The 68,814-nt window shown below is 49.3% G+C and overlaps 2 protein-coding genes across 3 annotated transcripts in view; one reads left to right on the top strand and one right to left on the bottom strand.

The window, feature by feature from the left end:
- Nucleotides 1-5,422: 5,422 nt before the first annotated feature.
- UBASH3A (ubiquitin associated and SH3 domain containing A) lies at nt 5,423-48,726 on the top strand. Of its 2 annotated transcripts, XM_014839259.3 has the most exons (14): nt 5,423-5,687; nt 7,685-7,738; nt 10,272-10,458; nt 13,966-14,164; nt 17,516-17,685; nt 18,797-19,005; nt 28,143-28,269; nt 32,619-32,718; nt 35,462-35,584; nt 37,812-37,904; nt 41,995-42,139; nt 42,841-42,947; nt 46,541-46,647; nt 48,025-48,726. In XM_014839259.3, exons 1-14 carry the CDS (start codon nt 5,575-5,577, stop codon nt 48,160-48,162), a joined length of 1,872 nt encoding a protein of 623 aa, XP_014694745.3. In that variant the 5' UTR covers nt 5,423-5,574; the 3' UTR covers nt 48,163-48,726. The 2 variants fall into 2 exon arrangements, with proteins under 2 accessions (XP_014694745.3, XP_070345033.1); XM_070488932.1 differs by lacking the exons at nt 42,841-42,947; nt 46,541-46,647 and having other exon boundaries at nt 5,516-5,687; nt 48,025-48,233.
- A 16,340-nt stretch (nt 48,727-65,066) lies between these two features.
- RSPH1 (radial spoke head component 1) overlaps nt 65,067-68,814 on the bottom strand; it is a 26,237-nt gene continuing 22,489 nt past the window's right edge. Inside the window, exons 7-9 of the mRNA XM_014839258.3 lie at nt 68,812-68,814; nt 66,458-66,613; nt 65,067-65,274 (exon numbers count right to left, since the gene is read on the bottom strand). The exon at nt 68,812-68,814 is cut by the window's right edge and continues 157 nt beyond it. Coding sequence (XP_014694744.1) covers nt 65,222-65,274; nt 66,458-66,613; nt 68,812-68,814 — 212 coding nt within the window. The 3' untranslated portion in view covers nt 65,067-65,221. The remainder of the gene's footprint in view (nt 65,275-66,457; nt 66,614-68,811) is intronic.

Below are 68,814 nucleotides of genomic sequence, written 5' to 3' on the forward strand. Positions count from 1 at the left end.
AACAATCAAGGAGATGCACCGGGTAGATATAGACCACATCGAGTCAACGTTTGGAGCCCAAGCCAGGACAATAAACTGCTCCCCCCAAAAAAAGAGAAAGAGAGAAAAGAAAAAAGGAAGAAGGAGAAAAAGAAAGAGAAATAAATTTTGAAAGAAAAGAGTATGTACTGCTAAGAAAGAAATACAACTATCATTATTCACAGACAAAATTATTTTTGTTCACAGAATATCTTTAAAATTCTCAAGATAAGTTATTGGAACTAATAAGTAAGTCAAGATTTTTGGATGTAAGTTTAATGTAAAATAATATGAAATCAATAGTATTTTGATTTACCAATAACAAAAAGTACTAACATGAAATTTCAAAAAGATCTCATTTACAGTGGCATCAAAAATGATCAAAAACCTCAGAACGACCTAATAAATACTGCAAGACCTCTCCACAGAAAATTATGTAACAGAAGCAAAGGAAAATAAAAAAGACCTGGCAACTCTAGGCCAGGAAATTTGACAACTTAGATAAAATGGTCAAATTCCTTGAAAAACAATTTAATAAAACAGATACAAGGAGAATACTCCTGTATCTGTTAAATAAATTAAATCTATAATTAAAAACTTCCCAACAAAGAAAATTCTAGATCCAGGTGACTTCATTGATAAATCTTTTCAAACGTTTAGGAAAGAAATTATACCAATCTTACAAAAACTCAGAGAACTGGGAGGCAAAGAATACTTCCCAACCCATTTATGAGGCCAGCATAGCGCTGACACTTAGGGTGACCAGCTGTCCTTGTTCGCCTGGGACTGGGGGATTCCTGGGGGGTTCCTGGGATGGGAACTTTCAGCACTAAGACCAGGAAAGTCAGAGGAAAATCAGAATGAGTTAGTCACTCTGCTGACACCAAAATCTGAAAAAGAAAATGAGAAGAAAGAGAAACAATCAGCCAAGCTCATTCACAAACATGAATGCAAAAATTCTAAACAAAGTATTAACAAATTGAATCCAGCAATAGATAGAAAGGATAACATACTATGACCAGGGAGGTTTTACCTTAGGAAAACAAGGTTGATTTAACATTCAAAAGGCAATTGATGTGAGTTACCTCATTCACTTAATGAAGAAGGAAAACAATATGATCATCTCAATAGACGCAGAAAAAGATTCGATAAAGTTCAACATCCGTTAAACTAAGCGGAGTGAAGAGGAATTTCTTTAATCCGATGAAGGATATCTACCGAAAAGTCACTTTTATTCAACACGGCACTGGAAGTCTTTGCCAGAACAATATGGCAAAGAAGAGGAAATAAAATTTATAAATATTAGAAAGGGAGAAGAAAACGGTCATTATTTGAAGCTTGCATAATTATGTATATAGAAAATCCAAAAGAGTTTATAAAATATTAGAATTAATAAGTGATCTCAGCCAGATTATTGGATATGATGGCAATAGAGAAAAATCAATTGTATTTCTATACACTGGCAACAAACGAATGGAAATAGAAATTATTTTTAAACAACAGCATCGAAAACATACAACACGCCGCAACCAGAAGGACCCACAATGAAGAATATAATACAACTATGTACCGGGGGGGGCTTTGGGGAGAAAAAGGAAAAAAAAATCTAAAAAACAAAACAAAACAAAACAAACAACACATAGGAATAAACTTAATGACAGGAGTGCAAGAGTCTGGGAGCTGTGAAATGTCGCTGAGAGAAATTAAATAAATAGGGAGACGCACCGTATGCACGGAACGGGAGACTCAGTATTGTTGGAATTGCTCTGCAGAGTCAACATCAGAATTCCAAACAAAGTCACAGCAGGCCTTTCTTTGGTGGAAATTAGCATACCACTTTTTTATTGTTCTTGGTATTCCTTCCCTTTCCTTTTTTAAAGTCAGTTTTATTGAGGTTTAATTTACACACTATCAAATGCACCCTTTCTAAGTGTTCAACTCGGTCAGTCTTGAAGATCTATACACCCATGTAGTCACCACCAAATCAGAGTGTAGGACATTTCCATCATGCCAGAAAGCTCCCTCCAACCCCAGCCTTGGGCAACTACTCATCTGCTTTCTGTCTTTATAGATCAATTTTACCTTTTTTAGAGTTTCATTTAAATAAAATCATACAGTATCTATGGTCTTGTGTCCGGCTTCTTTCAGTCAACAATGTTCTTTTAAATTCGTCCACGTTGTTTCACGAATCAGTGCTGTGTTCTTTTTTATTGATGAATGGTATCCCATTGATTGAATATACAGTCATGTGCTGCATAACGACGCTGCAGTCCACGATGGACCACATATACGATGGTGGTCCCATAAGATTAGTACCATATAGCCTAGGTATGTAGTAGGCTATACCATTTAGATTTGTATAAGTACAATTTACGATGTTTTCACAATGGCAAAATTGCCAAACGACACATTTCTCGGAAGATATCCCCATCATTTAGTGACACATGTCTGCACCATAATTTTTGCATCCATTCACCAGTCGATGGACATCTGGATTCTTTTCAGTTTGACTCCACTCTGAATGAAGCCACCATGAACATTCATACACAAGTCTTTGTGTGGTCATACATTTTCATTTCTCCCTGGTAGATAGCTAAGAATGGATTTATCATATAGTCAATGTGTCCAACTTAATAAGAAACAGTCAAAATGTTTTCCAAAGTGGCTGGACCATGTATGAGAGTTCCAATTATCCCACAGTCCGGTCAAAATTTGGTATTGTCAGTCTTTTCAATTTTAGCTCTTCTGGTAAGCGTATTGTGGTATCACATTGTGGTTTAATTTACATTCCCCTGATGACTAATGATGTTGAATATCTTTTCACGTCCTCAATTAGCCTTTCACCTATCTTGAACCATTTAACCCATTTTTTAACCAGATTGTTTGGTTTCTTATTATTGATTATAAGACTATACATACACAATAGATACACGTGTATTATATTATATTCTGTACATTCTGGATACAAGTCCTTTGTCAGGTATATATGGTGACATTTTCTCCCAGTCTGTGGCTTGCATTTTTATTTTCTTTATAGTGTTTTTCAAAGAGCAGAAGTTTTCAATTTTGATCAAGTCCAATTTATCAATTTTCTTCTTTCATGATTCATAATTTTTATGTCCTAATAAAGTTTTGCAAACTCCAGCATATCAAAGAGTTTTCTCCTAGGTTTTGTATTAGAGGTTTTATAGTTTTTGCTTTTACATTTAGGCCCATCATATATTTGAGTTAATCATTGCACATAATGTGAAGGTGGAGACGTATATTTTTCCCATATCCCTATGCAGTTTTCCAGTAGCATTTCTTGAAAATACTATCCTTTCCTCTAGTGAATGACATTGGTCCCTTTGTTGAGAATCAAATGACTACATAGGTGGGTCTTTCTGCACTCTCCAGTGGCACGCTATGGCAACCTGATTTTTAAATGTATATGAAAAAGCTAAGGCATCGAGGAACCAAGGCAATCTTGAAGAGGAAGACAAAAATCATAGGACTTAACACGATAGTAATTTAAACCATGCTAGCATGGGCACAAAAACGGACAAACCCAACGAGAGACCGTGATAGAGTCAGAGACAGACTAATGCATGTGCAGTCACCTGATATATAACAAACGCTCTGCCGCATTCCCGGGCAAAGGACAGTCTTTTCACTGAATACACATATGGGGAAAGAAATGAATTTTTACCCCTGGCTCACACCATACACAGAGTTAATCCAAATGGATCATAGAGCTAAGTGTGAACAGGAAAAGCAGTAAAGCTTCAAGAAGAAAACATAGGAGACTATCTCCATCCACGTTAGATTAAGTATTTCTTGAATGAGATGCAGAAAGTGCTAATTGTAAAAGAAAAGATTGATAGATTAATTTTCATTCAAATTAAGAAATTTGCTTTCACTCGAAGACATTATTAAGAGGTTAAAAGGCAAACCTGGACAGCCTGGACGAAGTCATCATCATCAAATGCCTCCAACAAAAGACTTATCTCCAGAGTTCCCACAAATTGATAAGAAAAGGCAAATGACCCAATTTTTAAAAAGGCAGAAGCTTTGAATGGGCCCCTCCCCAAGAGGTTCTTCAAATGGCCAAGAGCCTGTCTCACGGTGCCCAGTGTCATTGCCATTCAGGGAAATGCAAATTAGAACACAGTGTGATGTCACTACACACGCCCAGATGGGCTAAACCTAAAAAGATAGGCGATATCAAGTGTGGACAAGGACGTAGAGCTGCCGAAACTCTCATCTACTGCCGGCGGGAGGGCAAATTGGAACAAATTCTTTGTAAGACTGCTTGGCAGTTTCTGACGAAGTGTGCACGTATCCTATGACCCCCAAATCCCTCTCCTGGATGTGTACCTAACAGAAACGCATACATCAGGCACTGAAAGACACATCCGAGAACGTCCCCAGGAGCAGAACAACTGCAAGCCACCCAAATGTACACCATCAGAAAAATGAAGAAATAAATGATGGTGCCTTTATCTGACAGACACCCACACAGCGATACAGTGAACGAACCGCGGCTACAAGCGATAATGCGGACAAATTTCACACGCATGACTTTGGACAAAAGAAACCAGACATGAAAGAGTACATGTTATGTGGCTCTATTTATATAAGTTTCCAAAACAGGCAAAATTAACGTACAAGTGAGGACAGCGTTACCTTTTGCGGGAAGAGACGAGATAACTGGGAAGCTGGGCAGGCGCTGGCAGCAAGCGTGCTTCCGGGGTTCTGGGGATGTTCTGGAGAAGAGCCTCTCACCCCTGACGCTGTCGACATTTGGGGCTGGATCTTTCTTTGCTCTCATGTGCACTGCAGTGTTCCTGGCCTCGACCCCCTGGATGCCAGTAGCAAACACCCCCTCCAGCTGTGATAACCAAACACGTTTCCAGACAGTGCCAGTGGTCCCTAGGGATGAAGGCCAATATTCCCCTGGCTGAGGGCCACTGTTTAATTGTCAGTCCTGGGAGAGTGAGGCGTGTGCGCTCACTTTATGAAGATGCATTGAGCTGTATACATATGATTTGTCAACTTTTCTGCATGCCCATTAAACTTAAAAGTTTTTAAAATCGAAAAAAAAGTTAATGAATAACTAAAGGAACCAAAAATTTCAGAGCTAGCAGGGAAAATAGATACAGTGTCGTTTAATGTCTTGTTTGCAGGTAAGGAGACTGAGATCCCGGGTCACTTGGGGTTCTGTGGCCAGTGGGACCCAGTAGGGAACGCTCGCCCCCTGTTCCACTCTCCCCCGTCCTGCCCCCTCACTCTCCCTCTCACTTGCTCCCAAATGCAGCCCAAGTCAGCGCAACGGCAAGATGCCACGCAGGGACGTGGCTGGACTCCGGAACCCAAACCCCGCTGTGGAAGCGGGGTTGGTGGATATTGCACCCCGGCACCCCACAGAGAAAATTTTGAAAACCAGTATCTCTGCAAACAGGATATTAGCTTTTGTTAGAAAGATCAAAAACGGCTTGAGGTTTCTCTTCACAGCCTCAGCCTCTCTTGCCTCCCCTCTGGCTTTATCTGCTCATTTCAGTCTGCAGGCAGGAAGAGATGGCAGCCGGGGAGACTCAGCTCTACGCTAAGGTCTCCAACAAGCTCAAGGGCCGCAGCACCCCCTCCCTCCTGGACTCCCTTCTGGGGATGGGCTTCCCCGCACACACCGTGTGAGTACTGCCCCGGCTGCGCGCGCCCCGAGACCCCAGACCTGGCCCTTCGGAGGGTGCGCTGTAAAGCTGCGAGCGGCTCAGAGCTCTCGCTTCCTGTCAAAGGGGTCCACCAGGACTAGATACTGTCTCAGAATAAGGCCCTTCTCTGCTTTTTATAAGTGGCAGGATCTTTGCCTTTCAAGGACAGAACTCGGCTGGCTGGCTGATGTGGGGGGGACACTGAAATTGGTGAAAATTAAAGCCATGTGTTACCGCGGCAGCCCCATTTTTCAGGGTTTGGAGGAGCTTGGGGCCTATAGTGACGCTGAGACGACCATTTCAAACTCTAATTTGAAAAGGTCCCGAAGCCCAGTGAATCTCTCCTGCTGGGACCTGTTGAAATGAGGCTGTGTTTCTGAACAGGGCAGGAAGCCCATGCGTCCTTAGGGAAAAAGCTCTTGAACGTCTGAAAATGAAACAAAATGATAAAGAAACTACCGGAAGAGTGTCAGCATGATCTCACGTACCCAAGGAAAGGGTCCACATGTAGAAAATTATGATCTTAGGCCTTACCCCTCCCAGAGAGGGAAGAAATCCCCCCAAAGCAGTGAGCTGTGATGCTGACCCCGGGTCCCAGCTTCCCTGGGAAACCGGTTCCCTAGTTCTGGTCCTTTTCACACGCTTATTCGTATGGGAAAATACAGCAGAAGTCCCCTGAGGTGACCTTGGATTTGAGAGGAGGCAAACTGTCCTTAAACATTGTAACAAAATCCTGACCAAATTGGGTGAAATAACTTTGAAGCTAGACCCCTTCCTCCTCCAACCCAAATCAGGATTTTTGTCATCACCACTGTGCTCATAACAATCCGGAGTCTGTGGAATGGGGAACAGAGCCAAGCCTGAGCAGAGGGCCTGCCGTGTGCTGGACCAGCCCTGGGCACCTTCCATCAGGTGCAGACGGGGACACTGAGGCCAGAGAGGGCACATAGTGGTCGGGCAGGACTGGAACCCCCTTCTCGGCGCCTCTGGAGCCCACGCTTTATTACACTAGTGAAGCTGCAGCGTGGAGCCATCCTCAAAATTCCCTCTGGCTGAAACCTGGGCCATCTGTTGGGGGTGGAGAAGCCTGTTGAAACGTCTGCTCAGGCTGGAGCGCCCCAGGTGCCAAGGCCTCCCTGTTAAACCCCTCCAGGCGCCCGCATCCCATCGGGTCCCTCCCCAGCTCCAGCTGTTTCTGGGCTGACTTCCTGAAGGCAGCTCCTCAGCTACGCTCCATTCTGCTCAGTTTGGAGGCTCAGCTCAGTTCCATTCAATGTATCTACGTCCGGTTACAAGGATGAGTAAGATGCATTCAGGCCTCAGGGACCTCATGGTCTGGGAGAGAAATCAAAAGGACTCAAGTTCGTCAAGACGAGAAGCGCGGTGACCACGAGTGTGGCCGGGAACACAGGAGCCCAGCACGTCCACCCTGCCTGGGCGGCATGGGGAGGGCTTCCTGGAGGAGGGCGGTGTGAGCATCAGGGAAGAACCAGGACCACATCTCTAAGGGCAAGTCGGCACAGGGCCGAATTTTGGCGGGGGTGTGGGGCAGGGCGCCTGTGCAAGCTGGGATCTGACTCATCAGGGCCGACTCGAGGATCCATGAGCGGGCCTGCTTGGCTGTGGTGCAGGGCGAGTGGGGGAAGATGGAGGGGATAGGGTTCCAGGTTGGGAGGACCTCAGGGCACAAGCCCTTGGACTCGGTGCCAAGGACTGCAGGTGGGGAGCCCCAGAAGGAAAATGAGCGAGGGGCAGGGGGGATATGAACAGGTCTGCATTTTCAAAACCGCAGCGATGCCCCTTGGAGGATGGAGGCCTGGACACTCAAGCTGCCGGCCGGGAAGTCTAGCAGCCCAGCCCCTTGTGGCGGGATCCTTGAAGGTCCGACAGGCTGTTGGGCGCCCCTGCTTCTCTCAGCCTCTCCCGGAGAATGGAAGGCAGGTTCTAAATACTCCTTGCATTCTGCTCTCCTACAGACTAAAGGCATTGGCAGCTACTGGAAGAAAGACAGTGGAAGAGGCATCGGACTGGTGAGTGGGCTGGCTTTGCAGGCGTGGAGAGCATCTGGATGGAAACACCCCTGTTTTGAGGGCGTGCAGGGTGGACACTGGGAAGTGCCCAGTACACTCTGGGCGGGGTGGGGCGGCCACCTCCATGCCTCCCCATCTAGCACCAAGGGAAAGGAATAAAGAGCCTGCATTTAAAATGCAAAACAAAAGAGAAGGAACTATGAACCAGCTGTTCCTCACTTAAAAATCTGATTTAATCCAAACGTGACTGTCAAAGAAGGAAAAAATTCGTGTGATTTGCTGTGTAAAGAGGGCAGAGCCATTCTTGCTGATGTAAGATAGAGATCGCCACTCTCTGGGGCTACATCTGATGGGGAGAGAATTTACTGGAGGTTGTGAATGTCCCCTAAGCCCCGGTGCACAGTAACGGGGGTGGGGGTGGGGCTGCCGGGTGGCTGGGGGGGACCGGCTGAGGAGCTCAGGGTTCAGGGAGGCGCCTCCATCCGCCAGCAACGCGGCTCTGCAAGCTGCCCGCTGCTATGGGTTGCGGTTTTCTGCTTCAGGAATCAAAGAGAGGGCACCCCCGTTTCTAAACGTGGTCCCGCCTGAATGTGCCATGATGCCATGGTTCTGCTCACAGCTGGGAAGTTCCCCCACGCTCTGCCCCGGAAAAACCACAGTGAAAATCAAACAATAAAAACCAGGTCCTGCCAGGCTGGGATGTCCTCCCCAGGGCACGGTGGCAAACACTGATAGTGGGTCTCCGAGCGTCCCGCGTGTCCTCCTCCAGAAGCTCTAGGCGGAGGGTAAACTATGTGCCCTATCCACGGGACAGGGGGAGACGCCCAGGACCCTCTGGGCTAAGGAACTCTAAAGCCAGTTACCAAATTTGAATTAAAACCCAAACACACTGCTGTGAGGGCTGCAGTCGGTCCCTGCTGCTTACCCCTCAGCCAATAAGACTAGCAGACCAGCCAAGGAACAGGGAGACCTGGGGTCCCCCAGACTCAGCCAAGAGTGGGCCGACCTCTCTGCCCACCAGGGAGGTGCAAGTTAACGTGCTATTGAAAACAAAGGGCAGCTTCAAGTACCACAGAGGGGGAGGGGAGGGTGCATTCTCACTTTTGTGGTTACAATCTAGAGTGACGATCAACATTGAAACTGTGTGGAGCCACCTGCCCGGTAGTTCCAGGTCTAAGCACATTCTCTGCAGGAATACAAAGGGCCTAAATAAATGTGCAAAGTTCTTGATTACCGTGTTACAAAGTTTACAAGAAAGAAAACAGTTGAAATGTCCATCGATGGAGTGGATGAATGAAATATTGCATAGGTAGATGATGGAAGGTTACACAGCCCTTAGAACGTTCACTCTGGCAGACTTCACTAGACGCATATGTGTGAACACAGGTCAATCGCAGAAACACATTGTGGAGTGAAAAATGCAAGTTGCAGAATAATGTAACAATAGCTTATGATTTATATAAAACGTGCACAAGGGCTATGTACAGATTTGTTACTTAAACGTCTAGAAGAAAATAAATCAGATCAACAACTGAGGTTGCCTCTAGAAAGGGCAAGAGAGCCAGGATGAAGAGCGGAGACCTTCCTCCATTGGGATTTTTTCATTACGAAGGAGAATGTATTTGCGAACACCTAATGTTTTCCCAAGTGGTTGCATGGTGTTTTTCAAACTTAACATTACATCATACGCACTTCCCTGAGGCACTAAAATCATTCAAACCCCAAATTCCTAATGAATAGATGATAAATAAATTTACTAGCATTTATCTACTTTTTCCTTCTTTCCGATTATAAATAACTGCAATAAATATTCTATACTCACAGTTTTATCTATACTTTTTGCTTTTCCCTTCAGATAAATTTCTGGGAGCAGAATTATTAGTTCTGGCGGGATGGGCACTTCAGGGGTCCTCATGCACATTGGCAAATTGCTTTATCCAAAGGTTGCAAATTCGTCCTTAAGTCTCACTGCACCTATGACACAATTGAGCATAACATTTGTCTTTTGAAAAGTGTTTCGTTAATTTGACAACGACAAAAATGGTGTCTCATGGTTGTCTTAATTTTCATTTTTATTATTAGTGAGAATGAACTTGTATTTTGGATTCGTATATTCTTTCTCCCTGTATTTAAAATAACTTTCTGAATCGAAAGAAAATAGAACAGCCACCTAAATTTTGTCTAGCTTTTTTGTGGTTTTGATTTTTACATTTAATTCGAAGTTGGAGATAAAATTAAAATGTGAAATTTTTCGACAAAATTTTCAACACTAAGGAGACGGCTGGACCACAGAGGTCATTTGAAGACCAGATTTTGAGTTTTACTGTCACTTTTCTCGGCCTTTGGCTTGGGAATCACACTGACCCGGGTCTGAGAGCTGGGCGGACACTGCCTTCTCCACAGCCCCTTGCTCCGTGTCTCACGCAGTTATTTTGGCCTGTTATTCTGAGTTGCTGTTGTTGCTGTCGTCTGTCCTCTGGGGAAAGAATCTTCGTCATGACACCGGGTGAAAGTGGCCCGTTTTCCGTTGCAGGCTGCACTGTCATTGCAATGACCCCTCTCTAGACGACCCCATCCCCCAGGAGTACGCTCTTTTCCTCTGTCCCACCGGGTCCCTGCTGGAAAAACTTCAGGAGTTCTGGAGAGAAAGCAAGCGTCAATGCACAAAGAACAGAGCTCACGAGGTCTTCCCTCACATAACGCTCTGTGACTTCTTCACGGTGAGTCAGCCCCTATGTGCCTTTAATGCTCATGAACACGGCAGCTGAGGTCACAGTCTGTGATAGCTAGCCACATGATTTATTTCCACGGGGTGGTCCACAACCATAGTATTGGCAGGCCTCTTTGTGTGAAATATCCTTTACTTTCCTCCTCACCTTCATCTGGTCAACTCCTATTCATACTTCAGAACCCAATTCATTTATCCTCTCCCTTTTTAAATTCTTCCTCAGCTCCCCGGGGAGAAGAGGCTGCTGCCCTCTGTGCTCCCACCATCTTTTTATTTATATTTCTAGCAGTACTTTACATGTTGGGTGACAATGACAATATGTCTGGTGCAGCTCTGCATCCTCACTGGACTGACCCCCTCAAGGGAAGGTGGATGCTCTGCTCATCTTGTAACCCCAGAGCTACCACAGCGCCCAAGACAGAGAAGGTGCTTTAGAAAGAAATGTGTAACGGACCAACTGAAGAACGGGGCATTGTTGACCTGTCACAAGGGCAGGCCTTTTCCCTGCCTTGGGGACCAACCCTCTGACTTAGAAACTGGTCGAATAGGCAGCTCCCTGGGGCCTGGGAAGGTGAGAGGGACCGGGGCTGCTCAAAAGACAAGGAGACGTGGGAATGAGGGAGGCAGGAGCAGACACGCCTTCCTCTGAGCTCCCCACCAGAGAAATGTGGGAGGGCACCCGGCCTGGCCTGCCTCTGCTGTCAGTGAACTCTAAGGGTTCCCCCTGTTTCAAGGGTCCCACCAGGGCCCAAGCAATCCCCCCATTCCAGTCTCCACAGCACGCAGGGGAAGGGGACGCAAACCCCCACAGGGAAGGTTTCCAGAAGATACGCCAGGGGAAGCAGCGCCTTCTGGAAGCTTTGATGAGCATGGCTGTCTGCTTCCGGCTGAGGCGCGGCATTGCGGGGGAAGATTCCCAGGACACAGGACTTTGGTGCTAAAACCAGGAAAGTCCTGGGCAAACCAGGGTGAATTGGTCGCCCTCCTTTACAGATGATGGCATTTCTCACAATCAGCCTTTCTGGCTTGTCCTCGGGGCTCATCAGGGAAAGGAAAGGAGCCACACCCAGCAATGAACGTGACCTTAGAAATGACACGCTCGGTGATGGCAGAGAGAGCAGAACTGGGCCTCCACTCCTTCCCCCAACCCAGCACTCACCTCACAAATGGAAACACACACAGAGACATACCTACACAGAGACACAGATATGTACACACACAGAGACACACAGACATGTACCCACACAGAGACACAGATATGTACACACACAGAGACACACAGACATGTACCCACACAGAGACACAGATATGTACACACACAGAGATATACAGACATGTACCCACACAGAGACACAGATATGTACACACACAGAGATATACAGAAACACACACAGCACGCAGTTACATGCACAGTTAAAGAAGCAGATACACACACAGACACACCCCACACACACACACAACCCCACAGATACACAGACAGACACACACAGAGACACGTCCACACAGAGAGACACAGATATAAACACATATGGAGATACACATAAACACACACAGCATGCAGATACACACACAGTTAAAGAAACAGATGCACACACAGACACATACACACACAACCCCACAGATACACAGACACACACAGATACATACACACACAACACACACAGATACGTACAGATATATATACGCACACTGAGATACACAGAAACAGAAACATCCCAGAGACAGATGTGCACACATACACACATACCACATCACACACACATCAAACAGATACACACACGTAGATACACTCACAAACACACACTCACAAACACACATCACGCAGACACACACACAGATATATACACACCATATCACACCCACCACAGACACACATGCCACAGAGACACACACACACACACACACACACACCCTTCTCTTTCGTTGGCCGCCCGCTCACCCACACCCTCCCTCCGAGCCTGCCTTGTTGGCTGAAGGCCCCTTTCAGGCAGAAGAGCGTCCGAGGGGTTCACACTGCCTTGCATACTGTTGCATGAAAACGTTCAGCCACCAAATGTGAGGTCAGTTCCCGCTGTTTATAGTACGACTCTGCTTCCAGATCACACAGCTGAGACGGAGAGTACCCTGTGGCAGACACTCACCCATCCAGCCTTCTGGTGTTGGGTGCCTTGCACACATCACAGGCTTCCGAGGCCCATGAGGGCTGCGAAGGGATGAACTTGGTGGGCTCCCAGACTAGAAGGGGGGCTGAAACGCACAATGAACACAACAGCACGGGTCATACTTCAGAGTGTAAAGAATACGGTGGGAAGTTCAGAGGGAGCCGCGGGCCGGAAGAGAAGGGAGTGGGTCAGTTTCCTGCTTGGGGACGTGTGTCTGGGTTCCACTGTGGTCCCACATGGCCACATGGAGTCTCCCACGAGGAGAAAGGTCTTCAAGCCCAGGACATGGCTTGGGCAGTGTGAGCCCGGGAGCCGCGATGCGCTTGGCCGGGCGCCTGGAGTGCAGTGTGGGAGTGGGGAAGTGGGGCAGGGATGACGGCCAGCCCCACGGGCCTTGGCAGTCAGGCTGAGCATTAGACGGAACTCTCCAGGGGAAAGGGAAGCGCCTGCCATTTCGGGGTGGGGAGGGGCATGGCCAGGGTGTGGCTTTAGGAAGATGGTCAGAACTGTGTGCGGCAAACTGGGGGGCCCTGAGGGAACGAGTCAGAGTCTGTGTTGGTTCAGGGTCCTCCCAGAAGCAGAGCCCAAGGTGGAGTTATAAGTGCAGGTGATTTATTCGGGAGAAACGCCTAGAAGGATAGAGAAGGAGAAAAGCTTGGGCAGGGGAGCCTTCAGACAGCGTGTGGGTCTGACTCCCGTGAAGGAGATGGGGAGGAGGACTGGGAGGCAGAGCCTTGGCCCTAGAGTGGCCCAAGAAGGACGGCGGGGCTGACAGGGACCCTGAGTGCCAGGGCTGCCCCAGAGGAGCCCCATGGGGACAACGGCTGGCTCGGTCATTGTGAGAGCGTGGCCTGCTCCTGGGTCTGAAGGACAGCAGCCCCAGGCGTGGGCTACTACCCTCCTTGCTGCAGGTTCTGAGCAGTGCCCCACCCCCTCCCCCACACTGTGGTTGCCTCAGAGCCTAAAGGAAACTTCCAGAAGCCGACTAATGCTCTGTGAGCACAGATATGGAGGGGGAGACTGGCTCAGGATGCATGGCAGTCGTTGAGTCAACATGAGCCGGAGGGATGGGGCGTTGTTGAAGTGACAAAGCATTTCCAACCTGGGCATTTAAAGGGTATTCCATTCCAAAAAGAATTTTACCCAAAATCTCTAAGAAACTGAGGACCGAGTATAGAACAAATCTGTAGCCCCAAGCACACAGACTAGATGAATTATGTTACAGGGTTGTAACCTGAAAAGAGGCTCGCTTGGCTGCATAATCTTTATTAATTAAATTAACGGATGACCTTCCAACAAGAGGGGAGAAGGCACATCCTCTGTCTCTCTTCCCTTAGTGTGAAGACCAGAAGGTGGAATGTCTGTACGAGGCTCTAAAGAGAGCTGGGGACAGGATCCTGGGCTCCTTCCCCTCCGTCGTCCCTCTGGTTCTCCACTCTTCCGTCAGCTACCTGGGCTTCTTCGTGAACGACAGCCCTGCAGACGTCATCCGGGAATTCGCCGCGACGTTCGCCACGGAAGCATCCGTCTTAGCAGGTAGGCAGCCGGCGAGTGGCACACATAGGGCCGGGTTAATGGGAAGGGATCCCGTTGTGTCTGGGGCTGTGCTTGCCACACGGGATGCAAGGGGTGGATCCCAGGGGAGCAGAGTGCGGGCTGTTCCCTGATGCAGCGGTGGTCAGACGGCTGGCTGGACTGGGCTCGGGGATGCAGGCGCCCCTGCCTGGGCCATGTCCACTCCCATCTCTCCCTTTTCAGTCAGCTACTCTGACACGGCCTTAACCCGAGGCTGAACGATTTAACTAGAGCCTCCCTAATGAGCCAGCATGTGCTTCAAAGGTAAGCAGAGAGATTCTGAGAACGGGCAGTCTTTTCTCTAAGGGAGAATAGCCTTGTTTGCATTGATGTGGTTTTTCAAACACCTGCCGTATTCCAGCTGCCTGGGAAACTGTCCCGGGAGGAGACGTTGTGTGGCTCTGTGTTGACAGTGGATTGTAGGCTGGTGTGCATGCCGTGGGATCCGGGCCTCCCGCAGCCCCGTGCCCACCTGGGGCATCTCTCCTCCCTGGGTCAGTGCTGTGTGTAAAACACAAGTCCTAGGTGATTTATTTTAATTCTTTAGGTGTGAGCCTAGCCTTCTCACCTTGGCCTCTTGGGGGAAAAGATTATCTAGACTCACTCCGAGGATCAGGGAAATTCCCTTTTCTCCCCACACCAGCCCTGGTCTGGAGACTGAGGCTCCAGCTGGGGATAGCAGGAGGAATTCCGGACTTGACCTCGGAAGATGTGAATTCCTCCGGCGCCCCTGGTTAGTGGGCTGACCTTGATCAAGTCATCTCAGCTCCCCGAGTCATGCTTCTTTCTCTGCAAAACGGCGAGGGCGAGGGCTCTGCGAACAACGCAGCCCGTTTTTGTGGAACTTCTGCCGTAGTTCCTGGCGCACGGAAGCTGCTCGATATTGTTGGATGTGCTGAGTCTGAAACTGGAAGAGGCAGCAGCGCTTGGTGGGAGGACCTTCCCTGCCCCTCCACATGCATCCCATTTGCCCGCCCCATCCTTGGACCTGTGTGAACGCAGACCCCAGCCGCAGAAGTAAGTCCAGGAGTCCAAGATTTCTATTTGGAGGCTGGCTTGGCTAGGGACCATATTTGCCGAATAATTATAAACTTACCCTGTATCTTTGTGGATTAGTCTCCTTGATGTAAACGTGAGGTCAAAGGGACAGCTCTTCCTTGCCTCTCAAAGGACAACGAATGTGGTTCTTGTTGTACTGATGCGTCAGCCACTGGCCTCAGAGCAGGCACGCCACCCACTTACTCTTCACGTCCCCCCTAAAAGTGGATCTAATTGCCCCGTTTCAAAAACTGAGTGACGGAGCCCTGTGAGGTATAAAGTCCTTGCGCAAGGTCACCGTCATGGGTTCAATGGAGTCCCCTAAAATTCAAGTCCACTCAGGACATCGGAAAAGGTCCGTCTTTGAAAATAGGGTCTTTGCAGATGTAATTAGTTAAGAGGAGGTCAGACTGGAGTTGGGTGGGCCCCTAAATCCAGGGACTGGTGTCATTGTAAGAAGAGGAGAGGACACACAGAGACACAGGGAGAAGCCACGTGAAGACAGAGGCAGAAACGGAAGCCAAGCGGCCACAAGCCGAGGAGCCCCAGGGGCCACAGATGCTGGAAGAGACAAGGAAGGATCTTTCCCCGAGCCTTCATAGAGAGCGTGGCCCTGCTCACACCTTGATTTTGACCCCCTATTCTCCAGAACTGAGTAAGAACAAATTTCTGTTGTTTTAACCCAATTTGTAGCAATTCGTGACAACAGCCGCAGGCAACCAGCCACGTCTCCTAACCAGTGGGAGGTGGAACCGGAACTTGAGTCCAGCTCTGTCTTGCTCCACACCCCCAGGTTTCAAACTGACTGGCTCTGCGTCCTGAGAGAGCGGCCTTGACCTCCTGTCTGTCACCCAACCCTGAGCAGGCTCCACCCAGCCCTTCCGTGCCTGTGCCCTGGGCTGGACCCTGAGGGGTTAGGAGGGGCCAGTCACTGCTCTGGCATGTCCTGGGTCCCTCTCAGGGCAAGGGGGTCCCCTGGCAGTGAAATGTCCTCAGGGACATGAGGCCACAGAGAGAAGAAAGACAAGGGCCCATTCAGAAGTTGGGTGTGACTCAGTGATCACTCCGCTGACAACCAGCCATGGGTCTTTCCCAGGCCACGCTGACTCATGTGGCAAGGCCTCCTCGCCCACTCCTGAAACACCTGAGAAGAGGAATTTCCCCGACACCCACACGCTCTGCTTTAGACTTTGTCATCCCCGCGGCTCAGGGCTCAGAGATCTGGACGGCTCCTCGTTTGGTACCAACGGCTCCGGCAGAGGCTGGAAGGCATGAAGGGGCCTCCAAATCTGGGCTCCAGGAAGTGCGTGCATCCTCCTTGACATTTTTCAGGGGGAGAACAGCTCCTTTTTGTTGACGTGTGTTGGCCGTGGGAGAGGCGGCAGGTAACTGATATTTCCTGAAAGAGACCACGAGTTAAGAGATTGGTTTCCATGGGAGCCCCAGCTGTCGGCTGTCACTACCCTCAAGTTGTTGCTGTGGAAATGGAAGCTGTGTCAGGCCAAGAAGCTCCTCAAGGTCACCCTGGCAAAAGGGACAGAATGGACTCTAAAGCCGGGTTTAGCTGATACCAAAGTCTGCGCTTTTCCCATCCATCACCGCCTCCCCAGAGCATGAACTACTCTGTGGCCCAGCTGAATTCAGATCCTGGCTGACCTGAGCGCCCCGGCACGAGACCCAGGAGGACTAGGGCCGAGAGGGCAGAGGCTGCCCAAAAAGGCCAGGGGCCGGCCACTCACAGGGCTTCCTGCTTCGCTAAAGCCGTCCGCATGTGAGGGATGCTGTCATGTTTACAGAGTCGCGTTGCCCATGGTGTTTTCTTCCCGAAACTGCAACTGGCGTTGACCTGGAGCGCGAGCCGACCAGGCCAGGCCAGGCCGCTGAGTAAGGTGCACACTCCAGGGAACAAAGGAGAAGCTGTTTATTTCGGACATTCTAATCCACTGTTTGGGCAGCTTGCTTGCAAATTGATAGGCCCCAAATGCTCCCCAAAACCCACATCTCTACACCCTCCTTTTTCCTACTTCCTCGTAAGATTTGCAGGTACCCAACCAACTCCTTTATAAGGTGAACTCTGAAATGGCACAGTCTGGGCCGAGTCCTTGCCATACCAGGAAAGGCCCGGTACAGAGTGGGGAGGAGTGGGTAGAGGCGGCAGGCGCCGTGTATAAAGGGGTTTGCATTGCCCATCCCGGCCATGTAGCCAACCCAGGCAGGTAGTGCTGATGGCTTGGGTAAAGCTGCCGGCACCCCTGTGTTTACCCGATTTCGTAGACTGCACGGTGAAGCCTTGCACCAAGCAGCTGCACCTGACCCTGGCCCACAAGTTCTACCCCCACCACCAGAGGACGCTGGAGCAGCTGGCCAGAGCCATCCACCCGGGCCACAGCTGCCAGTGGACCGCAGCCCTGTACTCCCGAGACATGCGTTTTGTGCACTACCAGGTGAGCGAGCCACACCCTGAGCGAGCCACACCCGGAGGGGCCCTGGGCGGGTGGTAGGTGGATAGAGAGATAGACTCCTCCCCACGGGGAATGGAGGAATGAACCGCCGCCCACCTGACAGGGCACTCACCCCCGGGAGCCCTCCGCGCGAGGTATTCTAGCAGAAGGGAGGCTCTCTATTCTTTCTCTAAGATCATTGCCTTTTTTTGCGCAAACTGGAACTCACATTTATATATGAGTTACAGACATACAGAAATTTGAAAAAAAAAATGGAAGCATTTCTAATATTAAAAATGACTAATTTTACATTGACTAATGAATACATTGTGTTGCTTATTAATTTATTTAAATAATGATTTGGGTGAAGCCTTGTTCCGGGACTTCCTCCCCCTGAATTGAGTGGTTTAGATAGAAGGCAGGCTGTGCGCCTCCCAGACCCACAGAGTAAGCATGAAGGAACCCACTGTGCTCCACAGTGCAGGAGAAGCTAGGAACAACCTCGTGCCAAGGAAGGTGGATGTGAAAGTCTGGTTATGCTTTAAGATCTTTATATTAGAAATAAGTAAATAAAGATAGATAGACAGACAAATGATAGATATAGAGATAGAGAGATAGATATAGAGATAGAGAGATAGAGATAGATAGATAGATAGATATAGAGAGATATAGAGATATTGAGATAGATAGATATAGAGATAGATATATATATAGAGAGAGAGAGAGATAGATGCAAAGATAGATAGATGTAGAGATAGATAGATAGATAGATAGATAGATAGATAGATAGATAAAGTGTAGAGATAGATGTAGAAATAGATAGATAGATCGATAGATAGACAGATACATAGAAAGATGGATAGATAGATGGATAGATATAGATAATAAATACATAGATACCAAAATTCATTTCTAAATGTATGCAAAGAATTCTGTGCTGCATTTTGTTATAATCTACATTATCTATCATCAGACAAAGGCCTGGACAGTGTCCTGGAGACACAGAACCATCGGGGAGCCTGAAAGCAAGAGGCAGACGCAACAGGCCTCCCAGGGTCGTCTTTCCCAGCACGAGTCCTTGCGTGGAGTGTGAAAACACTTGCCTCTTTTCTAGACCCTGAAGGCCCTGTTCCAGTACAAACCGCAGAACGAGGACGAGCTGACGCTGAGTCCCGGCGACTATATCTTCGTGGACCCCACCCAGCAGGAGGAAGCCAGCGAGGGCTGGGTGATCGGCATCTCGCATCGCACGGGCTGCCGGGGCTTCCTGCCAGAGAACTACACGGAGCGAGCCAGCGAGTGTGACACCTGGGTGAAGCACAGGTGGGTGTCGCCTCCGGCCTTTAGTGGCAGCCCACACACGTCTCTGAGTTAGCGTCTGACAGCGTCCATCTGAAAACAGTGGTCGCAGTGTTTGTATGTTTCTAGAACCTTCCGCCATTGGTAAAAATTGCCTTCTCCTGGGGGCAACATTATCCCTGCAGGTATACTGTAAATATCTTGGTTGATTTGTGGTTTATCTGCTGATAATGTTCAGAAAACATGAATTACTCCATATGACTTTCCTGAGACAGTAATCCCAAAACAATTGCAAAATACCACTTCCTTAGTATGAACATAACAAATTATAGTCAGAGATCCTAAGCTTGGGTTTATTTAGCCTTCTGCTCAGCGTACAAACCGTAAAGTCCTAAGGTGCCTTATTAGTCTTCTGTTGCTATATAACAGACGACCATGAACTTACTAGCTAAAAGAACAGACCTTCATTATCTCACAGTTTTCGTGAGTCAGGAGTCTGGACTTAGCTGGGTCCTCTGCTCGGGGTCTCCCAAGGCTGTGATCAGGTTCTGGCTGGAGCTGGGGTCTTATCTGAGGCTGAGGGCGGTCTGCCAAGTTCACATGGTGGTTGGTTGAATTGGTCTCCTTGAAGCTGTAGCACTCCTGGTGCCTTGCTGCTTCACGTCCGGATGAAGAATCTCTTAATTTTAGCATCTTTAGCCTCCTCTCGAGAGGCTGAGAATTTTCGAAATCATCAGGTACTGGTTCCTTTGGTTTAATGTTTTTTCCCTCAATTTCCCTCTCTCTTCACACGCTTTACTATAAGCAACAAGAAGAACCTGGGCGATACTTTTAACGCTTTGATTGGAAATGTCCTTAGCTACATAACTAGCTTCATTGCTCACAAGTTTTGTTTTCTGAGGACAATTTCATTAAACTTTTGCCGCTATGTAATAAGGATCCCCCTTCCTCCTGTTGCCTATGACCCGTATCTCGCTCCCTCTGCGCCCTCACCAGTGACGCCTTTAACACCCAGACTTCTGTAACAGTCCGTCCAAGGTCACTTAGAGTTTCTTATCATGCTTCTCAAAATTCTTCCAGCCTCTACCCACTCCTCAGGCCCAAAGCCACTCCCACATTTTACGTATTTGTTCCAGCAGCACACAACTCCTGATACCAAATTATGTATCAGTAAAGGTTTAACCAGAGAAGCAGAACCAATAATTTTTATATTATATATAAAATATAAATGCATGTATAAAATATGTAATTTGCATTGTTATATTTAACATATAATTATTTATTAATAGTATAATCTATACATTTTCTATTATTTATGTTATTGTAACATATACATCCATTGCACACATGTATCTAGGTACACGCACATAGAGGTATTACAGGGAGATGCCTCATGTGACTGCTGGGGCTAGATAAGGCAAGAAGGGAAGGGGACCACAGCAGGCTGGAACCCACGTATGAGCAGATGCTCATCGTCTACCGCTGATGATCAGGAAGGACCACCCAGGCAGATGGGAGAGAAATTGTGGACACAGCTGGTATCCGGAATCTCTGAACTCAGAGAAAACCAAGTATTTTTTAAAGATCTTCCAACTGAATAAGTCAGACCTGCCCTGGATAATCTCCCTTCTGATTAACTTAGTCAGCTGACCAGGGACTTGAATCAGATCTGCAAAATCTCTTCCTGGCAGCGCCTAGATTAGCATTTGAGTGGGTAACTGGGAAAGGTGTGTGTCTGCTCAGAATGACGGCTGCCTCCCGTGCTCCTCCAGCGCTGGGAGAACATCCCTGGCAGCCGCCTGACCAGACACAGGCTAGAAAGGGAGTCTGGGGACTGCCATTCGGTCGACTCGCCCCGAAGCCATGGCAAGGTGTTAAGATAGCTCTCTCGAGATCTCCTCCACTCTCTCCTCTCGGATGTGAAGCGTGACACAGCGGTGAAGGAACACGGGGTCAGGCAAGGGTAAGGCTGCACCGTCCCTGGTATGCATGTTGGGGTGGGGCTCACAGTGGAAGATTTTGATGAGATGGATGGTTGGAACAACTTAATGATCAGAGTGGGAGGAGCAAGGGAAAAAGACACAGAATACCCCTGTGTTGTGGTCCAGGGCTTCCTGGCACATTCAGAGCTGGACAAGAGAGCCCGGAAAAGCAGCGACGGGGCCGTCCCCCTGTTTCCAGCAAAGATGCCTTAAAACTGTTTCACTATTTCACTCACTTGCTTATTCTCTTCTAAAAATCTCCACAGCCTCCCCTAGATATTTTTCACCTGCAAAGGAACAAATCGTTACGTTGAACACAGCTGTATTACCGACCTGCTCCATCTACAAATTTTCAGATCCGTGCTAGACATTTACTGTGGACAAATATTTTCCAGCATCTATATATTCAGAGAACTTTCTCCTGCTGGGGTTCATACACAAGGCAAAGCTATGAAAATCATGCCTTTTTATTTGAGTTGCCATTGGAAGCTCCTTAAAAATTGTCAGAGAATCTATGCTTAACTATAAGTATTAGCATTTTGAGTAGGTTAAGAATGCATTTTGAAGAGCTGAAATTAATGATTGCTGGTTGATCATTTTTACCCAAACCAAAAAAAGAAAAAAAAAAGTGGTTTAATAGTGCCTCATAGAAGTTCTTGGAAAAAGGACTAGATTTTGTGAGAAATAGTAGCCAAAAATTAGAAGTGTCTTCTGGAAATATTAATGAGAGATCAGGTGACCTTGGCTGGTTTCTTTAGGTATTGTGACCCTTACTGCTAATTGTTCATACACTGAAGTTTGTATAACAAGCTGGGGACAGCGTTTGTGTCCCTGGGCTTCTCCAGCAGCATAACGGCAACTCGACACTCAACAAGAGTGGGTTCCAGCCAGAGCCTGGCCGCTCTGCAAACAGCGTGACGCTCCGCGTTATCTTCACTTGAGGCCGTTTAACTTCTTACCCTAATTGATAAGCACTGAGGCCCATCCAGTATAAATTAGGAAGGGAAATGTAGCAGTCGTCACACGGTTTTACTTATTGGTGTGTCCACTCACTTAATTCAAAGAATTTTAAGGCAGCTTAAGAGATGCATGATAGCTTGTAGCACTAACATGGCACTGGCCCTGTGCCAGGCTCCGTTCCATGTATTTACCCTCATTAACTCATTTAATCCTCTCAATAGCCCTGAGGTAGGTGCTATTATTGCTCCATTTTATAGTTGATGAAACTGAGGCACAGAGAGATCAAATAACTTTCCCAAGTTGACACAGCCAGTGAGTAGAGGAAGCAGGATTAGAACCCATCCTAATCTCAAGCTCAGGCTTTCAACCATTACCTAAACCGCCTCTAAAAGAGACAATTAAATTAAAAATAAGTCAGTGAAATAAATTACGAGGCATCCATACAATAGAATACTTGAAGTTTTTAGAAAGGATCATGAGGACGTTATTCTGTGCATTGATGGGAAAGAAATCCAAGACGAGCGGCAGAACAGCATGGGCCACACAGCCGTACTTGTGGGGAAAGGATGAAGCAAGCTGTCATTGTCTGTACATATACACGCATGATAGGTATTTTATGCCTGTCTCTGCCTAAAAGCTCCCTGAAAGGAAGACTCTCTAGAAACTTCTAAGAGTCGTCCCCCGTGGGGGTTGGAGGTGGGAGATGGGAGAATGGAACAGAAGTGGGAGAGAGACCTTTCACTCTCCACCATTCCATCATTTTTAAATTTTTGGACCATATGAATGTATTACTTGTTCAACATTAATATATTCCTTAATCGATTTCAAATTTAAAGAAAACAATATAAGGAAATTGGGTCAAAGGGGAAATAAAGGGAGAGAGGTCAGACCAACCCAGGGCTGAGGTTTGCACACGTGGTGCGGGCTCCAAACTTTTCCACACCCACTGCGAAGGGGCCAGAGCCTCTACCACACGGTCACGGCCATTCCAGAGCGGGTAGACCAGTTGTTCAGGAGAAGCACACTTCTGTGGCTGCAGACCTGGCCGCGGGTCCCACGGGCCACAACAGAATCACAGGAGGTTGGCGCCACAGGTGCAGAGACACTTGTCGGTGCAGAGAAGATCAGATGCTTGCCTCCTCCTTGAGAGCTGAGAACACTCCGGCCCAGGGAGGTAGAGAGGCCGGATGATGTCACACCACTGTTTCCTTTTCAAACCTGCTCAGTCTGTCACCTCGTGCAGTGAATGTTTGGGGAGCAGCAGGAGAGGAGACGCTGGCTCCGCTCTAATGGACTGAGTTCCAGGAGGTGTGGGCTCCCCTACGGTCCCCTGTCCCCTGGCAGCTCCTCCACTCCCCACACAGGATGGGAGACCTTCACTGTCACCAGGCAATTGACAAACCTGGATGTTTCTAGAACTAAGCAGCGAAGACTCTGGAGAAGATGAGCTTGTGGCCACTACATTTTTCTCCTCCCAATTAACCTGTCAGTCACCTGTCACCCGCATAACCATTCTAGACGTTCAGCGTGACATTTCTGGGACTAATCTTCCTAAAAACAAGTTTCCCTTGGGAATTAAATGTTAGCAAGACTTGCAACCAAAGGAGAGAAAAATAAGTACTGGGCTAGGCTGTGGGGTGTGTACTGGGCATGTTTTAGAAGCACCCATCTTCATTGGGGGAGCAGGGAGACAAGCTGTGACTGTGACATGTGACTGTGGCCAGAACAGAAATAACCAGCGCTGCTGTCTCACTCCATGGCCCTGGCTGAGTCTTGTAAAACTGCCTAAAGTGCACCTTACGAAACATGGACAGCCTTTTAAATCAGAAAACTGCCCTTGAGTGTCTTGACACATCACTAGTCTGTTAAGCACGGGGAGACGTGGTCAGAAGGCACTGTCCAAGGGCTCCCTTAGCCGTGGACAGACAGACAAAGACCTCCTACGGCGTCAGCAGCAGCGTCACGCTTGGCATGGGCAGCCCACGCAGCAAGAACGGCTGGCCTGACTGACAGTGCCCGAGGAGGGCTGGGCCAACGTCAGGAGGAGTCCCCGCCCCGCCATGGGGAGCACATTTCCAGGGAGGAGCTTGCAACTGTGGTGCTCATTACTTGGCAATTAATCCATCCGTCATCCATCCCCAATCCATTAACGTCAGCCTTCATGCCGACAGTCCCAGGAGGTCTTGGGTCAGCAAGATCACGCTGCCATAGCTATCCGTTACTGTGAGGAAAAATTGTGGAGGCGATCAGAGCGATAGTGATGGAAGAGTGTGTTCCTGGATCCCAGCAGCTTTCAGCTTTCCGTGCAGAAGAACATATACAGCAAATTGTGGAACAAGGAGCAGAGGGGCCATGAGTGTTAGAGCCTGGAGAACACTTCGTCACCCTCTAGCCAAGATGAGAACGTTTCCAGCACTGAAGCCATACATGCCCAGTAACTCTCCAAAACCACAGAACAGGTTGGTAGCAGGTGGTTCTGATGTAATAAGGAAACTGTTATGGGCTGAGTTGTGTTCCCCCTAAATTCGTATGTTGAAGCCGTGACCCCCAGCACCTCAGAATGTGATATGTTTGGAGATAGTCTTTCAAGAAGCGACTAAGGTGAAATGAGGTTATTGGGGTGGGCCCTACTCCAATCTGACTGGGGTCCTGATGAGAGGATATGAGGACACAGACACACACAGAGGGACGGCCATATGAGGACACAGGGAGAAGACGCCGTCTACAAGCCAAGGAGAACGGCCTCAGGAGGAACCAGCCCTGCCCACACCTGGATCTGGATCCAGACTGTGAGAGAATGAACGTCTGTTGTTCGAGCTGCTCAGCCTGTGGTACCTTGTTATGGCAGCCTAAGCAGATTAACATGGGGACATCATCCGTACAACCCCACAGACTGCAGCCATACCCCTTTTAAAAGCCAAGGAGTGGGGCCAACCTGGTGGCGTAGTGGTTAAGTCCGAATGTTCTGCTTCAGCGGCCTGGGGTTCACCGGTTCGGATCCCAGGTGTGGACCTACACACCACTTGTCAAGCCATGCTGTGGCAGTGTCCCACATATAAAGCAGAGGAAGAGGGGCACAGATGTTAGCTCAGGGCCAGTCTTCCTCAGCAAAAAAAAAAAAAAAAAAAAAAATCCAGGGAGAATGTAAACACTCCTATTTGTATGCTATCATTTAACCTACATGGTTCTCTTAAATTCAAGAAGAAAATAGAAATATTGAAATGCCACGCTCTTTCCTTTCTTTTCTCATCACCAAGTTCCTGTCATAATCTAGACTGTATTTCATTTGAAAGATCATAAAAAAAATTCAATTTTTCTCTCCAACTGTAAACTTCACAGATGTTATTTATAGATAACAGGGCCTTGCTATCTGCACCGTGAACCACAAATAGGGTGCGGGGGCCCCCGCCTCGTCTTCAGGAAGAGAAACCCAACCACCGTTTCCCGTGTCAGTGTGAGACACTATGAGTAGTGCCCCACTCCTGTGGGCGTGCTCATTTGAAGGGGAAAATGGTGATGTTCAAATATGAATACCAGTGTTCTTGGTCTACTTATGCTCAACCAAAGCCCCCATGTCATACGTGTTGGCATCTGACACTGTGAAAATATGTGAACAAGGTAAGTCTATTTGACTTGGATCCCGCCAATAAGAGTTGACAGCTCAAGACGGGAGAAGTAACAACACGAGAACAGAAGGTACAACTTGTAGACATTTTAAGAACTACGTTAACTAAATCAAACACCGCATGGGGAGTGAATGGTCCAGGGCGTCTGGCTGTGGCAGCAAAAGGCAGGCGACCTGAGGCTGTGGGCGGGTGAGATGCAGGGGAAATGATGCTGCTCCTGGCTCTGGACCTCGGTAGGGTCTCAGGCTGGAGGCTTGGGAGCTATCACTGGTTTTAGGAGAATTTGGGGACTTACGCCTCTCTGAGAGAAAAGCAAACATTTATGAGTGGACTGTAGTAGAAACACACCACGTTCATCACTGAGAAAAATTAATCGTGACTATATCAATTCCTCCAAACTAATTTCCAGGTTTAAAGAAATTCCGGGAAAAAATCTCAATGGGATCGTTTGTTGGAACTTATGATTGGAAAGCTTATCTGGAAGAATAAAGAAAAATAAAGAATAAAGAGAGAAGAGTTGAGAAAACTTTGAAAAAAAGAATAACGAGAGGAGACTTACTCTACCAGGTGTTGTAATGTTGTAAATGTATAACATGCTGCTGGCTCCCGGGAAAGAGAACAAACAGAGCAGGGAACAGAGAAGACGGCAGAGCAGGAGACTCGGCATACTGGGAAATTCACGTGTGACGGATGCATCAGAAATAGGGAAAGAAATGGGTATAAAATAAATGGTATTTTATATGAACTCACCTCATATACTGAAATGAATTCCTGACAAAGTCAAGAATTAAACGGAAAAAGAATATCATTTAAATATAGAAGACAGTTTCGATGAACGTATCTCTGAGTTGTGAACTGGGGAGAGCTTTGAAAGCATAGAAGCTGTGGGAGGGCTCTTAAAGCGAGACTTAGATCCATCTTTAAGTTTTATTAAATACTTAAAACTTAAGGTTTACATATGTTAAAGATCAAAAAGAATACTACAATCCAGAAAGTGAGATGAGAACAGTGCTTTTCAGAAAACAGTAATAAAGGTGATGCCACCCCACCAGTCACTCAGGTGAGCGGAGTACCTGCCAGCTTCTCTTCCACCATAAATCACCCCAACTGGAACACGGGTGCTCATGACGCAGCCCTCGGGCACTTCCCCCTGCCAGGTGATGTGTGTCTGACTGACTCATTTAACCAGGAGCCCGTCTCCTGTTCTCTTAGTTCCTATCCACCGTGACAGGTGAGCAGTCAGAAGAGGGTCATCCAGCTCTCGCCACCTTGCCTCCCACCTGCAGCCTGTGGAACCACGTGCCCTTCTCTCTCCATCAGACTGGAATGCTCAGTCCAAACTCCAGCCGAGGGCATCCACCGTGATGCCTTGCATCCCATCCCTCCTGGGCATCTCATCCCTCCTGGGCATCATGCCAGCATCATCAACCCATCCCGGGCCCTCCCAATCATTCGCACCAGCAACTGAACATGCTTAACAACAAAATCAAGCACAATTTCTTTTTTCCCGTTTCCCTCTCCAGCTACCGCCCCATTTCTCTGCTTTGATTATGGATTGTTTTTAAAGGGAGTCCATAAAGATGCCCCTTCCTTTTATAAAATGAGTTTCCCACTGGGGAACCCAGCCATCTGCTTGCTCTTGGAAGATGTGTGCGACCTTCGCTCTTTCTTCCTTACTCTCTTCCCCCGTTCCTTCCAGACACATTCTCAGGGTGCCCCACCGTCACCCCCTTGTGTTCTGGAGTTCTCACTACTCCGTTGTGCTGTGGTCTTTTCCCTCAGTCTGAGCACCTGCCCACCCCATGGCAACCTTTTTGATTCACTGGCCAGGCAGCAGTTTCCTGATTGCCAGCAATTCCCCAGGCGCTGTTGTTACCCACCCGCCCGCTACACACACCTGCCTTTTCTTGTGTGTCTCCTTAGCGCTTAATGCGTCTGCTCGCTGCTCGTTTGTTCCTGCAGCCCAACACGTCTGTCTTCTCACCTTTGGCTATTTTAGAAGGTGAACCTAAGAGGATGGTGTACTGGTTTATCAGGGCTGCCACAACAAGAAGCCACAGACCGTGCGGCTTAAACAACCCAGAGATTTATTCTCTCACAGTCTGGAGGCTGGACGTCCAGGATCACGGTGTCAGCAGGGCTGGTTTCTTCTGAGGCCTCTCTTCTTGGCCCGTAGATGGTGTGTTCTCCCTGTGTCCTCACACGGTCATCCCTCTGTGTGTGTCTGTGTCCTGATCTCCTCCTCTTATAAGGACATCAGTCAGATTAGATTAGGGCCCCCCAATGACCTCATGTAGCTTAATCACCTCTTTCAAGACCATCTCTAACAAAGTCACACTCTGAGGCGCTGGGGTTTAGGACTATAAACTTTGAAGGGAGATGGTTCAGCCCATAACAGGTGGTGACAGCGGGGATGAATATCCTCCTCAGGATTTATGACATGTGAGCTCTTTGAACTCACTGTTTTGTTTCGTCCCCACAGTGACCTTACCTACCCGTCTTGTCGTGCACATTCTCGAGCACATGAATGACCAGACGCAAACAGATGCTACCTAGCGTCTCATGACACAGCATCTCGTCTCTTCTCCCACAGGACGTACACCTTCAGCCTGGCCGTGGACCTGAACTCCAGAAAGGACGGCGCAGCCGGCAGCAAACGGAATGGGGAATTTCACCCTCCACAAACGTCAAGGAGCCTCAGCAGCGTGCAGGCTTTGCAGGTGGCACAATCCCTTTTGTTTTCAGTGAAACCACACTTTATCTTAAGTCCTTGGTAGACACGGCCTCCCCCTTGGGCCTCCAAGGATGGAGCTTCTGATCTTTCGAGTCGGGGCTGGGAGACGAGGAGGCTCGTGCTCAGCAACCTGGAGGGATGGCATCCTCAGGACCAGGGTCTGGGGCACGGCAGGGGCACGTGAGCCCCGCCAACAGGTGAGGCACATCCAGGAGTGAAGGGTGCCAGCAGGTGACCCAAGGAGCAGGCAGCCCCTCCCCAAAGCCAAACAAGTGACACAGCATCCCCGACACTGTCTGGGCGGTCCCAATCCAGCCCTCTTGTCTGAAGCTTCAGGTCCTTCCTTACAGGGGAACCCCCGTGGGCCAGGCAGCACCTGCAGCTCACCCTTGGCTGGTCCCCACGTCAGTGGAAATGCCTCTCTGGCCTGTGTGGTTACTGAAACAGTCCCTCCGGTCCCCACCCTGTCACACACGTTACATTAGGACTTCATCCCAGTCCCCTCCACCCAGCAGGGGAGGCATTCGTCCTTCCCCATCTCTGTTTTATAGATCTGAAGACTGAAGCTTACGGAGGCTGGGCAGCTTGGTGGGTAGCACACAGACACCTAAGCACCCCCCACATTGGGTTGTTGTGAGGATTACATGAGACAGGGTGTCCAGCGTCCACGGCAGGCCAGGCTGTAGATGTTAAGAGACTGTTACCACCCAGAGGGCAGGCTGTGGCTATCTGGCTCGTTCCTGTGTTCCCAGAGCCTGGCTCAGGGCCCAGCCTGCAAATCTCAGTGGATGAACCATGGAACGACCTAACAAAGGCCCTGATCGGGACTTGTGGATCGCCCTGAATTCAAAGCTCACCCTCCCTCTCCAAGAACCCATAGGCCACCCAGAAGCTGCCGCCAGGCCAGGTGGGCTCCCTCCAGACAGGAGCTGAGCACAGGGCGCTGGACACTGGGAAGGCCATAGGGTGTCCCCTTTCGCCAGGTCTTCAGGTAGAGAGAGCATCCTTGGTGGAGGAGCCGCAGACCGGGAGCCAGACACCTGCCAGCCACAGACAGACAAGAATGGGGCTCCCCGTATGGACCAGGGGAGAGGAGGCTGCCCAAGGCTGTGCCCCGCTTTCCAGACTGAACCACGGGGAGGAGCTGGAGTGAAAGTCTCAGTCCGTAGCTCGGCCTGTGTCTAAACCCGCTGGCGCCTTAGATGGATGCAAACCTCGCACAGGCCTCTCTATGAACCGAATGCGCCTCGGCTGGTCTGAGTTCACCCCCTCCACACAGTAAGAAAAGAAAACTGTGGCATCAGCTTTGGTAAAACGGACGTGCAGGAGGCTGAATAATGGCCCCAAAGAGAAGAGGTCGTGGTCCCTGGAAGCTGTGAATGTTACAAGGAACAAGGTTCTTTGCATATGGGACCGAGTTAAGGATCTTGATGGGGAGTTTGTCCCGGATTATCCGGTGGGCCCTAAATCTAGTCACAACTGTCCCTGTGAGATGGAAACAGAAGAGGAGAAGATGGACACACAAGGAGGAGGCCGTGTGACCACGGGGGCAGAGATTGGAGCGATGCGGCCACAGGCCAACGACTGCCAGAGCCACCCAGAGCTGGCAGAGGCAGGAAGGACCCTCCCCTAAAGCCTCTGAGGAGGCATGGCCTTGCTGACACCTTGATCTCAGACTTCCAGCCTTCAGGACTGGGAGAGGATACATTTCCTTTGTTTGAAGCCTCCTGGTTGGTGGCACTTTGTTACGGCAGCCCCAGGAAATGCACGCGGCATCTTATGTCTAAAGATGCAGTGCAGCCCTCTTGTTCTGTGGACCCCAGGGGTTAGTCCACTCCGTTCCCCCCAACCCCCCGGAAGAAAATGCTCCGAATCCACAACCTCGACCTGACGCGTTGTCGTCTTTGGGATTGTCAGTAAGCAGACCGAGGCTGGGAGTCTGTCTGTGTCTTGCAAACTACTTGCAGATCAGCCCTTGACAGGGGAGGGGGACAGGGCACTTAGTATTCATTGTCACGGGGAAAAGACATCCTGGTATGGGTAGAGGCAGAGCCTGCACAACCAGCCTTCAAAATTATGAGACAACAAGACAACCTTCCCCTCGGAGCTCTGCCCTAGGTCGGTGTTTGCATCCCAACTACACATCGGCACGCTGCATTAGGAGAGAATCATGAAACTTGCTTTGCCCTGACCACATGTCCTTTTGAAGACTCGGCCCGAGTCTGAGAAACTGTGTATGGAGACTTTGAATGTTCCACGTTCCATAGGCTCACAAATACCACACTCACGCACCCAGCAGAATGTGGTCGGATCCACCGGGAACAGCCCAGTGCGTTAATCAGCTGGACAGCCTGCCTCGCCCAGATGGATGTGGACTCCGTGAGGGGCTGGGAGGGTCTGGAGGAGTTGCCCGTGGTGTTGGCCCCGAGAATGCCTGTGACGCAGGTGAAGTTTGCCCGAGACCCTGCTTTCTGGCGTCCCCTCCTCCTCAGCAATTGCAGCCACTTCCCAGCATGTGGGGATGCTGCTGGGGGCCGTTCTTTCTCCTCACTGGTAAACTCAAAGAAGGGCTGGAGGAAGCAGCCGGATGTGCAGACCCTCCAGCCTCCACCCTGATCACAGAATCAAATCGGAAACGGGATGGCCAGTAGCACGGGCCACCTTCAAGGGGTTCCCTCTTTTTTCTGGGGCTCCTGGAGGAAGGCTTGTGCTCCACACAGCTGTCGTGGTGGCCTCATGTTGGCTTGGCCATCAGCAGTGTGCTTGTCGCTCCCCACCTCTCTGGCCGTCCTTGGCTCCTGCTCACTCTCTCCATCCCTTTCCCAGGAGGTGTGCTCAGCGTTCCCCTCAAGGTCAAGCCCGGCCTCCTACAAGCCCTCACAGATGTAAAAGAGAAAGGCCAGCCCTAGCTCCCCTGGGGACCAACACCCACACTTAGAAGCCCTTCCTAAAAGGCACCGCACATCATTGGGTTACTTCCCCCAAACACCAGCCTCCCCCAGAACAGAGGTGGATGCGCCCCGCAATTGTGAGGCTCCAGGGCCGTCGGAGGCCCTGCCCGAAGCCAAGGACGAGTGCCCCAGAGAGATCTGCTGTTTCCCTGGCTGGAAGCTGCTACCCCGTCAATGCCTTTCTCTTGCCAAAAATAAAGTAAAATAAAATTCTATTTCCCGCTAGCACTCAGCCAAGCAGAGAATGGCCAGCATGGGAAAGAAGCAAGAGGTGTGGGTGAGGAGCTTCTCCCCTGGGGGCTCAGAGGCTGAACACACACTGGAGTGGTCCTGGAGGGCCCCTCGGAAGAGGACCAGTGCCAGCAACAGAAGAGACTTGATAAATAATAGATAGATGGATAGACAGATAGATGAAAGATAGATATAAAATCTATATATATATGTATGTTTTACATATAGATAATATATACTATCTATTATGATATAATGTATGATATATGTATAGATATGTTCTAAGAAGTCACTATGGGGGCCTCCCTGGTGGCGTAGTGGTTAAGTTCGCGCACTCTACTTCAGCGGCCTGGGGTTCACTGGTTCGGATCCTGGGCGTGGACCTATGCACCACTTATCAAGCCATGTTGTGGCAGGCATCCCACATATAAAGTAGAGGAAGATGAGCACGGATGTTAGCTCAGGGCCCATCTTCCTCGCCAAAAAAAAAAAAAAGAGAAGAGGTCACTATGGAGGGATGTTATGGTCTGAATGTCTGTGCTCCCCCCAGATTCATATGTTGAAATCCTGTCCAGTGTAATGGTTTTTGGAGGCGGGGCCTTCAGGAGGTGCTTAGGTCATGAGGGTGGAGCCCCCAGGAAGGGGATTAGTGCCCTTGTAAAAGGGACCCCACAGAGCTCCCTGGCCCGTGCTGCCATATGAGGACGCAGTGAGAAGTCAGCCCGGGAGAGGGCCCTCACCCGACCGAGCTGGCACCCCGATCTCTGGCACCTGAGATTTGGCCTCCAGAACTGTGAGGAATAAATGTCTGCTGTTTATGAGCCCGCAGTCTGTGGAATTGTGTTACAGCAGCCTGAAGGGCTGAAAAGCAGAGACGCTGCTGTGCTGTGGTGGGAGCATGCCTGTTGCTTTTCATTTCCTGTATGATGTTACAATACCCGGGAAATAAAAAGTTGCAGGAATTTGAAGAGATTTCCACCTGCAATTCCTCCTCTTCTTTCTTTGTAATGACTTTGGTAAAATGGGCTGTAGCTACTAAACAAGGAAGGGATTCCGTTTCTGGGCCAGCTCTTGGATGACTAGGAGAGACACTGTTTGAAGCCTAGTAACGTGGGTGTTGAAACTGCACACGCCTTTCTTTCCACCGTCGCAGGCCACAATAGTGAGGAAAAGCGTGTTGGTGGTGCGGCACGGGGAGAGAGTGGACCAGATATTCGGGAAGTCGTGGCTGCAGCAGTGTTCCACGCCTGACGGTAGGTAACGTCCCGGCAGAATCTAAAGCAGAAATGAGACAGATCTAACAAATGAGATCACCTTCTCGACTTTCCTAGCCAGATCCCCCACGGCCCCGTTCTTTAGAATGACTAGGTGCAGGTTGTTTGTGTGGGATGGATGCTTGCTCCAGCTTCCCCCACAGGCATTACATGTATGCCGTTGAGTGTGTATGTGGTCTACAAGCATCTTACCTCCAACACCTTGTAGAGGTGGAGGAATGGCTGTCGAGAGTAAGCCAGTCTGCCGGTGGGACACACGCACGGTCCTGTTTACTCTAGCAGCACACATACGGTCTTTGATGAGTGCAGCCAGCATTGACTTGAGAGCGAGTCACCCTGACCTGTGGTCTCTGAACCCTCGGCTGCTGGCATGTACCCCATCTCACCATCTCATCACTCTATCTCTCCAAGCTAATCTTCAGTGGTCATTTGCCTACAATGCTTGGCTCTCCTGCTCAACTGGTGGACGTATTTTTAAATATGAGTCTTGCTTACCCCTACATGACCCCTCTGGATGCCAAGAACTAAGGACAGTGCTTATAAATACAGCATGGCCTCAGGCCAGTCTCTGCACTGATGACCCATATCTGTATCAAGGCGCATCCCCAAATGGAAAGGCCAGCGTGTCACAATTTTTAAGCCAGAGATAATTATATAAATGAAGGTATTGAATGAACAGAGTGATAAAATTCATTCACAGTAGCTGGGCTAGCCGAGCCCTTTTGGGATCCCACCAGGAGCCCAGCAAGCCAAGAAAGGAGAAATGAATAGGGAAAACAATTGGCAGATGACCAGCACACCCCAGAAAATTCTGCACAAATCACATCATGACCAAACTTATCTCCAGGAACCCACAGAATAATGCTATGGTTGTCTCCACAATGCAAAATCAGGCAGAGATACAAAGGCTTGAGAAAGAAACAATGCGACAACAGGTGGCCATGAGGATGAATTGACTTTCAAACACACACTTATAAGAAACTTTCTTGTAATAGAACAATTATTGAAACCACAGATCGAAATGGCACACCATGTCAGTGTGCGCCTGGTAATACGGTTCAAGAACGACTAGAAAACAACCAACACCAAAAACAGTCATTGCACTTCATGGAGACAGAAAGAATTTCGGTCATGTAGACAAAAGACCAAGTCAGCCCTACAGGGGAAAATATTTTAAAGGCACTGGAGAGTCCCAGCTGAAAGGAAACTCCTGGTGGATCGTTTTATAAGGTAGAGAAGCCCTTGACAAAGTGAGTAGTCGCAGTCTAATTTGTCTGAATTTTGCATATTACATTGTTTAATCAATTACGATGGGGTATCTCGGGTGCTGCTGGCCTCTCCTATGATTCCAGTTTTCCTCCTCGTTTCTGCTCACTTCTGGCCCAAGTCCCCCTCAAAGGGCTCCTAACCTCTCGGCAGTGCTGGCCCAGGGCACCCCCTATGATGTGCAGACTGTACTCCCGTCGGAACCTAACCACACCCTCTATCCTCGTCTTCCTCTGAGCTCTGCTCTCTGCCTCTTGCAGTGACCACTGATAGTGTCAAAAGACCTAAACGGAATCGGTTAACGCTTTGAGAATCACAGACGCCTTTGAGAATATGACACAATTGATGGAAGTTCTCTCTGAAAAATAAAGAAATACCAGCTTCCCCAGAGAACACAGCATATGCTCCGGCATTTAATAAAGGCCTTTAGAACTGATAGTTTAAATAAAGTCTCTGCCCATGGAAATTCCAGGAGAGGAGATTTCGGAAAAATCTTGCATAGAACCTAAAAAACAAGGCATGCAAAAATAGCCAGCTGTCTCCCCGTGAGGTCTAGCGGGTCTCAGGAAGGCGGCTTGGCTGCTGGAACCTGTTGGGGGCCGGGAGATGTGGGGGTCCGTTGAGAGGATGTGAGGGCTTGGTGTGGGGTAGTGGCCTCTGCAGGGGTAATCAATAATCTGATAATGAGATCGGACCTACCACTTCTCCACCACTTCCTCTGAGCCAGGCTCTGGGTTCTGGGCTTTATCTCACTGATTCACTGCAGTATCTCCATCATTTCCCCCTTTTCACTGATAAGGGAGATTAAGGCAGTTGCCTCTAATCTCACAACTAGTAGTTGGTGGTGCCAGGATTTGCACAGACTGTCAGATCTTAGAGCTCAAGGTCAAACTCAGAGTGAACCATGGTTCTTTGCAGCCTCTGGATGGGTGGGTGGGGGATCCCAATGAATCCACCTGATTTCCAGTCCGGCCTCAAGCAATTGACTGAACAATGCACAACGCAGGAGCCGCTCTGGCCGTAAGTATTCCGGCCCCCTTGGCAACAGGACACGCTTAAACCTGGAGGAATGGCTCGAATTTCACGTAATTAATTAACACCAACTGGAGATTCTTATCAAGTTAAACTAAATGAGTAATGGAGATGCTTGGTTCTTAATCGGGAAAATTGTATGTATGAATCTTTGTGAGGGGTTACGAGAGAACAAAGAGGGCCTCATGATTCCTGGGGGTGGAACCTGCGTTTTCTGTATTTGAGGAAACATATGCACAGCAGAGCACCAATTTCACCTCCAAGTGAATCCACATCACAGAGCACAGTCGGGAAGAAAACACAGTTGACAACAGTTTAAATAATAACCATGCTTCTAAGTGGGTCTTGATCTCGGGAGTTCTGTAAGACGAATGTGTGCGAACTCGATAGAACCCTGAACACCTGGTCCTTATTTCTGCTTCAGGGAAATACTACCGGCCAGACCTCAACTTCCCTTGCAGCCTGCCCAGACGGAGCAATGGCATCAAAGACTTTGAAAACGATCCACCGTTATCGTCTTGTGGAATTTTCCAGTCCAGAATGGCAGGTATGTTTGAGGATCATTCCGGCAGAAATTGTAACCATAATCATAACAATGATTCCCACTAACGTGCGTGGAGACCTTGCTACATGCCTGCTGAGGTCAGTGTTAGCATTATTCCTGCTCTACTGATGAGGAAGCTGGGGCACAGAGAGGTTAAGTAAGCTGCCCAAAGTCACACAGCTAGTAGATGGAAGGGCAGAGATTTTATCCAGGAATCGACGGTTGGGAAAGTCAGGAGGAATGAAAGACAGGCATGGAAAGAACCAGAGAGGGGAGGAAAACTCAACAACCACTGTGGGCACGAAGGACAGCATTTAAATATTTAAAAACCACATCTTCTCTTTGATTTTATTTCAAAATCTGTCACTTTGGGCTTTTGCTTTATGTCTGGGCTTCTGGTTCCACATGATTGAATTTTTAGAACAGAAGAAGCTTCTGAGTTCATCTGGAGTTCATTTTGTGAATTAAGAAACTCAAATCAAGAACCAGAAGGCCCATGGGCTTCCCAAGTCGCACAGCTGGTTAACTGAAGGGACGCTCTGGAACCCAGAGCTCCTGGCTCCTCAGCCAGTGGTGTGGGGTAAATGCTTGGTCACTGGCTCTCTGGGCAGGCTGGGGAAGCCCTGATTTCCAGCATTTGCTGATGTCCGTGGTGTAAATACTGTGTTCACACCATGGCTGGTTTCAAGCCACTGATTCAAGGTCACTGAACGTGGAGTTGGGAGAGGTGACACGGTGGGCCCTCCCACGGTTAGATGTGACCTGCTCCACTCGGGCCTTCCTGGGCTCCCTCCTCTGCAGTGCATCGTAGCCCATGTGTGCACACACGTGTGTGCACGCTGGTACGTGTGCCCCTTGGGTAACGTACCTCTGCAACTCTGTGTTTCATGCCTGAATCCTCATCTAGATGTTGGCATAGCTCTGTGTGTGTGTGTTTGGGAGTATCTGTGAAAGGGTATCTGTCCGGGCAATTGTTGGCCCCTGTGTGCATTCCCTGTGGCTGCCATAGCAAAGGGCCATAGATGGAGTGGCTAAATTGAGAGAGATTCATTTCTCACGGTTCTAGAAGGCTGAAGTCTGAGATCAAGGTGCCAGCAGGGTTGTTCCTTCTGAGGGCTGTGAGGGAAGGCTCTGTTCCGGGCCTCTCTCTTTGGCTCATAGATGGCTGTCTTGTCCCTGTGTCTTCATGTCATCTTCCCTCTGTGTTGTCTCTGGGTCCAAATTTCCCCTTTTGTAAGGACATCAGTCAGATTGGAGCAGAGCCCACCCTAATGACCTCATCTTAGCGTGGTCACCACTGTGAAGACCCTACATCCAGAGAAGGTCACACGCTGAGTTAGTGGGAGTTGGGGCTCCAACATATGAATTTGGGGGCACAATTCAGCCCATGACAGCATCCACGAAATCCTCACTGGCTGTGGTACTGTGTCGACTTTGTGCTGAAGAGATGGCCTTCTTTCCCAAAGATCAGGCCCTCTGATTTTGCAAGAGGACATGTGCTTTACAGGCCTGTCCTTCCATGAGCCTCGGGTAGTCTTGAGTTTCCCATCGCTGCAGAGCAAATTGCCATGAGCTGAAACTGGCACCCGCTTGTGGGCTCACAGTCCTGTAGGTCAGAAACACAGCACGGCTGGCTGGGTTCGCCACTCGGCGTCTCAAGGCCTGAAATTAAGGTGTCAGCTGGGCTTAGTTCCCATCTGGAGCAGCTTGGAAGCGGTTTCGATTTCTCCCCAAGGCAGTTGGGGGAATTCAGTTGTTTGTGGTTGTAGGACTGAAGTCTTCCTTTCCTTGCTGGCTGTCAGCAAGGAGCTGTTCTCAGTTCTTAGAGACCACCCACCTCCCCTGCCATGTCATCCCCTCCATCTTTGAAGCCAGCAATGGAGAATTTCTTGCATGTCAAGTCCCTCTACCTTTGAACCTCTCTGCCTTCTTTTCTGCGATCAGCCGGAGAAAATCTCTGCTTTTAATGGGCTCAGATGAATGGGCCAGGCTCCAATAATCTGCGATAATCTCCCTCCTGCCATGTAACATAACATAGTCACAGGGGTGCTATCCCACTCTATTTGCAGCTTCCACCCACACTCAAGGGGATTATACAGGGTGTGTACACCGGGGGTGGGAATCTTGGGGCCACTCAAGGTCCTGCCTACCACAGGTAAGCCGCCCATCGGAGAGACCACCGTGGGAGGCTACAGTTATGACGAGGCCTTTTCCACCTGCTGTTTTCCAGGGGAAGCGCTCCTGGACAGCGGCATCAGAATCACCTCGGTCTTCGCCTCCCCAGCCCTCCGCTGCATACAGACAGCCAAACACATCCTGGAAGGTGGGTGAGAACTTCTCAGAGCTTCTCATGTTGCCTTGATCTCACGGTTTGTCTCCAAGGGGAGAGAAGTGAGCGGAGGGGAGAATGGGATGAGTGACGATGAATGCCACCTAAGTCATAAGACGGTGAGGAACCAGCCATCCAAGAGCTGTCAGCCCGTTAACATGTCTGGGATGCCAGGGTTGTAACTGACTGCCAGGCGCCTGTCATCACACTTTACCCCTGGCCTGCTTCTGCCATGCGTTTGGTTAGTTTTTTTGAACATCTGGGGAGGGGCATTCAGAAACCCAAAGAGCTGGGAACTTCTGTGGTCCCATAAAGTCCAAAATGCCGATTTCCCAGGACAAGGGGATCAGCTACTGGGAGCTGTCCAGCACCATCAAAGGCTGATGTGCGCTAGGAAGCTGCTGGCAGACCTTCTGCAGCTTCCACCTGCCAGAGAAGGGTAGCCCGTTCTGGAGGCCTCTGTTCTGCTTCCCCCTCTGCACCCCTGCCCTGCCCTCCTCGGGTGGGGAGGAGGCCACGTGATGCAGTTCACAGTGCGGGAGCACAGGCAGGTCCTCCACAAGGATAGGACGGAGGGCAGAGTACATGGGCACGGGTGCAGCAGGTGGGTAAAAGTGGAGGACGGGGCTCGCCCAACTTTCTCAGAGTCGTAGGAAGTCAGGTCACCAGCTGAAAGTGAGGGGGGGGGGCCTGCTGAACATTTGAGGAGCGCCGAAGGGACGAAATGCTCCTCAGGGAGAGGGGCCAGGCCGTGGGAAATTATAGGATGGCTGCTGGGCCTCACAAAGAGCCCACTTGAGTCATTAGCTGGGCTGGGGGCTTTCCTCCAGGCGTGGAGCTGGAGCAGCAGGTGGAGACCTGGATAAACCATGGACAGGTTTGAGAAGTGAGGACAAGAAAGCGCAAGAGGGCGTGAGGAACTGAGAGTGCACACCACAGGGCGATGATGATTGATGGCAGATTTTAAGCTGGGTAAGCTGGGGAGTTAGAGCCTGGGGGAGGTGAATGATAGAGAAAAAGGAGTTTTTATTCAGTGCAGTAAAACCCTGGAGGGACGGCTGGATGGTTGGAGTTAGAGGATGAGAGAGAGGAAGCTGCAAAGAAAGGAGGTCTGGTTGGAGACAGAGTCTGACGCCAAGCTTAGAGAAGGGCTGCAGCTGCTGGTAATGACAAGATCAAGTGAAGGGAAGGTGCCAACGAGGCAGGGAGGGAGGCACACTGAGGAGGGGGACAAGGAGCCAAGAGACTATTGCTTGGTGAGCCATCCTGCAGATAAAGGTGTCACCAAGCATTGTACCTGGAGTAACATCAGAGAGAGGACAGAGAGTGGGCGCTGAAATCTTCATGGGAGGAGCTGTTGAAATGATGGTGGATCAACCCAGCACATGTGCCACAACCGGCCCCTGTGTCTTCTCCTGTCTCCTATACCTCTATCAGAGAAGCTCTGGCACGGTGTGCTTCCCATCCAAGTGTGCAGACAGGAGTCCCTCCCAGGAAGGGAACTGGTCCGTGCTCTGGACCTGCGCAGGCACTTGGCGCAATCCGTTCCTTTCCTGTGTTCTCATGAACTTGCTGTTTCGTGGTCCAGTCTCTAAGTCGTGAGGGACAGAAATCCATTTTATCAGCAAAGAGTGTCCACAGTCCACCTTCCACGTACTTAAAACTCAGAGGCGGTGTCTGGGTATCTGCAGCCTGCAGCCATCCCTCATTTGTCATTTCTCACCAGAGCGTGACAGCAGACCCCAAGCCCCGCTGCTTGGGGTTTCAGGTCTCTAAGACTTAAAAATGCGGATTTGTTTCAGCTCACTGTAGAGGGCTGCGTGTTGGTTACTGCTCCTCTGGGCTCTCAGCAGATTGAGCCACATGCAGGCTAAAGGACAACGTCAGCTTTCCAAACAAACCAGCTGAGGGCCCAGGAACCCCCAAATGTGTGACTTCTAGTGTGGCACGTTGAGAGAGGTGGCCTGGCCCTGAAGCCAAAACAAAGCTTCCTAACACATCTCGTCCCCTCCCCACCAACACACGCACGCACACACGCAAGCATACACTGTCAAACACACACACTCACACACATACACCCCTTGGGGTTTCATTCAGCCACAGAGTCGTAGGCTCTAGTGTTGGAGAGAGACCGGGAGAAGGAGCCTGTCACCCTGCTGCTTTTTCGAAGCAGTGTCCCCCACCTGGGAAACACGGTCCCCAGGACGTCAGACTCCCCGTTTCTGTGTTCAGATCTGTAGGTTGCCCCACCCCTCTCCTTCCATTCAGCAAGGAATAGAAATGAGAAGTGCCAGGACTGCCTTTTGCCAGAGGAGGGTGGGGAGAGGGGAAATGGCAACACGAAGGCACAGGGTTCCCCTAATAACTGGGTAATCCCTTCCTGGCTGTGTTTGTTCTAAACTTTCCAATTTGAGGATAATTCTTAATAAATATAATGGAATAAAGCAAAATAGATCCGAAGGAATCTCATGCCTGGATTGCTTAGCACCAACGCATTTATAATTAATCAGATGTGAGCAAAGCAAGAACGCGTGGAAATATGGGATAGAAGGTGACGGACTGGCCCCTGACTTTCCCGTCTCCCCCGCTGCCTCAGCCTTTTATGGGGAGCACTTAATGAGCTCACTGTGTTCTAACCCACCCTGAGGAAGCTCCTTTTCCACTGACCTTCAAAACCACTAATTTCCATCTTTGGCTGGCTGCCTGCTGATGAGCTGGTGTGAAACCTTGTGGACCGCCTGTGTCCAGCCAGGTCAGCACTTGAATGTGGACGATCAAGTCGACATTCGAACCCAAGTTGAGGGTTCTTTTCTAAGGATGATCTTAATCTTCCTTTCCTACCCAACCTGTCTCACCATGGTATCAACACATGAATAAGAAGATAAGGAATATTCTTTTGGCCAGGCTTCCTAATAAAAGAATATGATTGAGAGCTTCAAAAACATTTTTTCATAACTTTACCCCTTTTTTGTCATCACTCATGGTTCTTCATTTTAACATTTTTGTCCCAATTTTTCATAAATTTTTTGACTTTTATTATTTGAGTCTCTTGCATGAAAAATAAAAAGTTCTCCAAAATGTTTTGTGTTTTCTGACAATGATAATGTCAGTGTCTTTAAGATGATCTCTCATTGACTTTTACTCTATATGCAGATGATGTTGATGATGATGATGAAGTCTGTTTAAAGAGCACAAATTTATAAATCCTGTGTTTATCCAGAAAAACAAGGATTCCCAACCTTCTTCATAAGTCCTCAAACCTGACCCGCCCATTCTTCAGACTGACGTCTGAGACGCTAATAGGCTAACCTCTATCTCAATACCATGTCAATGAATGTCCAGATGGACCATTTCCCAAAGTGTGACCCACACAACAGTGGCCACACGATGTCCTCAAAGGAAGAATGGCCAACCCCATTTGGGAAGCTCTCCAGCTGTTCCTTCACAGGACACGAGCCCTTCACAGGCTCTGGGGAGAGCTCAGGAGCCTGGTTAGCCCAGTTTAACTCTCTTTTCTAGAGTTGCTTGTTAAAGGACCCCACCGCCTGGACCCAGAATACACTTGGGGAACTGGTTGTATTTCCAGCATTTGAGTTTGACTGTACTTTCTCCATTTCAGATAAAAACATTAAGATTTTCCCCCCCGACTCTAAAAGAGATGGCCTTAGATTTTGGGTCTTTTAGTCAAGGTATGAAAGGCTTGGGAAGGGTGAGTTGTGAGGAGTTAGAATGTCCCAGAAGATGGCCCCCTTCTAGCCTTCCCCTTTTGCTCAGTCTGGTACCAGTGTTTATCAGAATGGCGCTTCAGTGCGACCAACACGCTCCTCAATTGGCTGCATCTTTTCCACGGATCACTGGATCAGCCAGGTCTTTTTACATGCGCTCGCCTTCTTGACCCGAGGCTGAGCCCCCAGCGTTTTTGTCTCGGAAATAGCATAATTGTGCTTAATCACAGAACAGTATTTGCCAAGAAAAAAAAATCACATTTTTGAAAGATACTATTTAGACCTAGGGAGAGGCTTATTTACATAAAGCCAAAATGGCCTGAAGATGATAAACGCTTGTATTCTGTTGTTGAATCCAGAACTCAAACTGGAGAAGAGAATTAAAATAAGAGTGGAACCCGGAATCTTCGAATGGACAAAGTGGGAGGCCGGCAAAGCAGCCCCGACCCTCATGAGCCTGGAGGAGCTGAGAGAGGCGAATTTCAACGTCAGCATGGATTACAGGTATGCCGCCTCACGTCGTCTCCTGCTGGGGGTAAGTTCTCGTTCAGGAAAAATTATTTCGACACTTGTTAAAGATGGTAAGAACGACTTTATCCAGGAAGGAGCACTGCAGTGGGGGTTTGCAGTAGGGGAGAGAGAAAGGACTCGGCTCCACATATAATAGGGACCGGTGGGGATTTTTAGCGGAGGAGCAGGGTCGGGGTGGGAGGATGGGAAAGTCCTAAGAGAGAAGAGTAATTCTCGCTGGACTGACCTAACAGGATTCTTGCTGAAGGCAGGCCGAGGTGGCCAGACATCCCCAGGCGGTGGGGGAGGATGCAGAGTTTACTCAGCTATTGAGGGTGTAGAGTTCTGGCTAAACTGACTTAGCAGGATTCTTACAAAAACTGACTCTACGAGGCCGGACGCTGAAGCCCAAAGGTCGGGCTAGATGAGAAGAGGGTTCGGGGGAGCCTGGCTAGAGTTTGGTCAAGGAGAGAATCTTTGTCATTCTCGCTCCATGGCTGACTCTTGGCCATCACAAAACCCGTCTGGTGTTCAGTAAGAATGCACGCTGGAGATTGAACGTCAGCCCTTTGCCAGTGTTGAGCACAAAACTGGAGCCTCGCTGTCGAGGCCTGGAGGCAGAGCCATCTTGGAGAGTGTTCCCTTCTCCAGATGACCACAGGTGAGCAGTTGAACATTCCCCTCTCTCCCTTTAGGCCTGTGCTCCCCCTCACCTCCCTCATGCCGGCCGAGAGCTATGATGAGTATGTTGACAGATGTGCCATGAGCATGGAACGGATAGTCAGCATCTGTCCAGAGGACGGTAAGTGCCTCCACTGTCCTCGGGTGTGAGCAGCCCCCGGGGCTGGGATCTTACCTTTGGGGTGGAAACTGGCCGCTCTTGCAAACCTAGTGATGCCCCAACCTCCCCCACCCACACTCCCCAGCCAGCAGAGTGTTTGATGACTGCCTGTATGGTAACGAGGCACATAGACACACACTCCCCCACTGTCCAGGTCCTGGGACCCCACTCCTCGGACTGAGAGCCAATGGGACCCAGGACAACAGGGTCAACACAAACCACCTGAACTGCTTCCTGAAAAAAAAAAAGAAAAATGTCTGTTCATATTTTCTGCCCATTTTTTGATCAATTTGGTTTTTTGTTGTTGAGTTGTATGAGTTCTTTATGTATTTTGGAAATTGACCACTTGTCAGATACATGATTTGCAAATATTTCTCCCAGTTGGTCGGTTGTCTTTTCCTTTTGTGGATGATTTCCTTTGCTGTGCAGAAGCTTTCTAGTCTGGTGTAGATGTGAACAGACGTTTTTCCAAAGAAAATCTACAGATGGCCAACGGACACCTGAAAAGTCATCACTAATTATTGGGGAAATGCAAATCAAGACTACAATGAGATATCCTCTCACACCTGTCAGAATGGCTATAATTAATAAGACAAGAAGTAACAAGTGTGAGAGAAGATGTGGAAAAAGGGAAGCCCTCACAGACTGCTGGTGGGAATGTAGCCTCTACGGAAAATGGTATGAAGATTTCTCAAAAAATTAAAAATGGAAATACCATATGATCCAGTTATTCCACTACTGGGTATTTATCCAGAGAACATGAAACCAATAATTCAAAAAGATATATGCACCCCTATGTTCATTGTAGCATTATTCACAATAGCCAAGACTTGGAAGACTTGGAAGACTTGGAAGCAGCTCAAGTGCCCACAACAGATGAATGGATAAAGAAGATGTGGTATATATACACAATGGAATACTACTCAGCCAGAAAAAAGACAAAATTGTACCGTTTGCAACAAGATGGATGGACCTTGAGGGTATTATGCTGAGTGAAATAAGTCAGAGAGAGAAAGACAAATATCGTATAATTTCACTCATATGTGGAAGATAAACAAACACATAGATACAGAGAACAGATTGGTGGTTACCAGAAGGGAAGGGGATGGGGGAAAGGCGACAGGGATAAAGGGGCATACATGTGGGTAACGTATAAAAACTAGACTATTAGTGGTGAACACGATGCAGTCTATGCAGAAGCTGAAATGTAATAATGTACACACAAAACTACACAATGTTATAAGCAAATAAAATTTGTCAAAACTCAAAAAAAAATAAGAGACCAAGAACAGAACAACCAAACACCACGTCATGTTTGAATGAAAATGGGAATAAAACATCGATATAAGTAGATGGTTGAGACCGCTTGAGAAATCTGGATATGGAATTTAAATATGGAATCTGAATGTGGAAATATTTAAGGAACTTCTTAGTGTGATAATGGCATGGTGGTTTTCTAAGCAAGAAAAGTCCTTCCTCTTTGGAGACGCAAACTGAGGACTATTCTGTGAACGGGCGTGATGTTGAGATACACTTTAGAATAATACTGCAGGCAGAGGGGGCTGGGCAGGGGAGAGATGCTGCCCAACAGGCGGAGCTCGAGATGGGTCCACGGGGATCATCAGACCCTTCTTGGTGTGTATTTGAAAATGTCCTGTAAAACGTTCAAATCAAGCCTATAAAAATTTAAGCTAGCAAGTGTGTATTGAACGTCAGCGATGTGTCAAGCACCAAATAAAACACCACAGGAAAACCTAAGTGAAGAAGACACACACTGTACCCTCAAGGAGTCTGAATATTGTTGGAGGAAACGGCACAGACGTCTGGAATATTAGAAGTATTAAATAAGACAGAGCAGAGTCTCAAAGAGTTGATTAGAGACCCCCAGGCCCGCTGCCCCCATCTGTGTTCTTTCCATCTCTCATCCTGGAGAGGCTCGAGGATGGAGAACTCTGCACGGGAGGAACTTGGGGAGGAGCTGAGCATCAGGGGGACACGCTCCAAGACATCCTCCAGGAAGAGACCCCAAACCTTGCCGTATCCAGCGCCCCAAACACACCCAGCCACCCGGCTGGTTTACATGGCTGGTTTTGACTGATGGGCGCTAACCCTGAGGAGCGTACTTTTGGAAACCATGCCTCAGTGGCGTCTGATTAATTACCAGACTGACATTACTCACGGTTATTGCCACAGGATGTCAGAGAACAGAAAGTGAAATTAGAGCCTTCGCTGCTCTTTCGGGGCCCCACCCCAGCCTGCCCCTCTCTGGAATATCCCATTTCAGGCATCCACCTTGGGCTGAATATCAGTGTCCATGGATGATCCTCCCTTCCAAGGACCTCCCCCCGGTCCCCAGGTCTCCCAGAACGTGGGTGTAGACCATTGCCTCATTGATGCTGTTGTGCACACCGTCTCATGCCTCTCACTGCGGGGAACGCTGGTCAGCCATCCGTGGTTGTGGTGCACGTGGCTGAGCTCTCAGGATGCAGCACTTGAGCTGTAGAATGAGTCCTATTTGGAAGGCAAAGGATGCCCCAGGAGGAGGAGACCATGAGCAGGCAGGAAGGCCAGACATGTGACAACAGTGAAAAATCCCAAATCCCCCTGGGCTGGAGGGTAACAGCTAACACCTCCCGCTCCCCCAACTTGGGTGGGCCCTTCACACGCTTTGTGAAATCCTCACCTTCCTGTGATGGCTGAAATATCACCTCCATTTATACTGTGTGAGTTTGAAGCTCAGAGGGGCTCAGAGGCCTGTGTGCCCAGGTCACCCCACTCAAGAGCACAGGCCCAGAACAGCATCCTGGCAACTGCACCAGGATTTTGGAAGCCAAAGCTATGAGTATGAAATGAACAGGAACTAACACAGGGAAAGTGGATCAAGACTGAGGTCCAGGCGTCACATTGGAGAATTGATAGTCACGTTAGGAGGAGCATGAATGGATGCTCTGTGTCGGCCGTAGCTTTCAAAGGAAGCTCTCTGTTCTGATTCTCTCCTCCAGGAAGAGCGGGTGGGTCCCGTCCCAGGCACCTTCCTGACTCGCCGGCGGGTCTAACTCCCCCCAGCTCTGCTTCGTCCCGGCCTTGGCTCCCTGGTCGTGTCACCTGAGGGAGACTCACTCAGCCCGGACTCTGGATCTCTCAGCTGACGTGAGAGCCATCAGCAGGCTCATCGTGATCAACTGGCTGATAAGCTAATGGATGAGGCTTGGGCAGCAGCCACCACAGCATCCCATAGTAGGGCGGTGGCTCTGATCACAGCTGGCGGCTCAGGTCACCGCCCAGCCCCATCTCTGAAGCTCGCGGGCAGGTGCTGCCACCCCCAGATCCTGCATGGGATGTGATGGGCTCTGAAGAGTGACATACGGATGAGAGGGGGAACAGTGAGTCTTAGTAAGCTGGTACCCACCACACCTGCTTCCCGCCCCCACCCCGGCTCTCTTGAGGCAATGGGGCACCACAGTGTGGTTCTAGCGATGACTTTGGGGACCCCCGGCCTAATAAAAGGCACTCTCTGTACCTGCGTTGACCTGAGTTTCTTTTTCCTGCCGTAGGTGTCATCCTAATCGTGGGCCACGGCTCGGCGCTGGACTCCTGCACGCGCCCGCTCCTGGGGCTGCCCCCGCGGGACTGCGGAGACTTCGCACAGCTGGTGAGGAAGGTACGTGCCTGCCCCTTTCTCTAGGACCACAAAGTCAAGCACCCCAAGGACGCAGGGTCATCGCACGCCCTCCTCAGAACAAAAACAAGTGTCCAGCCGACCCAGGACAGCAGGGACCCACCTGTCCCTGAGAACGTGCCACCTGCTCGTGAGCAAAGGGCAGCCTTGGGCTGGGGGCCAATGGGAGAAGTTTGTCATCCTCATTATCATTATGGCAACGTTGGCCATTTGTTGCCAAGATAACATAAAAAACAAGACATGGGGCTTTTTTACAATCAGCTCACACAATTCCTTGCAACTCCAGTAGTTACACAAACGGTCCATAAGCGATTTGCGGAAGAAGAGAAAGGACAAGTGCTGGGCTGGCCAGCTCTGGGGCCCTAGGTGGGTTAGGATTAGAAACAACTGTCCTCTCCAAAGTGTCCCCAAGGTGGTATTTCCCAATTATGGCCCAGATGTTCCCGAGCACTCCAGGTTCCTGGGCCACCAGTTGACCATCATCCAAACACGTGGCTCAAGCCCCCACAGGTCACCCTGGGAAATGTCCATATAGATTTCTGGGGGGACTCTCCTCGTCGGCCCCAGTGCCACCTGCTCCCTAAGCGTTCTTTTCCTCCTGCACCTGTCACCATGTCTCCTGTTCCTGCACCCCTTCCCACACCCCCGGGCTCTGCGGGGGGACCCCGTCACCCACACAGACAGCAGCACTGCACATGCCAGACGCTGACTGAGAGCTGCACATTGATCCTGTTCTTGGTGACCGAATCCCCACCCCTGCCCAACACTTCACCTCCTCTCTCGAGATGCCAGCCTCGAACTTCCTTGAACCAAGGAATTTCTAGACATTAAAAAGACATTAAAAGATTTCTTTTATTGAAAAGAAAAGGAAAGCAGACCATGTTTAAAAAAAAAAAAAAAAAAGCCTTAAAAGCAAAGATCTACTCCAACACATTCATTTTACAGATGAAGGAATTGGGGTCTAAAGTTGCATTCTGTACTTTTTCCTTGGGTCTGAAAACTCAATCCCTGTGATTCTTTTGTGATGCTAAATTCGAGAATGGAAGCCGCTCTGTGGGCAGCAGGGCAGACGCTGACGTTTGGGCAGGAGAAGTCTTTGCAGTGGGGCCAACTACCCTTCGGACCGAGCACCCCCAGTTGTGACAAACAATAATGTGCAGACATTTCCCTTTGTCCCAAGGACGGGGGGAGCCGTCCCCACTGAGAACTGCTGTGTCAGGTGTTAGGGCTACGATGCCAGTGTGGGCACATTGTGCACGCCTCCAAGACATAGGAACACCTGTCGGTTGGCTTTATAACGAGACTACAATCTGACTGACCTGCTATATAATACTAATGAGGGATTTGACTCTGTTCCAGATCCCTTCTCTGGGTATGTGCTTCTGCGAAGAAAATAAAGAGGAAGGAAAATGGGAGTTGGTGAACCCTCCCGTGAAGACGCTGACCCATGGCTCAAACTCAGCGTTTAACTGGAGGAACTGGATCCTGGGCAACTGAGAGCCCCTGTATGTTTTCATAATTTCATGACGAAGTTATGAAACCCTCCGCAGAGGCCGTAAGACACCGTCACTTTGAAGGTAGCTTCGTCTCGCCTGATGTGATCTGTAGAAGCACAAAATGCACTTTCAGATTCCAGAACGTTTGCCATCGATTTCGTCTTTGTAACTGCGGATTCCTGTCCTGCGAGCTCAGCGGCGAGGATGCCACCTTGGAACGTGTGTATCTGCCACGTGGCTTGCAGGGGAGTGAAGAGCTGTGACTCTAATTTCCAGGAATTAAAGACCCACCATATACACACCAAAAGAATACATCCACTTTATTTTATATGTTCTTATTTGTCACGTTCCCAAGCGTTTTTCCTTTTTCTGTTTCAATCACTCTTTGGCTATGTCCACACAGGCCAAAAGAAGTGGAATATTCCATAGAATGGAACCAGAAAACCATCTACCAGATAGAAACCGGGGAACCACTCCTTGGTGTCCACAGCCAGGGTGTTAGTGTCCTGTTGGTCTGTAACAAATGACCATAAACAGAGTGGCCATTAAAAACCACACAAAATGTAAACACACTCACACAAATTTGTTCTGTTGGGGTTCTGGAGTCAGAAGTTCTAAAATGGGTCAGCTTCCTTCCGGAAGCCTGGGGAGCATCCTTTTCCTTGCCTTTTCCAGCTTTTAGACGCACCTGCATTCCTTGCCTTGTAGCACCTTCCTCCATCCTCAAAGACAGCCATTGCACATCTTCAAATCTCTCTGTCCCTCTGCTTCCACCTTCGTGTGGCCTTCTGCTTCTGACCCTCCTGTTTCCCTTTTGTAAAGACCCCGTGATGACACTGGGCCTACCCAATAATCCAGGATAACCTCCCCATCTGAAGATCCTTAACTTAACCCGTCTGCAAAGCCCTTTTATCGTGTAGAGGAACGTATTCTCTGTCTAAGGATTAGGATGTGGCCGTCTCTGGGGCCACTCTTCAGCCCACCACGTCCCCACACATCGGAGCTGCTTAAATAGTTGCCCCAGGGGGAGGATTTGAGACATCCCCTTGGTGCGGGTCCTTTTTAGCTTCTTCTTTTCTTCCTTTTGATCAAATGGAGGGGGAGGTGGGCTTTGCAAATGGGGGGAGTGGCTCCTGTCCTGACCAAGAGGAGAGAGAAACCAGAGAGGAACCCGAAGCTCAGTGAAGTCGGCCCGAGATGGTGTAAATCCCGTGCTGCCTCTGACTTTAAGAAGTCTGTCCTGGTGGTGGACAGAGGGCTCCCCAATGGTGTCCTCCCACCCCTACGGCCACACCTGTTCCCACGGCCAATGCGTTCGCTGCCTTACCCTGAAGCCCGCCACGGCGCAGTAGGACTTGCCTGGCCTCTCTTCTTTCCCACCCCCGTTCCAGTTCCCATATTGTGCCACTCTCACAGCTCGGGACGGGGGCTGATCTGTAACTGCCCTTTTACAGAGCGATCACAGAGGCTGGCAGACAGTCCCAGCACTTCCCCTCAGTGTCCTGGGAGCAAAGGATCGAGAGGACTCTTGTGGAACAGAGATGGTGGACCCGGAACCCCGAGAGAGGACCAACCACGTCATTGAAAACACACCACGAGGCCATGCCTGATGAAAGGCTCCTCACTTTATCGGTCCAACTCCATCTCCCGAGAGAAACAGAAATGTGCCTGCCATTGTTGTCCTGTGATCATGATGTAGTCTTTCTCTCTGCAAACATAAAGAGGTTTAAAGCTGACACAGCAACCGAGCAGAGAGCACAGCCCACCCACGGCCTCTTCCTACATTGGTCTACATCACAATGAAATCTTTAGGGAGGTAATCCTGCATACATCCCGACAGGCACTCACCAGAAAACAACCATCCAGTGGGACTGGGGACGGCAGCACCTCCCACGGGCACAGCGCCCTGCCCCTGAGCAAGCAGATGACTTCTTTCTCTTCAGCGAAGGTGTGGTCAGTAGGGGACCTCCCTCTTTTTTCTCTCCTGGATAGCCCGGTGCCACACCAACCTTATTAACCGTGAGGATGATGAAAAACTTTACAAATCCAGCAAATGGAGTTTAAAGAGTGGTCACCTCTTTGGGGTGGTCCACCAGAAGTCCGGATTCACCCTCTCGGGGTGAGGCTTCTGGGTCTGATGCCCCTGGGTAGTGAGGAGACAGATAAGGACCCTCCTCCTTGCTAGGCTACTGACGGAGGTCTGCAAGGGACCACGAGATAGGTTTGAGTCTCAGATCTCGAGGGCAAGTGTGCAAGAAACACCATTTTCCTTATATTCTATGATTCTTGTTCTGGCCAGACCCCCATGCAGCTGCAATGGCAGAAATGCCCAGTTCACTCATTTTGAGCTTCTTTAATGAACCTCGTTACAAGGACAGCATCCCGGGGAACAGAATTGTGCTGGAGAAGGGCAGAGATGGAAACACCTTACAGAAGATTATCATTATTTGCTGTAAGTTTTCAACTCTGTGAACTAATAAGAAACCAATAAAGAAGGAAAGAAAGATCCCCGAGGATGCTCCTCACTCCTCTTTCCTGTTCCTGTGCAGATCCTGGGGCATTTATAAGCCTAGGCTGACCCCTGCTGACGTCATTCGGAAGTGGATGTCCGGGTACCATGGGCTTCCACCGCCAGCTGCCCACCCACATCTTCTCTTTGATTTCCTCACCTGTGGGTTTGAAAAAATAAACCTGGAAAGGAACGCTCCCCCGTGTTTTGCTTGCCTCCCCCTGACATGGCAGACGTCAATGTTGCTTATGAGTCTGTGGCACGATGACTGCCTGGCGTTCTTCCCACCCTGTACTTGGCTCTTTCTGAAGCTGGAAGGTGGTAAAAAGGAGGAGGAGGAGAGGGTCTCCAGGCTGGGCAGCAAAGGAACTGAGGAGCCTGAGTGGCGCCTGGTCTCAGCCCACAGCCTCTGACGGGGAAGGCTTGGCGACAGGTCTGGCGCCACTGATCCCTGGCAAAGCCTCTGCTCTGTTTATCTGGGAAGAAAGAGCTGTCGCAGTTGTCCACCGAAGAGAATCTTATTTTAGAACCAAATTTGAGGTATTTTGGGTGTGGGTCATGTTGGTGAATTTTATGGGCTGAACTGTGTCCCCCCAAAATTCATACGCTGGAGTCCTGACGCCCAGCACCCCAGGATGTGACCTTATTTGGAGATAGTCTTTAAAGAGATGATCAAGGTGAAATGAGGTCATTAGGGTGGGTCCTACTCCAGTCTGACTGGTGTCCTTATAAGAAGAGGAGATGAGGACACGGACACACATAGAGGGATGGCCAGATGAGGACGCAGGGAGAAGACAGCGTCTACACTCCAAGGAGAGAGGCCTCGGAGGAACCAAACCAGCCGACACCTGGATCTCGGACTTCTGGCCTCCAGGCTTTGAGAGAATAAATTTCTGTTGATTACATCACCCAGTCTGTGGTACCTTGGCACGGCAGCCACAGGACACCAAGACAGTGCATGACAAACACTGATATAAACACCAAGAAATGTACCCCTTTGAAGGGCTGAATATTGGCCAGGTCGTGCAGCTCAGCACAAGACACCTAATAAGTGTCACCATCAACTGAGCCTGTTAAAAGTGCCCACATCCACACACTACCTCTCCTGACATTTTTCTGTACTTGTTTTTAAACAGTAAACGTGAAACTCGGACTCTCCGCATGCAGGTTTGTGTGAGGAGTATAGGCAAGAACCAGGGGCCCAGACATCCTTCAGCTCCCGGCCCTGAGGAAGAAAGAGGGCTGCTGACAGGTGCCGCCAGACTCCCCAGCTCCTATCTCCCGCCCCCAGGTATATTCGGGAGTCCCTGGGGGAGCTCACCGGTGCTCAAGAAGGAGTCTGTTGGCACAGCCGCCGAGCTTCCTCGCTGAGCCCGCTGCCCTCCTCTGTCCCTCACTGGAGAGGCCTCAGGTGGCTTTGCCAACCTGCCATCTGGAGGAAGGCCAGGCACCCACCTGGGGTCACCACCCAGTGCTCCCATCGCCTCTAGTGCTCCCAACACAGCGCAAGGGTGGGGCGTCTTCTCCCCTCTGAGCCACCTTGTCACCTGGTCTCGGGGGCTCACAAAGTCCTGCACACAGCCATAACTGCTCCCTCCTCCTTCAGGCCCCAGATCAGTCCGAGGAGCTGTGGAGGGCGGAGGTGGGGAACACAGGCACCCATTTCCACCCGCACTCAGAGCCCCTCTGCCTCCAGCCCCCCCCCCCCCACTGAAAGCCTGTTGTCAGCATTTGCACACGCCGAGACCACAATCAGGAACCCCAAGAAGATCAACCAAAATCCTAGTACACAAGAAGGGAATTCAGCAAGGTGGCTGAGCTCAAAGACAAAGTTCTGCCGTCAGTAGCTTTTGTTTCTGCCAACATCACTGAGATGTGATGGCGGGAAATGTCCCCTTTACAGGACAATGGCAACACAGCATAAAACGTCTCGGAAGACACTTACAAGAACCTTCCTATACCATCAAGGGGCACAGAAAGAGGCTGGAACGGGTGGAAAGGCGAGCCCTGGCCTTGAATGGAAGCAGTCAATGGCACACGGATGCCAGTCTCCCTACATTAGTCCGCAGAGGGATCACGATCTCATTAAAATCACAAAAAGGATATTTCAGGGAGACGTGAATGGATTCTAACATTCATGTGGAAAAACAAACATTCAGGAGTGACTAACAAAATCCTAAAAGAGCAATGGGATTATATAACCTGTTAGAGAGCCACAGTCATGCAACCAGCCAGGCGGTACCACTGGATTTCAGACAGGGATCGAAGATGTAAACGGTAAGGCCAGTCTGGCCCTGAAACATCTGGGCATTGACGCATGGGAAAAGTGGAGGATGGGATGACTGGGAGAGTTGGAGGATTATGGCAATGGTGTGGGGACACCATCTGGGGAAAAAAAGGTTGGAATCATTGCACACACACACAAAAAGGAATCAAAGTTGTAAACGTGAAAAATGAAATTATGAAACTACTAGAAGACGCCATGTGAGAATTTCAATTGTCTTAGAGTGGGGGTAAGGCCTTTGTAAGCGTGACACAAAAATCCAGACCTATAAATGGAAAAACAGATAAATTCAACTAAAAATGTCAGTTTTTTAAAAGCATCATAAAGAAAATTAAAAAGTAAAAGTTAAGCTGGAAAAGCTATGTGCCACTCCTTCCCCCAGTCCAGCCTGCCTCCTCCAGGAAGCTCTCCTGGCTGGCTGTCCAGCCCCCCCAGGCTGATTCCCCCTGAACCCCCAGGGCAGGCGTGTCTGCAGGACCCCGGTGCTGTTAGTCATGCGCTGCCTTGTTCTGCCATTTGCTGTCACTTGTTTGTGTAGACATTGCTTCTTTCAATGGGTTGCAGCAGTGACCATGTGACAAGGTCACTGGAAGCCCCGGGAGCTGGGCAGGAAGTGGCACTGGGTAAGATCTGTTATGGTGATTCCCCTGTGAACCTGCTCCATTCTGTGGTCCAGGGTTTCTCAACCACGGCGTTCTTGACATTTGGGGGTGGGTAATACTTTGCTGGGGGGGCTGTCCTGTGCATTGTGGGACATTTAGCAGCATCCTTGGCCTGGACCCAAGATGCCAGCAGTTTCCCTCCTTGACAGTAATAATAACCAAAAATGTCTCCAGACACTGCCAAGTGTGCCTGGGAAGTCTCCTCCAGGCCCCATTGCCTCAACCACACTAGAAAGACACACACTTCCACCAAACGAGACACAGCCAGCACACTCTGTGCACTGAGAGTAAAGTTCGCAGCGGGAAGAGGGAGTCAAACTGTCAAGCTGAACTTGATTTGTAGAAATGTAACGGGTTTTACAGGACGCTCCATCGCAGAGCGTAATAGGCATCCAGCTGTGTCGAAAGGTCTTGGCAAGTTGCCGCAGAAAATTTTGCAGAATCATGAGCTTTTCATCCCTGTTTGGTTCCAAGTAAATGCCACTTCCAGCTGTTGAGTACCATTTGATCCTGGGACTGGAGCCCACAAAAATAAACAAAGAATCAGCACACACACACAATCTTCTTAGTGAAGCCTGCAAGCAAAGAGGTTCTCCATGAAGTCCTTCAGAAAGGAAAATCTTGGGGCCGGACCCGTGGCCGAGTGGTTAAGTTCTCGCCCTCGGCTTCGGCGGCCCAGGGTTTCACTGGTTCGGATCCTGGGCGTGGACCCAGCACCACTCATCAGGCCATGCTTAGGCGGTGTCCCACACAACAGAACCAGAAGGACCTACAGCTAGAATATACAACTATGTACTGGGGGGCTTTGGGGAGAAGAAGAAGAAGAAGGGAAAAAAAGAAGATTGGCAACAGATGTTAGCTCAGGTGCCAATCTTTAAAATAAAGGTAATCTGGAAATGTCAGATTTCCCCTTCTCTCTCCAAAAGTGTATTTCTTTCAACTATTAACTCACTGTGTTTCGTCGTGTCCCATCCGTAATGAGATGAAAATCTGTTAACATGACAAGCCAAAGTATTTTCCAAAGAAGGTACAGCACAAAAGCAACGTCAATCCCAGAGGAGAAACGCCCATGCGCGTGCGCGAGCCGGCGGCCCTCAGACCCTCCCCAAGGACGCCTCCCAGAAGGCAGCAGAGCTTATTTCAGAGATTGACTTTTGGAAAATTACAGGTTCTATTTGCCCTCCGTGATCCGTTGGACCATTTTCCTCCCCTTGCTCTGGGTCCTGGTAGAAAGGGCTGACTCTGCGCCCCGGCTCACTGCAGCATTATTAAAAATCAGGGGAACCCAGAGCTTGTTATCTGGAGAAACGTAACCAGCCTTTGGGGAAAGGCCAGGAAACCCGAAGAAGTCACTTACCATCTTGCTCCTCAAACGTGTGGCCCGATGGGCATCTCCTGGGAGCTTATAAGAAATGCGGAGTCTTGGGGTCCTCCCCAACTTGCTGGGTCAGAAACTGCATTTTAGCACAGCTCGCGGGGGATTTGTATGCACATGAACACGGAGAAAGGCCACTGGCCTTGAAGTAAATATATAAAGTCATGTGTACAAGGAGACGCAGAAGAACAAAGCAGAGAGGGAACGGTGATGATGAGGACACCGTTTTGTTTTAGAAATTTGCTAGAATCCCCAGACCCTGACCTCGGAGATCATAGCTGCTGTCTCTAACATCTGCCCAACTCTTCCCCTTGCGTCATTTATTCCTTGAGATAAGTGAACTCGTATTTTTACCACGAGAGGGAAATTGTTCCTCAGCCCTAAGACCTCACGGGAAGCCCCAGGGTTTATGTGAAACAAAGACGGGGTGTCTTCTACTTGAGCGGCCCTGCCCACCGCCCGGGAGGTAGAAACTCAGACTGGGGCCCTGCCCTGGAGAAGGTCCCGCTGTGTGCAGACGAATGGGACGGTGAGTGATGAGACACACTGGGGCAGGCGGGGGTCTAGGGAACCCCGAAGAGACCCCCTCACCCAATCAAGTCTGGCTTTCATCTCCCATCCCTGTTGGCTGTTACATGAATGTCACCCCAGTTGCGTCCTCCAACACTGCAGCCCAGCCCCACGGAGAGGGAGGCCCAAGCAGGTACAGGAAGATAACCAATGACAAGACCTGGGAGAAAACACTCACTCGGTCATGAGCCAGCAATCAAAGGAACCTCAAAAAGAGAGTCCCCCCAAACAACTCCAGTGGACTGGGTACAGCTGGTACATCCTGGGGGGTTCTTAAGAAAGAAAAAGCTGCCAACTATTCCTTGTTCAGACCAGACTGGTCCTCTGCTCGGGTTGCAAATCCCACCTGGTCCTGGGCCCAGCTGGGTGGATGCACCCGCATGCCAGGAGCAGTGGGGACCATTTGTGGTACTTGACAATCACCTTCTTGGGCTAACAAGGCCTGTAGAGGCTAATTAAGAACATGCTGGAAATTGTGACCTAGGTGGGTGGATGAACTGGGCCACGGCTGCTCAGAGGCTGGATCACTCACCCCAGGCTCTCATCCCATGATGATCCGTGTCACCAATCCTCCTGCCCAGGCAGGCCCAGAGGAGGAAGGGAGAAAGGCAGAGCCGGGCCAGTCGGGCTGTGAACTCGGCTGGTGAGTACCTAAGTGGTTTTGCTATCTTGATGCTTCTCTATTTTCCATTGCATCTGGCACACATAGAACACAGACCAGGACACGGTGTCGGGGAAACCTCTGTGGGCTATGTGTAGTCATGATTAGGGTGGGTGACGCACCTGCCTAAGGGGGCCTTCAAACCACATGAAGTAGCCAGATCGGGTCATTGTGGTCATCCAGGTGAAGAGTTGCTAAAAAGAGCACATGTTTTAAAGTCAGAAAACTCTGAGTTAAGCCCAGACTCTAACACTCACCTGCTTTGTGACCTGGGCTAATTGTTCTAATTCTCTAAACCTCTGTTTTCTCGTCTATAAAACAGACATACATTTGTACCTTTTTCACAGGATTTTTGGTAAGGTGAGGCTTAGCCAACACTGTTTATGTAAAGTCTGTAAAGTGCCTAGAACACAGTAATCTCAGTTTGGGTTGGCAGCTCTGCCATTCTTTATGTCCTAGCTTGGATTACCAAGAAAATCAGCCAAGTTTTTTCTAGACTCTCCCCCCCACCTCAGCCCCCGTGAGCACAGACGGGAAGGCTTCAGTAGACATCTCCATGGAGTATTACTTCCTGTGAAGGGAGAAGGCGACAGGACCCGGAACTTGAGAAAATCAATTAAAATCAATTTTTCTATGCACTTGGACGTAAAAGAGTTAGATACAAAAAGGTAGAATAGTAATTTTGTTGTAATCACAAATTCAGAGTACTTTAGAAGAGAAAAGCAATTCAAAAAATGGTTCCTGAGAGGAGCCAGATGCCAAATAATAGTAGCTTTTACAGAATGCTTTATTATTTTCTCAATTCATTTTCTGCTCTTTCATCCTATCCCTTAACACTTCCCGAGATAGGAAGAACAGGTAACAGCAGCTCAGTATTACACACAGAGTAAGTGAGAAGACGCGGCCCCCTGCGGCACGCACCTTGTAAGTGATGGAGTCCAGGTGGGGAGAGGTGGGCTTGGTTTCAGAGGAGAAAATATAAACCTATGTCAAAAGTGAAATTGGATCCTAGAAGTAACTGTTAGGGGACTTGTCTTCTCACCATACACAACTAGAAAACTGCATAAAAATATATGAAACAAAGCTTTTTGAGACATTGGACAAGAGGCAACCCAAGACTGTGATATTGAAAGAAAGAAACAAATGAAATGAGCCATGAGTGTTGCAACTTTCTACCTAGAAGTAATTTCCAGCCACAGCGCAGGGAGAAGAAACATAAAGAGTCTGGAGATCTTGCGAGTTGAGGAGACAAAAATTGAAGTTTGTGGAGAGTGAGGCAGCTGAAAATTGCAGGATGGGGTCCCCAAGAGGAGTCATGAAGACAGAGAGGTTTAGAAATCTGCAGGAAGGGTCCCTTGAGAATCCAGCTGAGTAGCATGAAACTCCTGCAGACCAGGTGAAGAATGGCCACAGAGCTGTGAGCAGAACACTCCCCAGAACTCCACACACGCCATGAAGCATTTAAGTTCCCATCAGCCGGAGTGGGGAGATCTCACTGGAGAAATAAGGCGTTCAATAGAGATGGAGAAAAACCGAGAAGGTATCAGCTACAGTCCAATCAGGAGACACAAACCACCCAGTAATTTGAACAGCAAAGTTTAATATAAAGAATTATTAACTATAGCAGGTGGGTAACTATCAAGACGTGAAGAGGACTCTAGGTGGCTGAGGGAGAATACCCAAGAGGGGATAGTCTTGGAAAGAGGGCTTCCTCCCCACAGCTGGGATTCAGACCTCATTGGAGGTGATATTTGCAGACCACGGGATGGCAAAGAATGTCACTGGGTGGGGCACGCCAGAGCTGGTCCACAGTAACCATGGAAACAGGGGACATCCTCCAGGTGCACCCACCCCTTCCTCTTCAATCCCACTTCCACACACTTTCCTTCACTCTGTGCTTTCGGGTTATTTCCGCACACGTACATTCGCCTGAACGTTGGAGGGACGGGACGTGAGTTAGCCATTCCGTGCTGCTTCCAGCCACCCACCCCCACACCTGCCCAAACCCAGCTCCAAACAGTGTTTTGATCACAGTCCCTGTTCCATACATTGTGGTCCTATGACAAACGAGTGAGACAGTCCCCTGAGTATAATGGCTTACCATTTATTTCAGTAGTTGTTTTTATTGTGGGGATAAATCTAATATAGCCCAGTCATAATACACTTTATGATATTAACATATCCTGTAATTCGTCAGACTTCATAACTTCGTGGCATTTATGAAAAACATTTATATCACATTTGCAAAAGACAATAAAATCTGGTAATTTGGTGTGATCTTTTTTGCATACTCTCAAAAATCCAAATTCTAGAAAACTGTTTTTAAATAAATCGCTATGGTTCAGCAGCTGTGTTCTGGGTCACTGGTGTATAAAATGAATTTGAGTGCACTCAATGATACGGCAGCTGTAACTACTGTGTAAATGTTTACTGCTTGGAGCTATTACGATAAGAACATTCCTGCATTATCTCACTGCAATCCTCAAGGCACTCTGAGATCTACAATGAAGAAATTGCATTACATGCAGAGATCACGAAGCTAGCTGGCTGCGGAAGCTGCTGCCTGAATCCTGGCGCCTGGTCGAGTCAGCTCGTGGGTCCTCACCACTCTGAGTCATGTTATGTGTTCTCAGCCAGTGGTTCTCAGAACGTGGTCCCTGGACCAGCAGCACCTGCATCCCCTGGGAACTCGTTACAAATGCGCACTCTGAGGTCCCCGCAGGCTCACTGAATCAGAAACTCTGGGGTGGGGCCCACTAATCTGTGTTTCTAACAAGCTCACCAGGTGATTCTGGTGCATGCTCAAGTTTGAGAACCCCTGCTGTCAGGGGGCTTGACTTTGTAAAGGACTCCCATTGCAAGTGCATTATGAAGCATGGCTCTTTGGGGGCCACACTTGTGGGGTAGTGGTTAAGTTCGAACACTCAGCTTCGGCAGCCTGGGGTTTGCAAGTTTAGATCCCGGGCGCAGACCTACACACAGCTCATCAAGCCATGCTGTGGTGGTGTCCCACATACAAAATAGGAGAAGATGAGCACTGATGTTAGCTCAGGGCCAATCTTCCTTACCAAAAAAAAGAAAAAAGAAAAAGAATGGCCCTTTGAAGTGGATGATCAGGTGTTCATATCAGGTTTGCTCAAAGGCAAGACACCTATATGACAGGAAGATGGTCCCATGACTTCATAACTAGATATATACATACATATATGTGTGCATTCATTCAGGTATGTGCATATGTGTGTATTTTTTTCTTCTCACAATTTTGATCAAGAAATAACAGGTTCTTCACCACACAAAAATTCAGATACCACTTGTGGTCTGAGGCTCTACAGAGCAGTGGCCCTGTCCCCATAACAACTCCTGAGACCCATCCTTGATGGACTTCCTGAGTGTTTCAGGCTTTGCGCAGGAGCTCACTAAGAGCTCTGAGCAGCCAGTTCTTGCTGCCAAAATTCAGCTGTGGAAGAAAACCACATAATTTCCCCACAGGCTACAGGAGGTTGTGAAACCGGTATTTGGTGTGCCTCTCTGCCAGCAGGTGGCCACTCTGACTTCACACAACCATAACCGAAATGTGGTCAAGGTCTTGGCGGCAGGCCCCATGGGAACTGCTCATACATGGAGGGGCAGGATACGGAGTCTTCTGCTCCCGGATGAGACGCCCCCCCCAGAGGTGCAAAGGAAAGTGTGGCTGCCTGGGTGGGATCCTGAGCAAACCACCTTATTCCTTTTTATTTAACTCTCAGCAAAATCAGACCCTAAACTCTCAGGAAGCTAGAGGCATAGGTGATATTTCAACTAATGATCATATTCTTATCTTCCTCCAGATGGCCAGGGGAGAAGACCTCAGGATGGATGTCCATTCGTGGAGGGGGCTCCCGTAGGAGACAGGTACCCTAAGAGTGCCTGCACAGGGCAGTGTTGGGTTGGGCCTGAGAGGTGCAGCACGCACATGGTGGGGCTCATAAAATTGGCGACTCTTGCCCAAACTTCACCTTCTAGAAGAGTTCTTTTAACATCCGTTGTTGAGTGTCCACGCTGTGCCAGACTCTGTGCTGAGGGCTGAGACGCAGTGGTGGAGCTGGAGGTCTTCCAACCGCCCAGCTGTCCCCAGGGTGACCTATGTGGACCCCGTCACCCAGGCTCCCCCCCCCTCTGGTGAGTGGGGAGCCCAGGGAGACTGGCCTGAAGGAGGATAGTGAGGTCGGGGGCGCATTTCCACAGCTCCTTCCCTTTCGAGCTCCCCTCACTTTTGCAGAGTTCCTTTCAGGCCATCCCTAGCCACGTGTCCCCTTTCCTGCTGCCACCTTGACTAATAACATCATGGGTACAGAGTGGCTCGGAAACAGCTCCTCCCATGATCAGATTCTGGTTTACCCACGTATGCACCGAGTGTGCAGGTCAGCTCCTGGCTGGTGGGAAATGGGCCGTGGGTCCCCCACAGCACGCAGCAGTGTTACTCAGATTGTCACTGGTGGTGCAACGGATGAGATCCTCAGCTGTGACTCTCAGTTACTGTGATGACCGGCGGTCATATGAACTGCATGGCCACCTGGCTGCTTCTTGCGACCCCAGAGAGCATACACTGGGGAAAAGAGGAATGAAAAAGTGTGAACATACAAATAAGAACAAACGTGGAGCCTTGGCAGCTTGAAGGAGTCGCTCATCTCGGCTGCTCCCCGGGCAGATAAGCTGAGGACCAAGAATGGGGTCTGAGCGTAAGGGGGGCAAAGCTGAGGTGCCAATTAAATGCTCAACCCCATCAGATCCCTTCAAGGAGAGGGTGCCAGTGGGAAGGAGTGGAAGTGGAGATGCACAGTGGAGACGTGGGCAGAAATGGGGGAGAAGCTGAACTTTTGGAGTTGCAAATTCCCTGCAACTCCCGCATTCCACAAGGCAGCGCCCCTCTTCCCCCTCCTTCCTCCTTCCCCTCCTCCCTCTTTCCCTCCTCCTCTTTCTCCTCCTGTCCTCCCCCCTGCCCTCCCCCGAGGAAACCAACCTTTCTCTGCTGAAAAGCCTTTCAACACCTGTTCCAGGGGAAGTTGCCACACAATCTGATGCCAGTTCTTCTCGGGACCCACCCACCACCTCTCGTTGCTCCAGCCCCAGAAACCAGTTGAGACCTACAGAGCCCAGGTGACAAGGCATCAGAGTTCTCTGGGGGAGATGGCACACACAGGGAGAGAACCCCAGCTCCGCTCCAGCCTGCACCAGCAGGGGCCTGGGACAAGCATGGGAGTAGAACCTAAGAGTACTGGACCAAATGGGATGGAATAACTCTTGATTAGGCTGAAATCTTTGACACAGATGCCCTCACCCGGGATTTACTTGTTGGCTCAAGCCCTGAGAGTGTGGTTAATAATCTTCCAGGTTGACTAATTGAAGCCTGAACAAGGATGGTTTGGAATTAATGAGGTCAAAACTGCTTGAAATCTCTGGCCTGCTGTACAGGATGGAGGTCAAAGGCTCAGGGAAATAGAACTGGAGAAATGGATCAATTGTTTGCAGCTGACTCAGGCACTCCCTAATCATAGTCCTCTCTCCTGAGGGGACCCGGAGGGCCCTGACAATTACACCAGTGAGTTGGTCAACAGCTATCGGGGCTGTCCTCCGCAGGCTGGAGGTCACACTGGGGAGCACAGCACAGACACCGAATTCCCCATCTCAGCAGGAATGATGGGAGCCCAGAGCGGGGTGGGAGCAGCCATCAGCCACCAGAGCCAGGGGCAGCCTGAGGCCTCAGGAAGGCACACAGAATGCCCAGCAGTAGTATCTGGACCCACCGGCAGCTGTGTTGCTGGCTCCTTGCTCATGGGGTCCCTGGACATGAAAGAGATGCCTGCTAAGGGCTGCTGGACATTTGCAGGTATGAAAATCCCAGGTCTGCTAAGAGAAACTACCTCGTGGCTGCTCCCCAGTCCCCAGACCTAAGCCACTTCCCACCCCAGTGCACACCTTTCTGGGCAATTCCTTTATTAAGTACTCCCTTGAATGACCCAAGTTGAAGAATGCCGCCTGTTCCTGCTGGGATCCCCATCTGAGAGGGCAATGCCTTCACGGGCCTTTCATGTCGCTGGGTGTGATGGTCATTACGGATGCAATTATGAAAATCAATACATCAGGGGGTTCTCCTCCCCAGAGACGGGTGGGACAAGGAAAAGTCACCCAGAGAGAATCCAGTTACAACAGAAACCAAAGTTCAAAGGAAATAGTGATAAATAGGGTTTGATTTAGACTCTGTCTTGATAAATTAAACTGAAAATTATGGACATGGGTTAGTTTTACCTTGGATTTACCAAAAGGTAAATTTATGCAAAATTGCAGCTTTGCTCAAACTCTTAGAATAAATAAATAACAAATCAGTGTTAATGGTGGCAGTGGAGTGCTTATAAATTTGTCTGACAACCTTTTATGAGTGCACAATACAGCATCTTTGGCTTCACATTTGACTTACACGGTGCCTGCATCAAGAGGGTCATTTTTACAAAAATGCTCATGGCCTTTAAGTTTCCCGAGAGCTCTTCACAATCTTTTGAATTAAACTACCATGTTTTGAAGGCCTTGTTTTGTCTCCTCTGTTGGCTTGCTCATACCCTATTGTTATTTTGTCTAACTTTTCCAGAACCTCTTTGTCAGTAGCTTAGTGTATGATCTGAGCAACCCTTCAAGATGACTTTAATCAATTCCATGAAATGCTACACATTTTGGAAGATTCAGAGTTTCACTCTGCCATCTGTTGGTATTTTGCTTGTATCGTATCGTGGGATCAGAAAAACTAATTGCCAAAAGTGTGGGCGTGGTGGTCAGGGGCAGAAAGAGGCTGGCGCTGAGCGGGAATGGCGGTTGAGCGAGGATGCCTTCTTTAAATGGTCGGCTCATTGGCAATATGTTCGAGGAAGTCTGACTACTTTTCCTTCACTACCAACTTCTTCACAGGGGGAAATCCACACCTGGAGAGCGTCCTTGCTCTAACCCCAGCGCCAAGTACACTGGCACATAGTTGGTTTTCGGGAACATTCATTGAATGAATGAATGAATGAAATGCAAATTATGGCAAATGGCATAAAGAAAAGCAAAAGAATGCTAGGAGATAGAAGACCAAGGAGGGGCCTAAAACAGCCTACGTCAGGGAAGACCCTCTTGAGGAGGTGAAACGGTGGGTGATGTGAGATAATAGAAAACACATGTAGGTTGATCTCTGCCCCCGGTTCCTGGCACAGAGCTCCTGAAACCCTCGTAATTTCCTAAGTGTTGTGAGCACAGGAGCATCTTTTGTTTTAATATTTGGTCTTTGACCCCGTCCCTGGCACAGGGCTCCTAAAACCCTTGTAATTTCCTGGGTGACAGGAGTGTCTTTTGTTCTAATGAGGTGACTTTGGGTGGGCTCCTGAATGGTTCCTGGATGAGGGCTGGTGACCAGAAAGAACAAGCCACGATTAGAAGCTTGGAACTTTCAGTCCCACGCCCCATTCTCCGGACAGGGCAGAGGACTGGAAATGGAGTTAATGATCGATCACGCCTCGTGATGAGGCCTCCATGAAAATCCCAGTAGGACGGAGTTCAGAATTCTAGGCTGGCAACATATCCGTGTACCGGGAGGTGACACACCCCAGCTCCACGAGGACAGAAGCTCCCGCACTCGGGACCCTCCCAGACACATGCTGTGTCTCTTCATTTGCTGCTCACCTGTACTCTTATATGACAATATCCCTTAATAAACTAGTTAGTGTTTCCCGAGTTCTGTGAACTCTTCTAGCAAATAATTGCATCCAAGGGAGAGGAGGGAACCTCCGATTTGTAGCCAAGTTGACAGACGTCGTAGGGAACCTGGGCCCTGACCATTCTTGATTGGCATCTAAAGTGGACTGAGCCCTTAACCTGTGGGATCTGGCGCTTGGTAGATAGTGTCAGAATCGAGACAAATCGTAGGACATCCAGCTGGTGTCACAGACTTGCTTGGTGTGGGGGGAAAAAAGCCCACATATCTGTGTCAGCAGTGTTGCGAGTATGGCAGTAGCGTGAGGGTGAATGAGAAATACAGGAGGCAGAGCGAGTTTTTCCTAACTCGGGAGGCTAGGTGAAAAGGGGGGCGCGGGGGAGGTAGAGGGATCAGGGCAGACCAACTGTGAAGGACATTTTTGGGCGAATCGACGACTCTTGCTGAGTGACCCTGGGGACAGAGGAGGATGGGTGAGCAGAGCTGGCAGGAGAGGAGGCAGGGGCTCCTCCCAGAGTTTGTGACTTTACAACAGCAGGGCCTGCAGTGGTGCCGGGGAGAGGGGGAGGAGTCAGGACGGGCCCCTACTCAAGAAACGTGAATGTGGCCTCGGCATTGGCCTCCCCTCTAGGAGACCTGAAGAGTGTACACAACAGGCTGAAACCACACCTGTGGGCCGCTGCCCCTCGGCCATCGGCAGGGACCCTTCGGGGAGCCAAAATCCACAGTGAATGCTGAAGACATGGACGGGGCGGGAGCGGCCCCTCCAATGGCAGCTGACAGTTTCTCACCCCAGCTCGGGGCGTATCTACTATGTGGTGTTTAATGAGAACTGCACACAGGAATTCTTATATTCTAGGTGTTTTTCTAACTCCTTTGAGGGAAATCTGAGAGGAGCTTTAGGATACAATTACTCCACTAGCTCAGCCTGAAATCCACTTCCATTAACCATCTTCTGTAGGGTTACAGCTGTGTGACACTTTTCTTTATCCTAGTTTTCTCCTCGAATAGGGGAAGACTGCTAAAACACACACACACACACACACACACACACCACTAAAAACCATGTCAAAATAACCCGGTAACTTTCAGTTGAAGGAACTCGAAACAGAAGTTGTCTCATAAACTAAAGATAAGGAGGAAATCTATTTGCAATTGTAAACCATTTTAACAAACAACTAAGTAAAAAAAGATGAATAACTGATTACTGTGAATGAATTAAGTAACGTCCGCATAACGGAGCATTTTCACAATACAATCTCCTAAGCGTTGGGCTGCACCCTCATTCTGGTGGATCTAATTGTGTAGTTTCTTCTTCTTCAAAGCTAGCATTTCCTGGGAAGAAAAGAGAAACAGAATATACTCCATATTAACATTTTTCTATTTTAAGATTCTTTATTTGCTAACAGATCTTTTTGTAATAAATAATATTATAAATATTAAGCATTTATCAGGCAAAAAATGGAAGGTTAATTTTTTTTTTCTTTTTTTGAGGTGGATTAGCCCTGAGCTAAGATCTGCCAACAGTCCTCCCCTTTTTGCTGAGGAAGACTGGCCCTGAGCTAACATCGGTGCCCATCTTCCTCTACTTTATACGTGGGATGCCGCCGCAGCATGGCTTGACAAGCGGTGTGTAGGTCTGCACCCGGGATCTGAACCAGAAAACCCAGGCCACCAAAGTGGAGCACGTAAACTTAACCACTGAGCCACCAGGCTGGCCTCTGGAAGGTTAAATTTTATGCATACTTTTATAGTTTTTCTTTTGGTACTAGTAATAAACTAGGCAAAAGATATTTTCAAACGTAAATGTTAAGACTATTCATGTAAGTGAGAGTATGTTCAATAATTCTCTCTTACCTGTATATACCGTCCAAATGCAACCAGCTTTATGAATGAAATATGTCACTTTTTGGCCCTTGTATTAATAAAAAGAAAAGCAGGACTTTGCTACATTCTCATAAGATGCTATTTTAAATTCATGAAATTTAGAATTCTTCTTTGTTGCTGAGTGGGCTCTGTAACTCTCACTGCTAGCTATGTTAAAGAAGAAACTCGCTCACATCCCTGTTCCAGGACCTGCAGAGGCGGAAGCTTCTAGATTAATGGTACATTCAAACCCACTTAAACAGAGCTGGTTCCCAGCACCACTGGCCTCTGCTCACACTGCTGTGACTCAGCCACTGTAAAAATCGTGCAGTTAAATAGAGCCATGTTATAAACTGCTGACGGGACCCTGCGTGCGGCCTGCTCTCTTGGCGAAAATGGAGATTGGCAACTGATGGAGAGGAGGACACGCAGGGCACCCAGCAGTCACATGTTTGCAGGAGGACCCAGGAAGAAGCAGCCTTCTTATGGGTGTCACATGAGTTCTTAGCGGGTCCTCAGAGACCGTCTCCCAGTCCCTCAGGCCCGGCCCAAGGACAGCCTTGGCCCAAGGTGGACGACCCTCCAGCTCGGCTCTGTGTGTGCGCGGCCCTCACTTCCCTCCCACCCTCCTCGCTCCACCAGAGCGGCTCACCCTGGTCTAGGTTGTCATATCGGAACTCCTCCCCGCCGTCCTCATGGCCCTCCTCTGTGGCAGCGTCTCCGTCTTCCTCTCCGGGCCTCAATGAATCGGTCTCTTCCTCTGAAATGTCCGTCAGAGCCTGGGCCTCCTCGGCAGGCTCTCCGGCGCCTGAAGCAAAAGAAACAGGAATAGGGGCGGCGCTCCCTCCCCCGAGGCACCCTCCCTCCTGCTGAGAGCAGGCCCGGCTTCTCCCTCAGGGTACAGCCCCTCCCCACCTGAAGTTCCACCCGCCTGGCACACAGAGCATCCCATCCCAGTTGCAGTGACTGGTTCAGGGATGGGCACCATTGGTTTGATAACTCTAATTCCCAAGAGTTTCGATGACCATATTGAGAAAGAGAAGCTCTCTGTTCTCCAGGGTTCTTGAGCTGATTCGGTGACAATTTGATAAAGTCAATGAGCATTCGCCTCCAAAGGGAAGACAGCAGAGCCAATGCCCACAAGAGCAGAGGCCTGATCCAGCCATGCCTGAGGCTGTCTCTACGCCTGACTCTCCAGTTGTATGAACCAATCAATTAGTATTAGTATTATTTCACTTAGGCCAGTTTGAGCTGTCTTTCAATTACTCACAACAGAAGGACTCCCACCCAGAATAACCCACATTCCAGGGCACCTTCCCTACATCTCAGAAAGACTGCTGTGAGCCATGGAGAAGTGCTGCCCGGCTCCTCTTCAGAAAGGACTTGTCACTGCAGGTGCTGTCAGCCACCTTGCCCAGGTCACCTGCAGCCCGTCACTGACCAAGGTGAGGGGGTAAAGACCCGTTGATATCAGCTCAACACAAGGTTGACATAAGGGAAGCCATATTGTAGAAAAGAAACCATATTGTAACTTTGAATGACCTCTGATTAACTAGCCCAGACAAGCTCTGTAGATTTTAGGGCCCCTCCCAGCTGCTATAAGTTGATAACTTTGCTTCTGAGTTCCTTAGGAATGTGGTGACCCCCGGGCAGAGTCTGTGTTGACAGCCATCATCAATGACAACTGAAAGATCAGGGTATGGGGCATGGCTCCAGTCTCTGATGCACATCCAGTAAACAAAGGACTATCAGGAACTGGGACCAGAGGTCTGCCCCACCTGGAGATCAGATGGAGGCCATACTGGAGATTAGGTCTATTTTTCAAGGACTCTTGAAATTTGGCTTGTCTGTCCTTTTCATCCTTCTATTCTAATACTTGATTATAAAATGTGCCTTTCGATGTTGTTCCAAAGCTGTTGAGCAAGACACAGAATTCTAATCATGTAAAATGTCAACCTGAAGCCGGGAACAAGAGAATATTTCCAAATGAGCGCTAGACAGTTTCATCCTCTAACCCAGATCTACGCCCCGATTCAGCAGGAAGTAGCTAGATGGGTCTTTGCCCCAAATTCCTCAAGAATGAGGAATGACCAAAGACTATGAGGGGTTGAAATCGACAGAGAGTTAGCCATTGATGATTCAGTAGCTAAGAACTTAAGTTTTTTTCCTTTTTGCAATTACTGATTATAGCTTTTAGCTGTTTAACCCACCCATTGTGAACTGTGCTGTTTGGGCAACATGCTGTCTGACTCCCACTAGGCTCCTATAGAGGACATCTCCCTGGAGCCTGGGTCACCACGGCAATGGGTGTTTTGAGCTATTTTTCAGGAATTAGAACCCCTTGTTCACTTCAAGCCAGTTGAGACCACTAACCAATCAACTGGGCCCATGCAGATGTCCGATAGGTGACTTTTGATGTCAAGAGGCTAAAAACTCCACCCTATGCTAATGCTGCCATTTTGTGAACATGCATCCTGTGAATAGATACGGAGTCTGACTACGCTTGCACAGATCATCAATTGCCTCACCTCTCCTCACTTCCAATCACCTCTCTCCACAGTTCAGACCACCTTGCCCCTCATCCCATAAATGTCCTTGAGTCCCCATTTTCAGGGAAGTTGAATTTGAGGCTCATGCTCTCACTTCCTCACGTGGCTACCTTGTGATTAAACCCTCTCTCTGCTGCAATCTCGTCGTCTCGGTGTTTGGCTTTCCGGGTGGTGGGCAAAATGAACCTGTTGCCAGAACACCCACAGGACACAATGGGCTTCCCATGGCATCAACTGAGGCCGCTGAGTGCCAGCGTCATAGCTTGACTCGTCCCTCTATCCAATCAGTCCTACTGCTCTCCCCTCCTCTCCATCCCCTGGGAGGATCTGACCCCAAAGGCTCTCCCTAAGGACATCCTGCACAAAAAAGGGACTCAGAGTCCACTTCCCAGAGAGCCCAACCTATAACTGGCCTGTGAAGAGGACATGCGCAGCTCTGACACTGGAGGCGCCATACCCT

This window comes from Equus asinus, chromosome 18 (assembly GCF_041296235.1).
Source record: "Equus asinus isolate D_3611 breed Donkey chromosome 18, EquAss-T2T_v2, whole genome shotgun sequence".
NCBI classification, from domain to species: Eukaryota; Metazoa; Chordata; class Mammalia; order Perissodactyla; family Equidae; genus Equus; species Equus asinus.

What these genes read in the sequence shown, in the direction of transcription:
- UBASH3A (XM_014839259.3), top strand. Translation starts at nt 5,575, where the DNA reads ATGGCAGCCGGGGAGACTCAGCTCTACGCTAAGGTCTCCAACAAGCTC. An exon ending in CGCTCTGTGACTTCTTCACG is followed by an intron (nt 10,459 to 13,965) that starts GTGAGTCAGCCC and finishes CTCTTCCCTTAG; the next exon opens with TGTGAAGACCAGAAGGTGGA. An exon ending in AACGTCAGCATGGATTACAG is followed by an intron (nt 42,140 to 42,840) that starts GTATGCCGCCTC and finishes CTCTCCCTTTAG; the next exon opens with GCCTGTGCTCCCCCTCACCT.